This window comes from Malania oleifera, chromosome 8 (genome assembly GCF_029873635.1).
Source record: "Malania oleifera isolate guangnan ecotype guangnan chromosome 8, ASM2987363v1, whole genome shotgun sequence".
NCBI lineage: Eukaryota > Viridiplantae > Streptophyta > Magnoliopsida > Santalales > Ximeniaceae > Malania > Malania oleifera.
In genome coordinates this window covers 109017088-109089176 of record NC_080424.1, presented here as the reverse complement: position 1 = coordinate 109089176, position 72089 = coordinate 109017088, and the positions used below count along the sequence as shown (strand labels likewise).

The 72089-nt window shown below is 36.5% G+C and overlaps 2 protein-coding genes across 3 annotated transcripts in view; both read right to left on the bottom strand.

Annotated features, from left to right (window-relative positions):
- The window catches only part of LOC131162978 (uncharacterized), a 12465-nt gene extending 12420 nt beyond the window's left edge, over positions 1-45 (bottom strand). The window contains exon 1 of the mRNA XM_058119630.1: positions 1-45. This exon is cut by the window's left edge and continues 269 nt beyond it. The gene's annotated coding sequence lies outside the window, so the exon portion shown is untranslated.
- A 43095-nt stretch (positions 46-43140) lies between these two features.
- On the bottom strand, positions 43141-68948 carry LOC131162977 (chlorophyll a-b binding protein 7, chloroplastic). Of its 2 annotated transcripts, XM_058119629.1 has the most exons (7): positions 68637-68911; positions 68153-68319; positions 59843-59989; positions 59187-59319; positions 45799-45891; positions 43510-43729; positions 43141-43345 (listed from the first exon to the last, which is right to left on the bottom strand). In XM_058119629.1, the coding sequence occupies exons 1-7, from the start codon at positions 68817-68819 to the stop codon at positions 43335-43337; spliced, it is 954 nt and encodes a 317-aa protein (XP_057975612.1). In that variant the 5' UTR covers positions 68820-68911; the 3' UTR covers positions 43141-43334. The 2 variants fall into 2 exon arrangements, with proteins under 2 accessions (XP_057975612.1, XP_057975611.1); XM_058119628.1 differs by having other exon boundaries at positions 43296-43729; positions 68637-68948.
- Positions 68949-72089: the final 3141 nt, after the last annotated feature.

Below are 72089 nucleotides of genomic sequence, written 5' to 3'. Positions count from 1 at the left end.
TCCTACTATGATTTTGAAATTGAAACTCAAATTAAACTCTTCCCCTCCTCTTTATCTTTTTTCTAAATTTTAAAAACAAAAAATCGTTATTATCCTCTTTCATGAATTAATCTTTCTAAACTAACTCTACTCTTTTTCTTTTTTCTTTTTAATTTTAAATTCTACTCTCTACACAATCCACATAAATTTCATATAATTTTTTTTATTCCTTTTTAACTAATTAAATTACCTTTTTTTTTAGAATATTACGGAATTCAAAAATAAATCTTGAAAAACATTATTCGCGTTCACATTAATTACTTAAATTAATTAGCCAAATTTGAAAATATTTTTCTCTTTATTATTATTTTATTCAATATTATGCTTCATTTATTTATTTCTCAAATTATATATATATATATATATATATATATATAAGTTTAAGGGATTTTTAACAAATATCAAGTAGTTGTAACTTAAAAAATATTTTATTATAAGTGCATCAAATCTCAAAGATTCAGATAATATCTTATTTAAAATTTAAAATTTAAAATTTCACATCTCTTTTGAAATATTTATATCTTTTTTGAATATCAAATACATCTTATCTTTTTAAATATTTGTTATTTTTTCTTAATTAAAAAGAGAAGGCGGAGGCATGGAGTTAGGTGGGACCCAGGCGGAGCCCCGCCTCCGTCAGTCGTCACGAGGTTTTACACCGCCCGGGCGTCGGCTCCGTCCTTTGCTGCCTCACGGTTCCGTTGCGCGGATGTCATTGTGGGACCCACGCGTCTTTGGAACTGGGATGCTTTTAAACGGAACAGACGTAATGTTTAGTAAGAGGAGAACAAAAATAAATCATTATTAGCGAAATGTAACAATCCATCAATACACGCATGTGTCTACAAATATAGAGACATTCATTTATAAAACCAACTATAAACTTGGACATTTACTGCTACTAAAAAATAAAAATAAATTAAAATATTTTAAAGGTTTTTTTAGTAGGAATTTTTGTAAGAAATTATATTTCGATTAACCGATTTAACCGAATTATATAATTAATTAATAATTAAATATAAATTATATAATTTATAATTAGGATTTCATAATTATTATATAATTAATAATTTAATATAAATAAAATATTTAAAGCATTCAGTCATATATTTTTTTTCCTCATAATTAATTATAATTTGATTCGGTTAAATTTAGTTAATTAAATTAATCAAAAATTTGGTTCGGTCGGGTAAAGTTCAGGTAAGAAGGGTAATTCGACCGATTCAGTTACGATGAATAGTAAACCAAATTTTTTCGATTAATTCAGTTAATTAGCCAAATTGGCTTAACTGACCGATTGCACACCCCTACACACACATGCATGAAGGGTACTTGTGGATTATGAGAGCTTACTCTGTGAATCAGTAGGGACCATGGATAGTAAAAGTTCGCTCTATGAGCCAACAGGAACCGTGGATGGTGAGAGTTCTTTGTGAGTCAGCGAGGACCGTGGATGGTAATAGAGATGTGTCACAGGGGTCGGGTTGGCTAAACGTCCAACTGATGCACAGAAGTCATGTCCGCATTCGGACTTCACCCTGATCAGCGAGACCTAGGGGTGAAGGATACTGATCCGTATGTTTGGCGCCGCACCAGGGAGTCCGAATGGCTCATTGATGGCTGAAGTTCCTATGTAATCAAAAAAAAAATTGAATGGGAGGTTTCATGTATAATTTTCTATGATTTTGTATGATGTGGATCTAATGACACTAATTGATCCTAACATTAGTGTAAAATCTTATGATTAGAGAGTTTCAAATCTTATATCAATAAACCGATTATTTTAACTTTAGAAATATGGTATTAAATTGAATGAAATTAATCTTTGTAATCTTACATTTAACACATAAGTTTTCATTTAATTTTAGTTTCATTATGTTTCATTCTACCATACCAAGCATTGGATTAGTATTAATTAAAAGTAAAGAGAGTTTATAAAATTATAAGATTATATTATTTACAAATCATGAGTACATAATAATTTAATAAGACCCTTTTATTTTTTAAAAAGTATTTATACTTTTCCACTATTCCTTTTAAAATATTAAATTTAAAAATGTAAGACACAGACATAATGCCCAACTAGTAAGAACCAATAAAATAATCAACCCATGGAAAAGGAGAGAAACTCAACAAACACGAAAGCAAGAAAAAAAAAAAAAAACATAATCTTCACCTTATTTTTTAAAAAATAAAAACTCTTATATTTATGAAAATCAAAGATTAAGTTCATAAGAACAATTTCCGCTACTAAAAAGTAAAACTAAATTAAAAATTTTTAAAGCTCACTTTTTAATAGAAAGTTTTTATGAGAAACACTTACAAGTTCCTATTTTCTACACCTAATACTTAGAATCCATTAATTCAGGGCCGGTCTGACCATAAGGCCATTGAGCAATTTGCCTAAGGCTCCAAAATTTTTTAGGCTTCCAATTTTTCCTTTTTAATATTAACATTATTTATAATGTCATTTCTTCCCATACATTGATTTTCCCACTATCTCAAAAGTTGAGGTCCCTAATTTTTTTTTAATGTTAACATTATTTATGATTTCATCTCTTCCCATATATTGACTTTTTTACTATCTCAAAAGTAAATGAAATTGTATTTTGAAAAGTAAAGTAAATGTAATTTAATTCTTTCTTTTTCAAGTCTCAATGTTATCTTGAAAATAAAACTTTAATTAGTGATTTTGTATCTCAAAAATTTTTTAAAATAATTTTAAATAGAAATAAAAATTAAACAAAATATTAAGGTTTCGCATAGGGTCCTATATTGTAAAGAACCAGCCCTGCATTAATTGCATGGTGCAATGTTACTACTTGGATTTATATAAGTTATAGATATGATTTGGTATGATCTCGATCCAATAACACTTTAATTGATCCTAATATTAATATAAGATCTTATGATTAGAGAGTTCCAAATCTTATGTGTAGTAACTCGGGAAAAAAATAGTATAATTAATTAAAATTATTAATCAATTATAATGTCTTAAATAAATAAATAAAAAGGAATAGTATAAAAGAAAAATAAAATAAAATAAAAAATAATAAAATCAATCAATCAATTATTAATTAAACATAATTAAATTGGTTTATTAGATAAATAATGTAATTGGTATATAGAAATATATATATACATATATATATATATATTGTAACGACCCGAAGAAAAATGAAATTTAAATAATCAAGAGAAAGGGAAATGGAGACCGAAAATAGAAGGAATAGCGGGAGTGAATCATCAAGGCTTTGTCGACGAATACAGAGGATTCGTCGATGAAGCCTTAAGAAAATTCATACGAAGACTGAATTTCGTCGACGAAGAAATGCCGAGAGGGGGGTTTAAGCCGACTGAATTTCGTCGACGAAGGACTGAATTTCATCGATGAAATTATTGAAGGATTCATCGACGAATGACGTGGCTCATCGACAAAATCTCCTGTCTATAAATATCAAAAAATCCGAGTTTATCTTCATAATTAAGCTAATTTTTTCCCTCTCTCTCTCCTCTTCGGTTCTCTCTCTCTCTCTCTCTTCGATTCCGGACCAAATTTATGTCGGATCGACGATTTGAAGTCACCACGACGCTCCTGGGGGAGTTTTCTCCAAATCTGCCGAAGCGGATCGTTGGTGAAAGCAAGTTGGGAATCATTCCAGAGTTGAGGTAAGACTTTTTAAGCCAAATTTGGCCTCAGGGTAGTTATAAGAAATGATGTATGCATGGAAATATTGAAGTTTAATACTAGGAGTTTTCATTTTCAAGGTGTTGAGTTAGGAACCTTGCGGGTACGGGCCAATTTTCTTATGGGCTTTTCAGAAATCGGGTAAGGGGATAAACTAAGTTAGTTCTTTTGAGAGAATGCATGTATATATATATATATATGATTTATATTTGAAAAAATAGCTAAAATGATGGTATATTGAATACGTGAAAAACCTGTTTGTGTGGCATGAGTAGGAATGTTATGAAATACTGTTTTCTAAGAATGTGAATCATACGAATTTTTATAATGGAAAAACCGGCGTACGAGCCGAGGTTTTTATATGTTTTTCCGGCGTACGGGCCGTGTTATGTGACTATGATTTGCCGGCGTACGGGCCGTGCTATGTGGATGTGATTTGCCAGCGTACGGGTTGTGCTATAATATGTTTGCCGACGTACAGGCCGTGCTATGATGTGATTTGCCAGCGTATGGGCTGTGCTATGTGTTGCTGGCGTACGGGCCGAGCTTTGATAAAATGTGTAACACCGGCGTATGGGTCGATGATTTTTATCACACACACACACACACATATATATGCAAAATGATATGATTGATGTGAAAATTAATGATATGAGATATCCATGTATCACCGTTTTAGAATATGTTATATGATATCAGAACCTAGTTGGCTTGATCTAGGCTAGCACTTGCACGGTATCGTTGCTATGTGTCCATGGTCTTCGTGATCATGATATCTGTGTTAACGCCGTTGTACGGATTGGTGTGAGATTGGATAGTCATTGTGGTTATCAAGAAGTGTGTGTGATCGCCCCTGGTGTACGGACCAGGTCAGGCAGACCCATCGAACTTGCAGACTATATGTTTAACTTGGCAGTGGTCGGTCAACCATTGTCAGGTCCTGCCTTCGGGTCACACAACCCAGCCATGTGGAGGTAATACATCACAACAGTCAGTTAACCTACTAGGAATGTTTTATGTTATTATTACTATATGAGATGAGATATGTTTATGAAAATGCAATATGTTCTGCCGTGTTTTGATATATATATGTTTTCCCAGATTTGACAAATAGTTACTGGATATGTTATGTATGGTATATATATAACATGATATACTCATGTTGCCACACACTGGTATTAGTTTATTTTCCTTACTGAGAGGTGTCTCACCCCTAAATCTTATAAACTTTTCAAGAGCTCCTGATAGGAGAGCGGGAAAAGCCCCGCTGATCTAGAGTTGTTTATTTGCCCTATGTGAAGGGTAAGTTTTTGTATGGACGGTTAGATTTTGGGGGAAATGTCCCTAAATATGATTTTTGGGATGTATATACTGAGATACAGTGATTGTAGTAACTTTGGTATATTGTGATATATGGTATTGATATACATATGATTGTATGTTTCCTACTGCTTAGGCTTCCATGTTGTGTTCTGATTTATCCCTAGTACCCACAGGTCCGGGTGGATTGTGGTCTGCTGAGTTAGAATATATGATGTTGATTTTATTATAATATAAAAAAAATGTGGAAAATAAGCGGGTCGTCACATATATAATATTTAAAAGTAAAGTTATAATATATAATATATATGTATAAAGAGACTTCCTGAGGAAGTCTTGGAATGAAATTGAAAATCTTCAATTGAACAGCGACACCCCCCCTAAAACGTCAACCACTCCTCCGTCTCTCTCTCTCTCTTTTCTTAATTTCTCAGTGGATATTCGATTGATCAGAAAACGGAAGGTACTGTTGAATTCTTAACTCTGCCACTGACATTTCTACTATAGCGAATTTGTCGTGGGAGTGGCATAAGCACCATTCCTAGGGTAAGACAATTTTTTCCTACTTTCTCAATTTTTCCTTAAATCTGCCATTAAATTGACGATCGGACACCAACACGGGGTCCTAGTCGTGATCATCATCATTCTGGCGTGAGTAAATTTTCAATTTGGATTTTCTAAAGCCCACTCCAAAGTGAGAGTAAGATTTGGGGAAGTAGGTAAATTAGTTATATTTGAGAGTATAATTATTTATTTGGAATTTATGAGCTTAAGAAATATTAAAATAGTATTTTATTTAGGATTGATTTAATTGAACTAGGATTATTGGATTAAGGTTCAGGTGAGTGCCGCAGGCATCTTTTTAGGGTCTCTGTTGGCATAGTTTAATAAACCAGGTAAGGGAAAAAATATATATTAAATCAGATGTTTTATGAATTTAATGAAAAATAAATTGTGTTATATATACGTGCATATGTTTCGATATGGGTTTAAAAATGTCAATCATTTAAATTACGTTTTCCGAGCTTAGGGCTGTTTATTAGATACGTATATGTGAAAATGAACTAATGAAAGTGAAAGATATTTTCAGGATAATTATGTAAGAAATTAAAGGTATATTTTCAGCATATAAATGTTAAATGTAGGTTGACTTATTTTACAGGAAATATATGTATGAATTTTACTGTAAGAACCTGAACCGCGATAAGTGGGTTTAAATAATAAAAGAGGGGTAAAATTGGTATTTGAACAGCTTTTGTCAACGAAGTATTTGTTCTTCTCGTCGACGAAATTCAGACACTCATCGACGAGGAGAAATTGAGGAGTCTCGGAAAAATCGGAGATCCCAGACTCGTCGACGAGGCCACTGATTCGTCGACGGAAGCAATGAAAGATTCGTCGAAGAGTGTGCCATTTCGTCGATGAAGGCGCCCAAGTCAAAGGGCTATAAATATCAAATTTCATTACTTCTTCATTAAGAAACTTCAAATCTCTCTCTCTCTCTCTCTCTCTCTCTCTCTCTCTCTCTCTCTCTCTCTAACTCTCCTTACTCTCTATCTCTCTAGATTTCTTTGCCGATTGTTGCTGGAATCGGGAATCTGAAGTTACCACGAGGATTGTGGAAGGATTCTCTACCAGTTCTACGAATCGAAATCCTGTTTCGGAGATTTTTGGGTTTCAGCGTAAAATTGAGGTAAGACTCGGATTTCATTTCTGATCCGGTAGTTTTGTAGGAAACTGTCTCGTGAGCATATTCTGTACTGTGATTTGTAGGATTTGAAATTCGGTTCGCTGTTTAGGGATCTTGAGTTCGGGATTTGCTATTCGGGGAAAAGGTAAAGGGAACTATGTTTATATTGGTTATTTTTGAAATCGAACTCGGTGGAACTGCGGTTCACGATCCTATGTGTGTTTTGGCTACTCATTTAGGGGGATCTAACAGGGAAAACTATGGGTTTTTCATTATTATAGTTTTGGGAAAAAGGGGGCGACGGGCTGCATCCTTGGTTTTGTTGAAAATGTTGATTTATACTGGATTATTGGGATGGTCATGCCTTGACTTGTTTGAACTGTATTTGTTTGAAAAACCATGATTTAGATTACCAAATGTGTGTGGTTTGTTTGGTTATATGAGCATGCATGTGGGTGTGATATGTTGAAATGCTAGTAGGAACACGGTTCCAAAATTATTCTAGGTACTGAGAGTGTCCGGCACTATATTCGAGGGCATGTGTTTATCGCCTGCGCGTAGGCAAGAGTGTCCGGCTCTATATCCAAGGGCGTGAGTCTATTCCGACAAATCAGGCCGAAGGGTGTGGATCCACTAGTTTAGCGTCGGTACGATGCCATGGGAGTTGGGGACTAGCCATGTGCCGGTGGCGTCGTGTTTGCTGGTTGGCTACGGGCCAACACCGTATGTCACGGGCCGGCTTCTAGCCGATGGGTGTGATGACACCTGGATTGCTAATCATGTGTATGTGTATGTGTGCGTGTATGCACTGTGTAGATTAGTACTGGATTGCATTTAACTGCGTGTATGTTGCATCAAGATAACACTCAAATGCCACACACCGACATAACTTGTGTTCTTCCTTACTGAGAGGTGTCTCACCCCTGCTGTACGTACATTTTTACAGGTCCTTCGAGTAACTGGAACTAGCGTCTTGGTGTAGGGAGCGTAGTGGCCGGTGTACTGCGTTTAGCACTTGGGTAAGTGCTAGGATTGTATTCTGATGGGTTGCCATTTTGGGATGTGTTGGGCACCCAGTTTGTACGTTTTTGATAGAGCCATGTTTTGCTCTTATATAGACTCTGGTATGGTACTGTATATGTTGATGTAGAATGACCTTTTTTTGCTGCGTATATGATTGTGATTGGATGTGTTTAGGGTGTCTGGGAACCCCACGGGGTCGGACCCTCATCCATTGTAATGTATCTTTGGATGTTTTATCAGATATAGGGACAGGTTAGTTACATTTTCACCCCTGGGTTCCATTTCGGGGTTCTGGGCGTGACAGCTTGGTATCAGAGCTAACCAAGTTACTAGATCTTGTAGACTTGGTTAGGCTTAGTTGTGAGTACATACCAGAGTATAGGAAGTGGATATGGGTAGAGTTGGCTGAGGGTTGTTTGGCTGCTAGACCGGTATTTGTCGACGGTATTCCGTGTTTTTCTTGGGATGACGATTCCAGTAAAAGAATGGCAGATCTTTGATGACTTTCGTGTCGGTGTGATAGGACAGACTTAGACCTGGCATGGAGTAGTTAACACGATTAGTGTAGATTATTGTGTTAACTGTATGTGTTGTGGGGATACTGATAGATTCCTATTGTACTGCATAATGGAGTCCAAGGATAATGACTTGGGAAGTGGCTCCGAGGAGACTGTGAGTGATGAGTCTCCTTCTATGCTTTGAGGTTTGACGAGGCAGGTATTACGGGGGATCGGGCGGAATGTGAATAGATGCGAGCGCTCTCCTACTACTGCGGGGTGCACCATTGAGAGGTTCACACGCATGCATCCTCCGACGTTCTCCGGAGGACTTGACCCAATGATAGCAGAAGACTAGATGGAGAAGACTGAGAGGGTTCTGAAAGTCCTGCACTACACGGATAGGCAACAAGTCCTCTATGCGACGTTCCAGCTGTTTGGGGAGGCGGATTGATGGTGGACTGCGGTGAATCTACTGGAGAAGCAGAGAGGTGGTCCTGAGGAGATGACGTGGAGCCGTTTCAAGGAGGTGTTCTTTGACAGATACTTCCCGTCTTCTGTACGTGATGCAAAGGCAGATAAGTTTTCTGCTTTGCACCATGTTTGATCTCGAGCGAGTACGAGAAGACTCGGAGGTTCGAAAAGGGTTTGAGGAAGGATATCCGTAGACTGGTGGGTATGCTTCAAATCCGTGAGTTCTCGGTGTTGGTGGATAAAGTCACGGTGATTGAGACTAGTATGCAAGAGGACAAGGTGGATCAGGAATCGAGGAAGGGGAAATTACCTCCTAGTTCTCATACAGGATCTCGTCAGGGATCGTGGAAGAAGAGGAGCAAGGGCTCGGGTTATCGTCAGAATACCGAGCGCCAGGATTCTCAAATGAGTCAGACTAGTGGTCATTGTACCAGATGCCACAGGTGGCACGAGGGTGAGTGCCGGTCATTTGGGGGTAATTTTTACAATTGTGGCCAGCCAGGCCATATGTCTTGTGATTGTCGTGCACCGAGGTGAGATGTGCCTGCATTTAGTGGGAACCGAGGGAGCAATCAAATACCTCAGGGAACCGCTTAGACGAATACAGCTCTGGTAAGAGTATACTCTCTTACTCCAGCGGACGCTGAGCAGGTAGGGAACGTGGTGACAGGTACCTTACTACTGCTTTCAAATAAAGCTTTTGTTTTGTTTGATTCGGGTGCAACCCATTCCTTTGTATCTATGAATTTTGTGGGACGGTATGGGGTTAAGACTCAAGTCATGAATGAGGTGTTATCTGTTACTACGCCATCTAGGAGTGTATCTTTCTATAGGAAGATGTTGGTAGACTGTCTAGTGGAAATTCAGGGCAAGCTGCTACGAGTTGATTTTATTGTCTATGACATGTCGGGGTTCGATGTTATTTTGGGGATGAATTGGTTGTTCTCCAGTTATGTTGTGATTGACTATCGTAGGAAGGTAATAGTGTTTTTGTGATGACCCAAAAATATGTATATAATTAAAGTACAATAATAATAAAATAATAAAAATGGTCATTAAGTTAATATCAATACAGAAGTGTTTTTCTGTAGGATCCTTGATTCCATGTTTGATGCCTAAGAAAGACCTTGTCTTAGCGAGTGCTCAGAAACCATTGCGGCTCAGTCGCTCCCTGGAGGTCGGCCTGGTCAAAATGGAATTTCATAGGATAAATAGAATAGACACTATTTGTACACGTAAATAAGTATATATACATAAAATAGTGTTTTGACAGATATAATTTGTAAAAATACATAATAAGATGATAATAATATAGGTATCATATGTGGGGCCCACAAGACTATGTGGGGTCCACATGAGTCCCGGAGCCATAAGACACTGTTTATATACGTAAATAAGTACATAAAATAATGTTTTGACTGATATAATTTGTAGAAATATATGATAAAATAATAATAATATAGATATCCTATGTGGGGCCCACAAGACTGTGTGGGGCCCATATGAGTCCCAAAGCCGTATGGAGGTTTATACGAGTCTCAAAGCCATGTAGGATGCATAAAATCGTATAAGAGTTATTCGAGTTACGTAGGATCCATTTGAGTCTCAAAGTTGTGTGGGGCCCACATGAGTTTTTAAAATTCAAATTTAATTTTTGTTCAAAAATAAATAATAAAATAAATAAATACTAAAAATAGTTTAAAAGTAAAAATAATGATAATAATGATTAAGAAAAATAATAAAATAATAAAATAATTAATTAACTAATTGACTAATTAATTAGGTAAGTGATTAATTAAAAATTTATTTAATGGGAATGGTGGCAAGCACTCTCACATGGCCTCCATCCCTATCCCATACTCAACCCATACCTTACCCATCCCTTGCCCATTCTTTAATTTTAAAAAAATTATAATTTCACACATCTCCCCACACTTTTATAAATTTCATTTCTTCCTCAAAATTTTTCTATAAATAGGGAGCTCTCAACCTTCATTTTTCACAATAATTTTCAAGGAAAAGAAGGATTAGTGAGTGAAAGAATTTGTGGTGGAGAGAGAATTTTTGAATAAATTCTCAATCACCAACTCTTTCCGATCTCATTTCTTAGAGATAGTTACAGTGTTCGTAAGGAAGAAGGTAAGTAAATTTTGATTATGTTAGTTTTTTTTTTTTTTTTTTTTTAAATTCATACCCGAGTTTATTTTATAAGTAAATTTCAATTATGTTAATTAGTTCTACAAAATTTTCATGAGTTTATTTTTATGCATATTTAATTATATCAGTTCTATCTTTATTATACATGCAACTATTTTTTGGGTTAAGAGATGTTCTAATCCCCTCGGGTAAACTTTCAGCATTTCTTTCTATTCAAAATAAAATTATATATATTTTTAACACAAAAATTGTGTGGCATGAGTTCATTTCTACGTTGCATTTTTTATGAAAATATGAGTAAAGATGAGATTTTTACGATATTATTTTAAATTGCATAAATTATAATAAGATGATTTTAAAACCCCTTATGGCAACGAAAGTTCAAAGTTACAGATGCTCGGTACCGCAGCTTAAAGTTTATACGGATCAAAGTGCACCCACACTGTTTACAGAGTGGTTATTTATGTTAGTGGATTTCTCCTGAGTACACACCTGGTTCCGGACCAGGAGTTAATAAGGAAAATCTCACTTAAAGTTTACGTACGTTGACTTAGTTTGGTCGACCAGCCAACTAAGTCTAGTCTTCGGACCGCACAACCCAGTCATGGGTGTAAACATGACTTACGGCAAACAGACCTAAGGGTGGTTTTTATAATATATGTTTATAAATATTTAATTACGTGTACAAAGTTACTGATGATTTGAAGGAAAAGTGTAAGTTTACGTGAAAAGGATCATTTTGGTGCTTAAATGACGATCTAAGGAAAAGTATATGTATGTTTATCATTAAATATTTTTACAGTTTTAAAGTTAAAAGTTTAATTTAACAGTTATAGTATATAATTATAAAATTTTACTGTTGTAATTGATGACAAAAGTTTTATACAAAAATTTTTTAAAATTTATATTTATTCTAAAGAAATTTTGAAGTTATAGTATTAAATATTGTTTTACGAAATTTTTTTAAAAGCTCATTTTGGCCACACACTAATAATAATCTTATTTACTTACTAAGCGTCGTCTCACTCCAATCATATTTTTATTTCAGATAACTCTGAAGAGCATGTTGGAAATCAGGCTTAGCAAGCATACGGGTGGGGATAGAAAAATAAAGATTTGTTTAGAAATATTAGTATGATGTCAGATATTTATGCTTGTGTAATTTTTCTTCTTTTGAAATAAATGATTGTAATATGGATAATTAGTGCTCTGGTTTAATAATAATTGAGTTTATTTTGCTTCCGCTGCAAATCAATGGTAAAAAGTTAATATCCCGGGCCCCTCGGGGTTGGGGTGTTACAGTTTGGACCACCTGGGGAGCAGGAATACGAAATTCGTGGGATCGTGTGTGCGCCCAGCGCCACAGATTTTGTTAGTACTACAGGCGAGGAAGCTACTCTTGGACGGATGTCAGGGGTACCTAACTTATATGAAGGAACTGCTGCGAGATGAGTTGAGACTCGAGCACATTCGGGTAGTCAGCGAATTCCCGAATGTGTTTCCAGATGATTTACCCGGTTTACCTCCAGATCGTGAGGTGGAGTTTGCGATAGAGTTGCTGCCTAGTAAGGCACCGATCTCTAAAGTTCCGTACCGAATGGCTCTAGCGGAACTTCAAGAGTTGAAAGAGCAGTTATAAGAATTACTAGATAGGGGTTCATTCGACCTAGTGTTTCGTCATAGGGAGCACCAGTATTGTTTGTGAAAAAGAAGGACGGGTCGATGCGGATGTGCATTGATTATCGTGAGATTAACAAGGTAACAGTGAAGAATCGCTATCCTTTACCTCGTATAGATGATCTTTTTGACCAGTTACAGGGAATGCGGGTTTTTTCAAAGATCGACTTACGGTCAAGATATCATCAGAGGGTTAAAGCGGAGGATGTAGCGAAGATTGCTTTCTGAACAAGATATGGCCACTACGAGTTCTTAGTCATGCCTTTTGGATTGACGAATGCTCCGACGGTGTTCATGGATTTGATAAACAGGGTTTTCCATGAGTACCTGGATCAATTCATGGTGGTGTTCATTAATGACATTCTGGTATACTCAAGGAGTTTGGAAGAGCATGAGGAACATTTGAGGTTAGTGTTATGGATTCTGCGGGAGAAGAAGTTGTATGCTAAACTGAAGAAATGTGAATTTTGGTTGAGTCAGATTGAATTCTTAGGCCATGTGGTTACTGGAGATGGTATATCAGTTGATCCTAGCAAGATTCAAGCTATGATCCTAGCAAGATTGAAGCTATGGTCGACTGGGTAAGGCCGAAAAATGTGTAGAAGGTTTAGAGTTTTCTAGGACTGGCGAGTTACTATCGTCGGTTCGTAAAGGGTTTTTCTAAACTGTCTGGACCTCTGACTCGATTGACCAAGAAGGGAGTCTAGTTCGAGTGGACCAGTGATTGCGAGCAGTGCTTTTAAGAGTTGAAGCATTGGCTGGTTACTACTCCAGTGTTGACCATTCCTTTGGGAGATGGTAGGTTTGTGATTTATAGCGACGCGTCTCTGAAGGGTTTGGGATGTGTGCTTATGCAGCAGGATAAGGTAGTAGCGTATGCCTCTCGGCAATTGAAAGAGTACGAGAAGAATTACCCTACGCATGATTTGGAGTTAACTACTATTGTATATGCACTAAAGATCTAGCGACACTATTTGTATGGTATGCAGTGTGAGATCTTCACTGACCATAAGAGCCTCAGGTATTTCTTCACACAGAAGGAGTTGAACATGAGGCAGAAGCGGTGGCTTGAATTGATTAAAGATTACGATTACACAATCGGTTATTTCCCGGGGAAGGCTAATGTGGTAGCTGATGAGTTGAGTCGGAAGTGGCCTATGGCTGTATCTGCGGTTGTAACTTAGTGTCACATCAGACGGGATTTGGAGAGCTCAGGTATAGAGTTGGTAGTTGGTGATCATCAAGTTTATCTTACTGGTTTGGTGGTTCAGCCGACTTTATTTGAGCGTATAAAAGTCACGCAGGCTAGTTGTAATAATCTAGAAAAAAAATTAAAATTAATTATTAATTAATTAATTAATTAAACATGATTAAATTAATTAATTAAGTAAACAAATAAAAAAGGAATAGTGTGAAAGAAAAAAAAATAATAATAATAAATAAATAATAATTATTAATCAAATAATTAATTAAGCATTATTAAATTAAAATAATTAAATAAATGGTATGATAGATTTATATAAGTATATAAATATATATGATAAGTAATATTTATATATATATATATATATATATATATATGGTTATTAAAGGAAGTAGAATCCAATTTGAATTTGGATTCTGCTTTCAGCAATTCATTCTGCGCCTCTCCTTTCTCTCAGTCTCCTGCTCTCGTCCATCTACTCCTCTGTCTCTGTCTCTCTCATTCTCTCAATTTCTCGACAAGTTTGCAGCGGATCGGGAAACGGAAGGTACCATTGGATTCCTGGTTTCGCTACCGACATTTCTACTGGAGCAAATTTGTCGTAGAAATGGCTTAGGCACTGCTCCTGGGGAAAGGTAACTTTTCTCCATTTTCTCAATTTTGCTTTAAATATGCTATTGAATCGACGATCAGGCACCACCACGGGGTCATAATCATCGTCGTCGTCATTTTGATGTAAATAATTTTTTAATTGGGGTTTTCTAGGCCCCACTCCAAAGCGAGAGTGGGATTTGAGAAATTTGGTATTTTGACTATTTTTAAGGATATATTTATTTATTTAGAATTTATGGCCTTAGGAAATATTAAAATAATATTTTATTCAGGGATAATTTAATGGAATTAGGATTTTTGATTCAGGGTCCGGGTGAGTGCCGCAAGTATTTTTCGGGATCCCTGTTGGCATAGTTCAAGAAATCAAGTAAGGAGAAATTATATATTAAATCAAATTTTATGAAATTAAAGACAATAATTTATGTTATATTATATGTATGTTTTGGTGTGAATTATTAAAATGTCAGCCATGAAATTTATATTTTCTGAGTTTATAATTTTTGATATAGTTATGTATATGTGAAAATGAACGAATGAAAGTGAAAAGAATTTTCTGATGAATTAAATAAGAAATGAAATGTATTTTGAGCATATAAATGTTAAATGTGGGTGGCTTATTTTATGATAAATATGTATGAATTTTACTGCTAAATTGTGTGGTATGAGAATCTGTGCAAATTATATGTTAAATGTATGAGATGCAGGTTAAGTAAGTAAAACAGTGAGAATAAAATATGATATGGACAATGTTGCCTGTGTATGTTAAATGCAAGCATGTAAAGGTACGACAGTTGAAAGCCAGGTTAGCAGATTCTAGAGCATTTCTATGTGGACTAATTGTAGCAGATTCTAGCAAATTTCTATGTGGACTAACTAATGACAGCTAAAGAGCGGCTGTAGTACAAAGGAATGAAATGAAAATGTTATGAAATGAAATTACAAGGAATGACAATGCAATGAAATGAAATGTGAAATGTGAATGATACAAATGGGAAAGAGTCACTTAAAGTGAAATGCAAGGAAATGTTAAGTTATGAACATGAAAGAATGTGAATGATTGAATAACGATAGAAATAATGATGTATTATGATATTAGAAGTATCTATGTACGTAGAACATGTTACGATTGGGCGAGGCATACTCTTCGCATGAGGGCTTGCTGAGTAAGGCGAGTGCACTAGTAGCTTCAGATGTGATAGTAGCTGCATAACGCGCTAGGGCAAAGGGAACCTACTTGTATGGGCGGGTAGAATTCCCTATCCTTAGGGCCTTTGCCTGTAAATTATTGTTGAATGTGTGAGTACGAGATTAATTTATCACTTGAGGGCTTACTGAGTAAGGTGAGTGCCTTGGTATGCTTTAGTTATGACCTTTGGGTTGCCTGAATATCAAAGCAGAGGGGTGCTACTTGTATGGGCGGGTAATCACCCCTATCCTCGAGTAATTTCGTTGATTAAATATTTGTATGTGATTGTTTAAGTTCATAAAATCATTTTAATGTTATGATAATGATTTGCAAATGTATTTAAAAAAATGATATCTATTTACCTCATGTTGGCCACACACTGTTTTAATATATTATTTCTTCCCTTACTGAGATGTGTCTCATCCGAATATGAATTTATTTTTTTCAGGATTTCCTCGAGATCGAGCTTAGAGAGCTCAAGATTTTATAGCATTTTTGGTAAATAGAAAGAGAAAATAGTATATTTTTATGTTAATTTTGATATGTATATTTTATGTTTTATGATTTATGTTTTAAGTTTTATAAGATATGGATGGTTGTGAAACATACTGGTATTTGTGGATAATGTTTTGGAGACACGTATTTCCTCGAGATCGAGCTTAGAGAGCTCGAGATTTTATAGCATTTTTGGTAAATAGAAAGAGAAAATAGTATATTTTTATGTTAATTTTGATATGTATATTTTATGTTTTATGATTTATGTTTTAAGTTTTATAAGATATGGATAGTTGTGAAACATACTGGTATTTGTGGATAATGTTTTGGAGACACATATATATTTGAATACAGGTGAATGATTAATTTATTAAGGTTGGTAGTTAGAATTAGTAAACTCTGGTATTATGTTATATGGAGATTATGGTTATGTTTTCCGCTGCGTATATTATGGATTATCAGGATTTTATCAGATATAACGTGCCGGACCTAGGTTTAAGGGTTCAGGGCATTACACTAGTGATGTAGAGTTGGCAGAGGTTAGGTAAAAGGTACAGCAGGGACTGACTACAGAATTTAACATCTCTGAGGGAGGTGTGTTGAGGTTTGGGATCAGACTATGTGTTTCGAATGATGATGAGATCAAAAAGACGATTCTAGAGAAGGCACATCATTCTCTGTATACGGTATATCCTGGTAGTACGAAGATGTATCGGGACTTGCGTGAGACCTTCTGGTGGTCTGGTATGAAGAGGCAGATTGCTCAGTTCGTGGAGTAGTGTCTGACGTGTCAGCAAGTGAAAGCTGAACATTAGAGGCCAGCAGGGCCGTTGCATCCTTTGCCTATTTCAGTGTGGAAATGGGAGTATATTTCCATGGATTTTGTGACTAGATTGCCGCCAGTACTTCATGGGCAGAATGCTATTTGGGTGATCGTGGATAGATTGACAAAATCTTCTTATTTCATACCGATGAAAGTTGGCTATCCTTTGAGTAAGCTAGCAGATTTGTATATGCATGAGATTGTGAGAATGCATAGAGTACCGGTGTCCATAGTATCGGATCAGGATCCAAGGTTTACTTCTCGATTCCGAATCAGCTTGCAGGAGGCATTGGGGACGAAGCTTACTTTCAATACAACATTCCCCCCCAGACTGATGGATAGTCGGAGAGGACGATACAGATATTGGAAGTTATGTTGCGAGCGTGTGTGTTAGACTTTGGTGGTAGCTGGATACAGTTTATGCCACTTGTAGAGTTCACTTATAATAACAGCTTCAAGTCTAGTATCGGGATGACACCGATCGAGGCTTTGTATGGTCGGAGGTGTTAATCTCCATTATATTGGGATGAGGTTAGTGAACATCAAGTGTTAGGACCTGAATTCGTGCAGCAGGCATCTGAAAAGGTAGGTTTGATCCGGGAGAGGATTAGATCAGCTCAGAGTCAGAAGAAGAGTTACGCAGATATTCGCCGCCGTGAGTTAGAGTTCAAAGTGGGAGGTAAGGTATTTCTGCGTATTGCTCCGATAAAAGGGGTGATGAGATTTGGGAGGAAAGGCAAGCTGAGCCCGAGGTATATCGGACCATTCGAGGTACTTGAGCGAGTGGGTCTGATAGCCTACAGGATTGCATTACCTCCGGCACTTTCGAGGGTCCACGATGTGTTTCACGTATTCATGTTGAGGAGGTACGTGTTGGATCCTACACATGTTATCAGCTATGATGAGTTGGAAATTGGGGATACTTTAGCATATAAGGAGATACCTGTTCAAGTTCTAGACCGTAAAGTTCAGAAGTTTCGTACCAAATAGATACCGTCAGTGAAGGTATTGTGGCAAAACCACGAGATTGAGGAAGCTTCTTGGGAACTGAAAACAGAAATACGCCAAAAGTATCCACGATTGTTTTGAGCACTTGTACATGATCCTACTATGGGTTGGGATAGGTGGTTAGTCGTCAGGAGTGTGTGTATTGTGAACTTCTGAGACAGTTGTATATGTAATCACGATATTCCTCCACCATAAGTGAGGGTATGTATGTGTATGTGTATGATGGGGCTACACTATAGGAGTCGCCAGGTTTTCTCTAGAGTGGCATATATGTGTTCGATTATATGTATGAGTCTGTGAATGAGAGATGGAAAATTTCGAGGACGAAATTTTTGTAAGGAGGGGTGATTGTAAGAACCCGAACCGTGATAAGTGGGTTTAAATAATAAGAGAGGGATAAAATTGGTATTTGAACAGGTTTTGTTGACGAAGCCAGAGTTTGTCAACAAAGTCTTTGTTCTTCTCGTCAACGAAATTCAGAGACTCGTCAAAGAGGAGAAGCCGAGGAGTCTCGGAAAAATCGGAGATCCCAAACTCGTCGACAAGACCACCGATTCGTCGACGAAGGCAATGGAAGATTCGTCAACAAGTGCACCATTTCGTCGACGAAGGCGCCCCGAGTCAAAGGGCTGTAAATATCAAATTTCATTTCTTCTTCATTAAGAAACTTCAAATCTCTCTCTCTCTCTCTTTAGAACTCTCCCTACTCTCTATCTTTCTAGATTTCTTCGCCGATCGTTGCTGGAATCGAGAATCTGAAGTTACCACAAGGATCATGGAAGGATTCTCTACCAGTTCTATGGATTGGAATCCCGTTTCGGAGATTTTTGGGTTTCAGCGTAAAATCGTGGTAAGGCTCGAATTTCATTTCTGATCCGGTAGTTTTGTAGGAAACTATCTTGTGAGCATATTCTGTACTGTGATTTGTAGGTTTTGGAACTCGGTTCGCTGTTTAGGGACCTTGGAGTTCGTTATTTGCTATTCGGGGAAAAGGTAAGGGAAACTATGTTTATATTGGTTATTTTTGAAATCAGAATTGGTGGAATTGCGGTTCACGGTCCTATGTGTGTTTTGACTACTCATTTGGGAGGATCTAACGGGAAAAACTATAGGTTTTTCATTATTACAATTTTGGAAAAAAGGGAGCGACGGGTTGCATCCCTGGTTTTGTTGAAAATCGCACGTATATGTTGATTTATATTGGATTATTGGGATGGCCATACCTTGACTTGTTTAAATTGTATTTGTTTGGAAAATCGTGATTTAGATTACCAAATGGGTGTGGTTTGTTTGGGTATATGAGCATGCATATGTGTGTGATATGTTGAAGTGCTAGTAGGAACGCGGTTTCGAAATTATTCCAAGTACTGAGTGTAGCGACCTTCTTATTAAATTGATTTTTTTTTTATGGCAAATAACATACTTTGATACCATGATATTAACCTAAGCAGCAGGAAGCATAATCATACAAACATAACCATTATATACAATACAAAACCAATACCAGAGTACTACTGTGTTTCCCAAAATATACATAATCACAAGCCACACCATACTAAAATACGTAATTTTCATAAATAAATAAACTGTATAATATTTAGAATTTTCCTAACATAGCATATTTCCCTTACCTTAATTTTGAAAAGCCCCTAGGGAATGCAAGCCTAACACCCGCAGGGCCTTTTACAAAACACCCTAAAACCAACATATGCCAGAACATAACATCAGTATTTTTCCGCCTATATCATTTCCTATAACTACCAGGAAGTCAAAATCTGGATAAAAGTCCTTACCTTGAATTTGGGATGAATTCCAACTCTGTTTTCCTGACGATCTGCTCTGGTAGATGTGTAGAGAACTTCGCTAGGAGCGTCGTGGTAGCTTCGGATAGTCGATCCAGCAACTGGTGGGGCCGAAAATGAAGAGAGAAGGGAGAGAGAGAGCGGCGAGAGAAATGTGATAAAATCCCGAGTTTCCACTATTTATAGGGTTAGCTTCGTCGACGAGACCCTGTGTTCGTCGACGAGCCCTTCAAAAAATTCGTTGACGAGGACCTGTGTTCATCGACAAAATTCAGAGCAGCCCGAACCGTCTCTCGGCTTCATCGACAAAATTCTGAAGACCTTCATCGACGAAACCCTGTGTTCGTTGATGAAGCTTGGCAATTTTCTAAAATTTTGATTATTTAATATTATCTCCAAAATGCAATGTCATCGACGAATGCTAAGTCTACGGCCTTCTTCTGTTTCTGGTTCTATTTTCTCTCCCTCTTTAATATTTAAAATGCTGTTATTCTTTGGGTCACTACATTCTCCCCTCCTTATAAAATTTCGCCCTCGAAATTTACTATCTAAATCTCTATCTATACTTCCATCATTCTGTAAAGAAAGGGTCTACTTATTTTATTACCTGCCCTCACTTATGGCGGAGGAATACCGTGGTTACATGGGTGGTTCTGGGAGAATACAACCATAAAAGAAAATTTCTCTCAAAACAAAATACTATCTACTAACCATAATCAATACATGTACCTGCAAAAGAAACTCATCTAACTACTATACTTTATCTGAGTACCTCTATACCTCTCGGAATAACTGTGGGTATCTCTGTCTAATCTGCTCTTCGAGCTCCCAAGAGGCTTCCTTTATGTCGTGATTTCTCCACAAAACTTTAACTAATGGTATCTCTTTAGTACATAAAATCTGAACATTTGTCTAAAATCTGTATTGGAGTTTCCTCGTATGCCAATGAATCCTTGAGCTTTATCTCTGCATAGCTAATGACGTGGGTTGGGTCTGGGACATATTTCCGTAACATGGCAACATGAAACACGTCATGAATACGAGCCAAAGCTGGAGGCAAAGCTAGCCTATAGGCAACTGACCCAATTCTCTCAAGTATCTCAAAAAGGCCAATATACCTAGGGCTCAACTTGTCATTCTTTCCAAATCTCATAACTCCTTTCAGAGGAGCTATCTTCAGAAAAAACATGATCACCTACTCCAAATTCCAGTTCCCGGCGGCGAGTATTTGCATAACTTGTCTACCGACTCTGCACTGCACTGATCCTGTCACAAATAAGTCGGACCTTATCACATGCCTTCTGAATTATCTTTGGACCAAAACTCGCCTTTCGCCCACTTCATCCCAGAAAAGAGGAGATCTACATCTCCTACCATATAATGCCTCATAGGGTGCCATGCCGATGCTAGCCTAATAACTGTTATTATAAGCAAATTCCACTAACGGCAAAAACTAAATCCAGCTACCTCCAAAGTCTAGCACATAAGCACGAAGCATATCTTCCAATACCTGGATGGTTCTCTCAGTTTGACCATCGGTCTGAGGGTGGAAAGCTGTGCTGAATGCTAACTGAGTCCCTAGTGCCTCATGCAAACTCCTTCAGAATCGTGATGTAAAACGTGGATCACGGTCTGAGACTATGGATACCGGCACTCCATGGGATCGTACAATCTCCTGTATATATATCTCTGCTAACCGGTTCATAGGGTAGCTGACTTTAATGGGCAGAAAATGCGTTGTCTTCGTCAATCTAACAACTATCACCCAGATGGCATTCTGACCATGCAACGCTGGCGGCAGCCCAGTAACAAAATTCATAGATATATGGTCCCACTTCCACTCGGGAATGTAAAGTGGCTGCAACCGACCAGCCGGCCTCTGGTGCTCAGCTTTAACATACTGGCACGTCAAACACTGCCGCACGAACTCTGCTATCTCCCTCTTCATGCCACTCCACCAGAAAGAATCTCGCAAATTCCTATACATTTTCGTACTGCCAGGATGAATTGTGTATAGGGTCCTGCGTGCCTCCTCTAGAATCGTCCTCCTGATGCTATCATCTGCAGGCACACACAATCTGGTGCGAAATCTTAGAGTCCCATCATAAAAAATACTGAACTCCTCCTCCTGACCGTCCTGAACTCTGGCTATTACCTCCACTAACTCTGGATCATCTCTCTGAGCAGCTTTAATCTTCTCATATAACATGGGTTGTACAACCAAACTGGCCATAAATTCCTGAGGATCATCCTCCGCTAACTCTACACCAAGCCTCTCTAAGTTCATCCGAATCGGATGCTAAATTACTGCTGCTAACTGTGCTGTATCTCCTGACTTATGACTCAGTGCATCGGCTACCACATTTGCTTTACCTGGGTGGTAACTAATGGTGCAGTCATAATCCTTGATGAGCTCCAACCACCTCCTCTGCCGCATATTCAATTCTTTCTGTGTCAAAATGTATTTCAGGCTTTTATAATCAGAAAATATCTCGCACCTCTCACCATAAAGGTAATGCCTCTAGATCTTCAATGCATGTACCACCGTAGCCAATTCTAGATCATGAGTAGGGTAGTTCTTCTCATATTCTTTCAATTGTCGGGACGCATATGCTACCACCCTACCATGCTGCATCAGCACACAACCGAACCCTTTCAAGGATGCGTCATTGTAGATAACATAACCATCGCCACCTCATGGAATCATAAGGACTGGTGCAGTGACGAGCCACTACTTTAATTCCTGGAAGCTCTAATCGCGCTTTCATCCCACACAAATCTGACATTTTTCTTAATCAATCGCGTAAGAGGACCTGATAAGGCTGAAAAACCCTCAACAAAACGATGGTAACAACCTGCCAATCCTAAGAGGCTCCTGACTTCCTGCACGTTTCTCGGCCTAGTCCAATCTACCACTTTATCAATCTTGCTGGGATCCATTGCTATACCGTCTCCTTAAATCACATGGCCCAAAAATGCCACCTTCTCTAGCCAGAATTCACACTTGATAAACTTTGCATAAAGTTTCTCCTCCCTGAGAGTCTGCAACACCTGCCTCAAATGCACCTCATGATCCTCAAAACTCCTCGAGTACACCAGTATATCATCAATGAAGTCTACTACAAACTGATCTAGATACTGGTGAAAAACTCTGTTCATCAAGTCCATGAACACGGCTGGGGCATTCGTCAACCCAAACGGCATAACGAGGAACTCGTAGTGTCCATACCTGGTCCTGAAGGCCGTCTTCGCGACGTCCTCCGCTTTTACTCTCACTTGATGATACCCGGATCTGAGGTCAATCTTGGTATATACCCGCATACCCTGGAGCTGATCAAATAAATCGTCTATACGGGGTAGAGGATATTTATTCTTGATAGTAACTTTATTGATTTCTCTGTAATCTATGCACATCCTCATGGACCCGTCTTTCTTCTTTACGAACAACACTGGAGCTCCCCATGGCGATACACTGGGTCGTATAAACCCCTTGTTCAACAACTCCTATAACTACTCCTTCAATTCTCCCAATTCGGCTGGAGCCATACGATACGGAACCTTAGAGATCAGCGTCGTACCTGGAGGTAAATCTATAGGAAAATCTACCTCGTGTATAGGAGGCAATCCTGGTAGCTCCTCTGGGAAAACATCTGGAAATTCTTGTACTACTAGAGTGTTTTCAATCTTCAATTCATTTTCATATGCTTCTTTCACAAATGCTATAAACCCCTGACCTCCATCCCGGAGTAATCTGCTCGCCTGCACGGCTAACACTAGTTGTGTTGGAGCACGTACCCGTGAACCAACGAATCTGAATTCCTGCTCTCTAGGAGGTCTAAAAATTACTTCTTTCTAGAAGCAATCAATGCTAGCGTGATTGGCAGCCAACCAGTCCATACCCAGTATTATATCGAGCCCATACATATTAAACACAATAAGATCTGCTGGTAATACTTTTCCTTGAATCTCTATCGAATAGCCTCTAAGTACCCTCTGACATCTGATCACTGACCCTGATGGTGTAGCTACCGACAGTGCTATATCTAATAACTGGGTCTCACTCTCAGATAATTTAACATAAGATGCAGAAATGAAGGAATGAGTAGCACCCGAGTCAAAAAGAACAATAACTGGGTATGATAAAAAGGGTAAAGTACATGTCACCACATCCGTAGCAGTCTCTGCATCACCTGGTATCAGGGCATAAACTCGCGCTAGAGCTACGTTCCTCTGTTGGCCACCCCGAGGTGCCTGGTATCCTCCCCGAGCTGCCTGATGTCCTCCCTGATAAGACTTGGGTGCTGGGACCTGGTCCTACTGACTTGGGCAATCACGCATCATGTGACCTGGTCTCCCACAACGATAATATACACCCTTGCCTTCTTGGCACTCACCCAAATGATGTCTCCCACATATCTGACACACCGGGTAAGTCTGTGCACCCTGGTTCCCACGAGGTCCTGCCATCTGCCTCTGGTCTCCCCTATCACGACCACCTCTCCATGGACCCCTACTGGAGCCACCCTGGAAACCCTGAGGTGCAGGCCTCTTCCTCTGACTCTGAGCTGCTACACCCCTCTGAATGCCATTCTTAATAATCGCAGCTCTGTCTACGACCTCTTTAAATGTCTAAGCCCTGAAACCAATTACCTGCTCAAACAGATTCTGTTTTAGTCCCTCTTCAAACTTCCTTGCCTTCTTCTTTTCATCAGGCGCCAGATAAGGAGCAAAACGCGACAATTTGACAAACTGAGCCGCGTACTAAGATACAGTCATCTGCCCCTGTACCAAATGCAGAAACTCAGCTGCCTTCGCACTTCGAACAATAGTAGGGAAATATCGCTCGAAGAACATATCCTTAAATCGGTCCCACGTCACTGGAACTGGAACCAGCCTCTGCTCCTCTATCAGACGCGCTGCTCTCCACCAGTGCTTCACCTCCCCTGTCAGTTTAAATGTGGCAAATGCTACCTTCTGCTCATCCGTACATGGAAGCACTACCAACATCTCCTCGATATCCTAGACCCAATTCTCAACTACAGTCGGGTCATCTCCTCCAGCAAAGGATGGGGGTTTCATACGTGTAAACTGCTCAATCGAACAGCCACACTCCCCATAACTCTTGGCCATCTCAGTCATCACCTGCTGAGCGACACTGCGCAGCACAGCATCAGTATCTCCCCCACTAATGCTGGAAGGTCCTGATCTGTCCTCCCCAGCATTCGTGCCGCTGCTTCCTGGATCCATCCTGAAAACAAGAAACACACTTAAATACTTTATTCCCTATACGGACTTATCTTGTACCGTCTCAACATCAACTACCTTCCCTACCCTTATCCAATATCCAGTTCTTTCATCTAGACACACAACCCGACAATAGTTTACTATGGTTTTCCTGAAATCATCATCCTAGGAAAAGCACAGAAACCACTACGGTAATCCTGTACCCAGACACAGAACAACCTCAAATCCTTTTCCTATACTCTGGTATTGCTTCTGCTGCATTCTAAAGTCTACAGAACCTAGCAAACCTAGGCTCTGATACCAAACTGTAACGACCTGCTTATTAAATTAATTTTTTTTTATGGCAAATAACATACTCTGATACCATGATATTAACCTAAGCAGCAAGAAGCAGAATCATACAAACATAACCATTATATACAATACAAAACCAATACTAGAGTACTACTGTGTTTCCCAAAATATACATAATCACAAGCCACACCATACTAAAATACGTAATTTTCGTAAATAAATAAACTGTATAATATTTAAAATTTTCCTAACATAGCATATTTCCCTTACCTTAACTTTGAAAAGCCACTAAGGAATGCAAGCCTAACACCCGCAGGGCTTTTTACAAAACACCCTGAAACCAACATATGCCAGAACATAACATCAGTATTTTTTCGCCTATATCATTTCCTATAACTGCTAGGAAGTCAAAAACTAGGTAAAAGTCCTTACCCTGAATTTGGGATGAATTCCAACTCTGTTTTCCCAACGATCTGCTCCGGTAGATGTGTAGAGAACTCCACCAGGAGCATCGTGGTAGCTTCGGATTGTCAATTCGACGACTGGTGGGGCGGAAAAAGAAGAGAGAAGGGAGAGAGTCATAGAAGAGAGAGAGCGGTGAGAGAAATGTGATAAAATCCCGGGTTTCCACTATTTATAGGGTCAGCTTCGTCGACGAGACCCTGTGTTCGTAGACGAGCCCTTCACAAAATTCGTTGACAAGGACCTGTGTTCGTTGACGAAATTTAGAGCAGCCCGAACCGTCTCTTGGTATTTTCTCATCGACGAAGCCCTGTGTTCGTCGATGAAATTTTGAAGACCTTCATTGACGAAGCTTAGCAATTTTCTAAAATTTTGATTATTTAATATTATCTCCAAAATGCAATGTCGTTGACGAATGTGGAGCTTCGTCGACAAAGTCTACGGCCTCCTTCTGTTTCTGGTTCTATTTTCTCTCCCTCTTTAATAAATAAAATGCTGTTATTCTTCGGGTCACTACACTGAGAGTGTCCGGCTCTATATCCGAGGGCGTGAGCCTATTCCGGAAGATTAGGCCAAAGGATGTGGATCCACCAATTTAGTGCCGGTACGATGCCATGGGAGTCAGGGACTAGCCATGTGCCGATGGTGCCGTGTTCGCGGTTGGCTATGGGCCAACACCGTATGTCGCGGGCCGACTTCTGGCCGATGGGTGTGACGACACCGGGATTGCTGATCATTTGTATGTATATGTGTGCATGTATGCACTGTGTAGACTAGTACTGGATTGCATTTAATTACGTGTATGTTGCATCATGATAACACTCAAATGCCACACACCGATATAACTTGTGTTCTTCCTTACTGAGAGGTGTCTCACCCCTGCTGTACGTACATTTTTACAGGTCCTTCAAGTAACCAGAACTAGCGTCTTGGTGTAGGGAGCATAGTGGCCGGTGTATTGCGTTTAGCGCTTGGGTAAGTGCTAGGATTGTATTCTGATGGGTTGCCATTTTGGGATGTGTTGGGCACCCAGTTTGTACGTTTTTGATAGAGCCATGTTTTGCTCTTGTATAGACTCTGGTATGGTATTGTATATGTTGATGTAGAATGACCTTTTTCCGCTACGTATATGATTGTGATTGGATGTGTTTAGGGTGTCTGGGAATCCCATGGGGTTGGACCCTTATCCATTGTACTGTATCTTTTGATGTTTTATCAGATACAGGGACAGGTTAGTTACATTTTCACCCTTGGGTTCCATTTTGGGGTTCGGGGCGTGACATTTACTGTTAAATTGTGTGGCATGAGTAAAATAGAATTTTGTATGGAATTATGTTATATATATATGAGATGCAAGATATACAGAAAATGAACTGAGTATGAAAATGATATATGAAATATGTTACATATGAGTGTTAATGCAATCATGGAAATAACCACAGCTAAAAAACTACGGCTGAAAAGATGCCGAGACTAACCAACAACGGCCGAAAAGGTGTCGGGAATGTTATGAAATGAAATGAAAATGAAAATAAAATGGAAAAGAACGAAATGGAAATGAAATGTGATGTGTGAACAATGCATAATGGGAAAGAGTCATATAAAGTGAAATGCCATGAACTGTCAAATTTGAGAACATGAACAGATGTGAATTACAGAATAATGACATACAAAATAATGTATTATGGTATTATTAGTATTTATACTAATAGACCATGTTATTTTTGGGCGGGGCAAACTCTTCACTTGAGGGCTTGCTAAGAAAGGCGAGTGCCCTAGTAAGTATCAGATATGGCACTAGGCTGCATAATGTGTTAGGGTGGAGGGAAATTATTTGTATGGACGGGTAGATTTCCTTATTCTCAGGGTCTTCGCTGGTAAACCTTTGTATGAATTGTGTGAGTACGAGATTACATCACTACCCAGGTGCTTACTGAATAAGGTGAGTGCTCCGGTATGCTTCAACTGTGACCTTTGGATTACCTAAGGTATCAGAGCAGAGAGGTACTACTTGTATGGGCGGGTAATCACCCATATCATTAGATAATCTCGTGGGTAAAATGTCTTACATGTGTTTGATTAAGAATAGGAAATGATTTCAAAAATTATGCTAATGATTTGCAAATGATGAAAATGCATACTTATGTCATTTACAAACCTCATGTTAGTCACACGTTGTTTTAATATATTATTTCTTCTCTTACTGAGATGTGTCTCACTCGAATATGAACTTATCTTTTTCAAGATCTCCACGAGATCGAGCCTAGAGAGCTCGAGATGTTTGTAGAATTTTTGGGTTATAGAAAATGAGAGGGTATATACTTAGCTGATAATTTGGGTTGTATATAAGTTATGTTTTATGTTTTATATTTTAAGTCTTATGAGATATGGATGGTTGTGAAATATGTTCGTGTTTGTGAATACTGAATGTTTTTGGAGATATGTGTATATATGAGAATACAGGTGATGAATAATTATTTTGGATTATGGATAGAAATAGTAAACTCTGGTATTATATTTGTGGAGATTATATTTATGTTTTCGGCTGTGTATATGATATTAGAATGTGGATTATCAGGTAAAAGAATGGATTCATAGCACTCCGGACCCACGTAGAGAGGGTCGGGATGTTACATTATGTTAATAAACAGTTTATTTTAACTTTCAAACAACAAATCATTTAAGTTTTTTACTTGTACTATATATTAGGAATGGTATTGAATTGAATAAAATTTTTATTTCATTTTATTTTCGTTATGTTTCATTTCACCATGCATGTAGTGTTAGGACTGAAGGAGCCCATGGGTGGGCTTGATACACATGGGTGAACACTAACTTGACCCAAAAACTTAAGCCTATTGGGTTTTGGGCCCAACCATGTATATAAGCACCCATCATCCACTCAATTTTTCCAATGTGGGACAAACTCACAAGTGAAATTCTCAACAATATCCCCCTCACTTGTGAGTTCCAATTGCTCCCCCTTGAACGGAAATCGTCTTCCTTGTGGGAGTAAGCTCAATTCTCCAATAATTTCTCAAGTGGGTCTTACCACTGGCGCCTTACGTGCCTCGGATTGCATTCCACATGCCCTAATCCTACCTCCCACATCTTGACCCTATTCGGATTGCATTATCCTTACCCTGGCCTTGGAGTGGTACCTAGGAAACTCAAATTAAAAATCTGCTCCAATTAAAATGACGAGAATCGGAGCTAGGATCCTGTGGTGACGTCTGATCGTCAATTTGGCTAAAGATTTGAAGAAAAATTGAGGAGAGAGTGAGAATTTACTTTACCCCATAAGTGGTGCCTACGACGCCCTAATCACAAATCCACTTCAGTTAAAGTTTTGGTGACCAAGATAGGAATTCAGTGATATTTTTTATTTTCGATCGGCTGAATATTCATCAAGAAAATGAGGAGAGAGAAAAGAGTGTTTGAGGAGAGAGAAGCAGAGAGAGAAAGAGACAGAGGAAGCTTGAGAATTATGCTGGGGGGTTAATGGAATTCAATTTCCAATCTTCCTTCAGGAAGATTGTATCTTTGTGTATATATATCATTCTACACATTTAATTAATTCAATTCAATTAAGAATTAACTAATTAATTAATTAATTAATTAATAATATTTTTTTAAGGATCATTTGACTAATTTTGTATAACTATTTTTTAGGTCGTTACATTTATCTCACCACCAACTTTCTTTGTCATTCAAGAATCTTCCCCTTAATTCACCTAAAATCTTTTTTGCTATCTTTTTAATAGAGCTAACTAATCGACCTTTGTTGGGAGATTTTAAACTTGGAAAATGTTTTACATTGGAATTTTAAATTAGATCAACATTGAGGTTCAATTTTGATTCTTGACGCGAAATTGAGGTTTCATCGAATGAAATTAGGTCAAAATTGGGATGAAATGTAAATGTGATGTTGCAATTAATTAAGGGTTGATTGGGTTTGATTTGGAAGTTTGGAATGAAATCGAGGTTCTATTAGGTTAGAATTAAGATTTTGTTGGGAGCATGTTGAAAAAAAAAAAAAAACAAACAAAGAGTTGTGGATAGAATTTAGATTTTAATTGTGCATATTATAACGATTAGGGTTTCAAATGGATTGTTTTTGGGTTCACTACAAAAAAACTGGTTTTTATTGACGAAACTATTAGTAACTATTGCAGTCAAAAATTGGACGACCTTCACGATCCTTGATCACGATCACCTGAAAAGAGATAAATAAGCAACCGTAACTAATACTGTAACGACCACCTTAATTAAATGGGTTTTTATATATATATATATATATAAACTATGATAATTTACATGCTCTGATACCCTATTGAGATAAGCCCATCCATAAACCTAAGCAGTAAGAAGCATAACTGAATAAACACATCCATATACGTTTATGTGCAATACTAGAGTGCTAGTATGTAATCTCAAAATATACATATATCACTGTTCCCAAAATAACCTCAACAAGTGAGGGCTATACAAAAATGCTCCCAAAAATGATACTCACTTTACTGACAAGGCACTACAGACGCCCCTCTATTTGCGAGTCTGATCTGCTCGCCTACCTGGATCACTTGAAAAATGTTTCAACACTGGGATGAGCCAACGCTTAGTAAGAAGAAATATGCTATTAGTAGTGTGTGACAAATGAGTTAACAATATTATGCTAAATCTGATTTCTTATAAACATGTATGACTGGATATGTTAAGTACAGTGTAAGTAAGAAAATGCATCCCCTTTGCATGTTTCTTAACATAACAGTATTGTAAGTTATAATTCAAGATACTTCTAGTGTACATAAGTAGGGTCCCTGAATCTATAAATCCATATGTATGTAATAGTGACTGAAACTGTTCCCTGTGGCTATTTGTGTCATGACATGCCCCTCATGACGAGGTTGTGCGGCTCGTAGGCTGGATTTACCCTGACTGGCCAATCAGGAATAAATCACTGAATTCCGTCAGTCGACCTGCCCACCTCAACCCATATCTGGATGGGGAGCCTAACCTCTTCAAAGGCCTAGGTGGTTGACTTTACCACGTATATCTGAATAGGTGGTTGCACTCGTAAAGTAACATAGTATCTGTAGCAATGGTACCGTGCTCTGTAGCTGCAAGTTCAACAGGGTCTGATATCATATAATATATTTCTATACATAACTAACTGATTTACCATGATTCTAAAATACTGAAATAACCATGATGCTGCATAACGTACTGAAATCTGAATAACCATAACACGAAACTGCATATTCGTAATACTGGAATTTGTATAATCATGGTGCTGAGATTCATAAAATCATGGTACTGAAATATCGTAAAATCATGATACTGAAATTCATAAAATCATGATATTGAAGTTTGTATAACTATAATACTGAAATTCATAAAATCAGGAAACTAAATTTGTAAAACATATCCCCGTACCATATGCATAATCACAAGCCACACCACACTAAAATACATAATTTTTGTAAATAAATAAACTGTATAATATTTAGAAATTTCCTAACATAGCATATTTCCCTTACCGTAACTTTGAAAAGTCCCTAAAGAATACAAGCCTAACACCCGCAGGGCCTTCTACAAAACACCCTGAAACTAATATATGTCATCCCTCTTATTATTACTAAAATGCTATAATTCTTCGGGTCACTACAAATATAACACTATTAGCGATGAATTTTAAACTGTTACTAATAGTTTCGTTATTAAAAATCAGAAAATATCGTGGGAAAATATTTTTCACATACAAATTATCTTGGGAAATTAATTGCAATGATTTCTAGGGTATTAGTGACGAATTATATCCGTCACTAAAAGTAATAATTTATTAGTGATGATCAAAACCGTTACTACTATTATTTAAAAAAAAAAAAATTGATTTGGCAATGTTAATGACGAATTTTCACATTCATCACTATTATCCAATTTAGAATTTATAGTCACGGTATTGAAGTTTTAGTAACGATTATAATCCGTCACTAATACGATATTATTAGTGACGGTTTTGATCTTTCAATAATAACCTTATTTTTTATAGTGGTTACCTTCTCGATTTGGCTCAATACGATGGTCTTGGGTCTCGATAAGATTCAACTTGGTTTAATTTGGTTGTTAGGGTTTTTGGTGGGATCAATGTGGCAATTTAGGGTTTTAATTTGCTTAAATATCAATACAGGGTATTTAGTTGGAATTAGCTAGATTTGATTACATAGACTATTTTTATGGCTATCTACCTACTTGTTCACAGTTTTGGACCAAATAGTTTTGATATTAATTGCTCAAAGCTACAAATAGAAATTATTACAAACAACCTACATACATCAAGGATTGACTTGCTTCCCTTACAATGTGATGATGTGATTGTAGTAAAAATCATAAAGTCAAAGTATTTGAGGCTCGGAATGACTAAATAAGTGAAACGATTAGACATTAAAATATTTGATTGCAACTCAAAATTTTTTTAAAATTTCCTTAGAGACATGTGTAATTCAGATTCATAAATATATTTTCTAATTATATCCTTTATAAAAAAATGAAAGTGACAAAAAAATCGATACCAAAATGATTAAAATTAATAATAATAAATTTTATTTTATATAATAATAAACTAAATTATTATTTTTTTTATAATTATTAATTAAATACATGACAAGAAAATATTATTTAGGTTAAATTAAAACTTTAACTTATGTAATTACTCATTAATTCTATCAAATATTTATACTCTTAAAAATGTTTTGAAGGTTAAAATTAAAAAACAACAAATATTCCGATATTAAATACTAAACAATTAAAATAATTTAGATTTTAAATTCAATAACCGGCTCAAATTCAGTTCAAAACTGATAAAATCAAATTTAAATTCAATGTTCAATACTCAATACTTTACTTTACTAAATATTTCAATAATTTTTAACATAAAAATCTCAAATTTTAATCATATCCCTTAACTTTGAAGGAATTGAGTTGGATGACGACTTTAAAAAGTAAAAAAGGAGGGATAGTAAATATTTTTCCCAAATATTAATTATTCCCATATTAGCTAATCGATATAAAAAGAAATAAATTTATTGATAATTATTGTTGGTATGCAGCCAGCCACACTCTGACACGTGGCCTAGCCTTTGTCACTGCACAATAATCGAACCTAAACAAATACTTGCTCACCTGAAAAACAGTAATTAAAAAATTTAATCCCCAAGAAACCCCTAAGCTCTATGCACTGTATTTAGGCATGTTTCAGTTAAAGAAAGGGAGAAAATGGAAAATAAGGAAAAAAAAATTATTGTATTTTTTATTCATATTAAATATTATAAAAACTAAATTTTATTTTAGTAAAATTAATTTTTTAAAATTAAAAATTAGAGATATGCAAAATTAAAATTTGATTTGTTACACGTCTTAATTACTTTTTCTTTTTTACTTTTTTTATAAGAAATATTCGATCATTTTATATTTTTTTTCTAATAATTTTTGAGTTCGAGATAGGAACTTAAAAATCCTATAAATAAAAAAAAGTCTCCTTTTTAACTTTAATCAATCTTTTGAAGCTGAACATGAATTATAAGAATTTGACTAGAACCTTAATTTTTAAAAAAGAATGGAACTCTTATTAATAATTTTAATTATCATATAAGTTATTTGAATGGATGAAAACTATGTGTTGAAAAAAGATTTAGAACCCTAATTCTTAATTTTTTAAAATTCTATATTTTGAAACTAATATTATATATTCTCATTGGTTAATTGATTGAATATTTTGAAAATTGTCAGGTTATACACAAATTTATGGACAAATTTTTTAATTAAAATTAATTAATTGTAATTTATTAATATTATGACAAAAAACACGCATAAATTAATATTTTAAAAATAGGATAGTGTGCTAAAAAAATTTATCCAAGCAATTATTCTTATTTTAAGATTAAAATTACTTTATTCTTAGTAGTTAAACAATTGATTATCTTAAATTCTAAACATTAGTTAATTCTTAATTGCTCCAACATGGAGATTTAAATAGCCCATCATTTTCAACTTTCATTAAAATAATGTTAATATTTATATAAATTTTTTCTCTCTAAGAAAAAAAATTGACACCAAAACATAGTAACCCATCAAAATTATGGGTCATAAATAATTCATAATTCTATTTTAGACAAAAGACACCTAATTTTCCTAAAATTTGACAAAAGATAAAGATCTCTCTTAAATTTTTAAAATTGTTATAGAATGACTTGAGATTTCAAAAATGTCCAGACATTTCCTGAGATTTGTCAAAAAGATACAAACCTCTAAAAATGTCATACAACAATTCTCACAAATTTAAACCTAAACTTTTCAAACATAGGGTAAAAAGAGAATCTATAGCCCCCACGACATGGCACGGTGGAAAAGCATCAGTAAGTTAGAAGGAGTATCGAGGGTTCAATTTCAGGTAGATACACTCACGGAACCAGCGGTACCTGTGGATGGTGAGAGTTTACTCTGTGAGCTAGTAGGAACTATGGATGGTGAGAGTTCGCTCTATGAGTTAGTGGGGACCGTGAATTGTGAGAGTTCTATGTGAGCCAGTGAGAACCGTGAATAGTAATGGAAATGTGTCCCGAGAGTCAGGTTGACCGAACGTCCAACTGATATACAGAAGTCGTGTCCGCATTCAGACTTTACCTTGATCAGCGAGACTTGGAGACGGAGGACGCTAATTCATAGGTTTGGTGCCACACCAGAGGATCCGAAAGATTCGTTGGTCGCTGGAGTTACTGTGTAATAAAAAAAAAAAAATCTATACACGTGAAATAGCATTTGGGGGGGCATAAACACTGGAGTACAGACCATAGATGGTCCTCATCTGTTGTGGGAGAGAGAGAAAGAGAGGGACGCGCATGATGGATGTACAAAAATGGATTAAAAGTCAGATGTACGAAAGTTGCCCCATGTCCATAACTTTATTAGGCACATTATGACATATTATGATTCCATTGGGACCAAATCCCAATTCCCATTTCCCATTTCCCATTCCCCATTTCCTTCTCACCACATTTGTACCCACTTATTGGGACCATCTCTCTCTCTCTCTCTCTCTCTCTCCGCAATGTGTAGCATTGGGCATATGCTCCTTAGGATGCTTTGAGAAATAACCATTTGGTCTTTCTATTTTGTACATTTGTGTCTCACTTTTCAAAAAAGTAAAATAAATTTAGATTGTCTTTCTCTACGTCTTATTCACAAAATACCCTATAAATGTGCTAAGAAAATTTACATTCACTACGTTTTTTTTTTTTTCCCTTTTGTTTCTATAATTTGTCTCGAAAATTACTCTTAGTCCTTTGATTTTCTTTCTTAAAATGTCCCTTAAAGCACATGCAAAAGCGCATGATGGGAGACAAATAGACATTACGAAAAAACACTCCACCCATATGGTATATTTTTTATTTATTTTTACTTAATTAATTATTTGTTTATATTTATATTTTTGCATCTTTTTACAAAATTAATTAATTTTCTTATATCTCTAACATTTAGGATCCAATCGAGGATTTTGATGGGAAAAATGAAAGAAAAAGAAATTTGTTAGAAAATTCAATTTTCATTATATTTTCTCTCTACACCAAATAATACTAAAAACAAAAATTTGTTCTAATATAATTAAAAAAAATTAGAAAATATTAATGATGCCTAAAATTAAATTTAATTCATTGATTTGGAATTTTTTCTATTTTGTTTCTTACTTTCCTTAATAATCAAACATAAAAAAAAAGTGAATTCCTCCATATTTTTCTTTTCTTCCATTCACATTTTTCAAGATCCAAACAAGGTCTTACTCACTTTGGCGCTATAAATTATTGCAAATTGTATAATTTGCATTTGAATACTTTAGGGTGTCGATAAACACATTAAAAGAAATTTATAGTTACGGATTAACTATCAATATAAAAATTTTATGTAATATTTAATATTTTTTTATGCTACATTAATTTTTTTGTTCAAAAAAATATTTATATTTGTGGTATTTTAGAAGTGCACACCGAATTTAGAAAATTTCCACAAATGGATAGATTCAAATGACGATTTCATATTAGATCCGGTGTATACAACCAAATATTTTGAAATATATAAGGCATGGATAGATCCACATTATGATGACTGCAAATAAGGCAAAGTATTGAATTAATATTTGTACTCTGGTATTTTTTAAAAAACAAACGAAAAGTAAACAATATCTGCTCGGGTTGATACACAATATAATGTGTGCGGAATATAACCTCCGCCCAATAATTAATCAAAAATCCATTTATATATATATAAAGGTGTTTTCATCCCTAACCGCGGGCTAAGCATTAGTTTTACCATTCAATTAATATTTATACCACGGCATCTTAGAAAACAAAAGGCAAACACGGAGTTAGGAAATTTCCATATATGGGTGTAGACCTAGTAAGTGTCGGCTATGAACCCCACTCAAATAATTAATCAAAAATTTACCTTTACACATATAAAGGTGTTTTTTCATAAATGCGTCCACTCAAAGGCCTCTCTATTTGTCGAGATTAAGATACATTTTTTTATCATTAATAAGAAGAAGAGAGGTCGCCTCTAATATACTCATAATATTCTAAAATATTTTTTTTTTACATTTTCTCAAATTCCTATTTATTATGAAACTTTTTTTCTAAATGAACAAGCTAATAAATATATATATATCTTACCCGTAACTCTTGGTGAGGAATACACACGCCATCGAAAAAACCCTTTCTATTTATTTATTTACTAAAAATGGTACATCAATTATAGGGCAACATGCGAAGAAATATCAATACTGAAGATAAATACAAGTATTTTCAATGGCCATTAATTTGCACAAAACAAAAAAGGGTACCTTATTTTATTTTCGTACGCATTGACATCATGATATTTTGGCTAATGGACAAAAGAGGATGGCTAAGGATTAAGGAAACGCGTGGAGTAGAAAAGAGGTGGGGGCATATTGGCGGTGACCAAAACTCCACGCTCTGTGCTTATAAGCTTTTCTGCTGGACTGCTAATGTGAAACTGTAAATAAGAATCGCGTTCATTTACGCAACTGCTAAGAAAGATTATATTAGTCTTTTGCTGTTGTTAAGGAACAAGCAAAGAAGCAAGAGAGTGATTGGAGCTTAATAGGGTCGCTCCCCATGTGAAGCCACATGAGAAGATGAGACATCCCATTAAATAAAACCTCATCTCCTCTCCATCAACATTAAATTTCGTGCATCTTCTTAGGTTTTGGCCCAATCCCTTTCGCCTTTTCTTTTCTTTTCTTTTTTTGTTTTTATCTCTTCCTTTTCTTTGTTTGGGAAAGCAAATCCAATGGAATCATTTAGGACCGTGGGAAGCTGCAGCCTAAAGGTTGGGCCGAACCACGTCAATCGTCGAGCCTTCCTAGGCCTAAGCAACTAATTTTGACCCGATGCCATGACGAAAGTTTCAATTTTTAGGGACTGGGATTAATTTAGAGTGCCGTCATGGAGAGGGATTCTCGGGATCACGAGCTGACAAAATATGATTTTTAAAAATTTTAAATTTGAAGTCGTCACTCATTTATTTTCCTTAGTCCAATTAAAACACCTAATTACTAATATTATTCGACTAAACTTTGATCAAAATACCAGTAGTCTTTGTCTGTTTTTACTAGAATTGGAGTCAGGAGTTCAGTTATGTGAAAGGAAAACATTCGCACCCGTTCAATGAACGATAATAACTAATTAATTATGAATTATTTCCAAATTAAATTTAATAATCTTAACTTAACTCTTTTTTAAAATAGACAAATAAATAAATACAAATAAGTAAATAAATAAATGAACGAAATTAACAAGAGCTTAAAAATTGAGGAAAAATGTCAAATTATAAACAAAAAAATCTTAAAATTTATAACCTTCAAAATATTCCTCCTGACTTTTTCAAAAATTTTCCTAATTTTTTTCCTATTATTTAATAATTTTTTAATATTTTTCTCAATTTAAAATTTAATAAATAAATAAATAAATACTAATTAAACAGATTGGTTCGACTTGTCTAAACCGGTTCAGGAAGTAGGGGCCACGTGTCAAACTTGAATGGTGACACGTGGAAGTAATTTTTTATTTTTTATTTTTATTCCGTTTTTTTTCCAAAATTTCTTTCAAAGGGTGAGGTCAGTTGCCATTGGTCCGAACAAAAGGACAAGGATTGCTGACGTAACACAATCTGGGTCGTTCAGAGAAAATACAAATTTGACAACTAGTATTTGTAACACTTGTCACTGTACGAATGGTGACACGTGTCCCATGTTACTTTTATTATATATTTTTTATTTTAATTTTCTGCTAGAGGGTGATGTCATGCCAACGTCACCCCTGCCACATGTCAATCAATGGTTGGCTCAGTCGAAAGGGACAAGGATTGATGATGTGACACGATCTGGACCGTCCAAAGAAACATTAGTCGGATGATCCAGAAGTAGCCACATCGCCCATTTAATGCTTGGACCAAATTTCGCCATGTTTCACCACGCAGTGTTGACACATGGCCACTAACCCCTTAATATAAAAATGAAAATTTCTCTCTTCCCTTATTTCTTCGAATTCGTTTCTCTCTCCTCCCTCTTTCTTCTCCAGCTCTCTCTCTCTCCCTCTCCTTCCCCCTTCTCTGCTTCCCTCTCTCTCTCTCTCTCTCTCTTTCCTTGATCTGCTCTCTAATCTACGAATCTCTCATCCTATCTCTTCTCTACGAATTTCTCTCACCCTCTCTCTTCTCTCTTCTCTCCTTGTCTGGGCTGGTGAAAGTCATCCCGAAGAAGCAGTTGGGAGAGAAAGTGTAGAGACCCAAAAAAATATAATAATAATAATAATAATAATAACAATTGGAAAAAGTAGAATTTGGTTTGGTGAAGACCAAACCGTCGATGGTTTGGTGAGGGGCGCAGAAAACCGTCGACGATTTTCTTTCTACAACGGGCTAGCAACAGGTAAAACAGTAAAAAGAGGCGGGTTAAAGTCCAAACCATTGACGGTTTTGTGAGAGGTATATAAAATCGTCGACGATTTTCTCTACAGTGATAATTATAAAGGGAACCCACGAGCTTCATTCTTTTATTAAACCAAAAATCTCTCTCTATCCCAAACCCTACAGCTCTCTCTCCCTTCTCTATACGATTTCACTCCAACTGTAGCTCGGTTTGACGATCTGGAACCACCATGAGGTTCGTGGGAGAATTCTCTACAACTTAAGTGAAGCAAATTTTCAAATTAGGGTTCCGAGGCACCATCCCAAAACCAAGGTAAGTAGGATATTTTAGAGTTTTAATGTTAATTTGGAGTATTCGAAACCTAGGAAGTGTTAAATGAAAATTGTTCTGGGAGTTTAGTTGAATGATTTGGGGTTAATGCAATTTCAGGCTTTTGAGCTGAGGATGCCGAAGAGCATAAGAATTTGGGTATTTTAGCGAGATCTCAGTAAGCCAAGTAAGGGGAATAAACTATAACTGTTTTTTTTTTAAAATTACTGGTTGGGAAATATAAGGAATTGGAATATGATATTTTACTTGAAATTATTATGATATGAATATTAGATGAAAATTATGTGGCATATAATTGATACTGAAATGTATTTGAAATTGGGTTAAATGATTTATATTGAGAATAAGGAGGTTATGAAATGTATACTAAAATATGAGATTTGAAATGTGGAAAATGATGAAAAGTTACAAGTCAGTGAATACTTTCTAAGAAATGATGAAAAATTAAGCATAGATCTTTATGTTGAAAAATGGAAGAAATATGAAATAATGATAATATTTTACTGAGAAATGTTGAATAACGTGAAATGAGATATGAATACTGAAAAGGTGAATATGGGAACATGAATGTGGTAATGTGTATTGAAATGATGAAAATATCATTGATAAGATGAGATATGAATACTGAAAATGTGAATATGGGAACATGAATGTGGAAATGTGAAAACTGGAATGGAAATGTGAAAATGTGAATATTGCAATATGTATGCTGCAATATGAATACTGAATTGTGAAATCTGAAATGAGAATACTGAAATGTGAACATTGCAATGTGAATAATGCAATGTGAATGATGAATTGTGAATGTGAATAATGCAGTATGAATAATGAATTGTGAATACTAATATGTGAAAGTGGAAGGGCGGAAATGAAAACCCTGATGGATGGATTGCGATAATGAACACTGTACCATTGCTAGTGGTGATTACGTGCAACCACACGGACTCTTGGAGCGTATGGCGTGATAGTCGAATAAGGCAGTGTGAAGGGTAGTTTTGCCCCCTAGAGTTCGGAATAGGGTTAGGCAGGCCATTCGTACTATAGACGAGTATATGGTATGTTTATTTTCATCTAACTAGGTAGGCCAGTCGCGGTTAGATTCAGCCTTCGGGCCACACAACTTCAACCATGGGGGGAAGCATGGGATGGAGAATATCTTCAGAGTAGCAAAACCTCACCATCGAGTGAAACATGGCGTGGAAAATATCCTCAAGACAGCTATGAGTTACACAAACACGCATGTATTGGTTACCAAGGACACTCATGGGTTAGATTGTGTAATATGAAAATGAGAAAGAAAATTTGATGAAAGCTATTGAAATATGAAAATGAGAAAGAAAAGCTTTACAAATCTATTGAAATATGAATATGAGAAATTAAAAGAGTGAGTTTAATAATATAAATAAATAGGGCAAAGTAAAACTCTTCGCCTAAGTGCTTACTGAGTAATATGAGTGCCCTGATAAGTATTAGTTATAGTTGTACCCAAGTTAATTGGGCAGGGTCGATATCAGAGTAGAGGGGAGTTACATGTATGAGCGTATAATCTCCCTTATCTTTAGGAACTTTCGTTAATAATTTGGGTTACATGTGAATGAGATGAAAAATGAAAATAAAGCTTATAAAAGTTTGTGTTTTATATTTATATGATTATGAGAATTATTGATGTATTTTCCCAGATAGTATTATTACTGAAATGAATATATGTTATGATATAATAAAATTCATACTGCCACACACTATAAATAATTTATTCCGTCTTACTAAGATGTGTCTCACCCAAATATCTAAATATTTCAGGGAACTGTGATAGGCCAGGAGATAGAGCTTCGAGATAGAGGGGAGTTGATACCCTGATTAGACAAAGTGAGTATTTTGAGTTAGGGATAGATGATTCTTCTAGAGTTTTTGATTGATTTTTGGGAATGTGTTAAATATGTATATATGTATGGATGTCTAGTACTCTGGTTATTTGTATTCTGGATGGTATGTATATATGGACTTCCGCTGTTAGGTTTGTAATTATATAATGGACCGATTACCTGGTATACCACTTTGGGTCGAATTATGTTTAAATGGTATCAGGGTTTTGACATGGCCGATGTTGATGAATATTTATTATTTATTAAAAAAATGGTAAGAAAATCAAGGCGTCACGGAAAGATTCTCCTTGCCTGAGTCGTACAATTCATTCCTACCTGAGCTATTCTTTTAGCAGTGCTTTATTGAAGGAAAACGCATCTCACTTCTGACCCGCTTTGTGGGGAATTTCTTCCAATTGCCTTGAAAAAAAAAACATGTGCCCTTAGTCCTTGGTTTTTAAAAGAGGGGCTTGTACATTTGAAAATAATCCGAGCTTTTTTTAAAAAAAAAAAAATTGGGCCTAGGGTTTATTTCTTGAAAATGGGCCCAATCCTATTGTTAAATAATGGATTGGGTTGATGGACCCAGGTCCAAGTGGGCCTAGGTCTTGGCTCAGGTCAACGGGTCTAGGTCAACGAGCATGGGTCAACCTACAGGTCGAGGTCAACAAGCCAAGTCAAATGGGATGGATTTGGACCCACAAGTCGAATCCAACTAATTTCAAAGTGTATTATGTTTCCATTCTTTGAATGAATATTGAATAAAATAACAAAGAATGGTGTTGTTGCTGATAAATTTCTTTGCTCCGAATTACTCCGTCTAGGTATTACTTTGTATTGCTTCTTCGCTATGAAATTCCTCTGACTATTGCTCCACGATTGTTTTGTGACTGCTCTCTTATTTGCTTACTGATTCTTTATGACTATTTTGCTCTTTAATATTATCTCTGAGTGTATACCTGCTGATTTTTTTTTTTATCTCCTCTCCTTTTTTTTTTTCTTGTTATTGCCTTTCCTGAACCTCAATTTATAGGCTTAGGAATGCATTTAATTTTAAAACTACTACACATTATTAATGGCTAAATTCCTACCCGTCTATTTATTTTCTTTTTGTTCCTTGTGCAAGCATGCGGACTAGCAGAGTTCCAAGACATCTGCATTGATTTTAATTTTTGTTGTATTTTCAGCAATTGTATTCCTGTAACTCAAAATTCCTTTGCATTTTTGTGCTTTGTATTTTTATTTTTTATTTTTTTACTGTAATTATTGCAATACCAGTATTAAGAATGAAATTTGTCTTTTGTCAAATTGCCCCCAAACAAAATGGAATGTCTACATACATGATAATTTTTTAACTTGTTCCCATTAATTTCTCTTCTGGCAATTTTGATTCTCCTACTTAAATATAATTTTTAAGAAAAATATTTCTTCAATTCTTTTCTTAAATATGCACCTTTTCACGTTCTATTATAATAAAAAAAAAAAGTAAAAACATATATTTATATAAAATCAATGAACAAAACTTTTATTTTACTCATTATTAATATTTATTTTTCTTATTTTTAAACATATTACAACATGTTTTTATTTTCACTAATATTTATATAATATATATATAATAAAAAAATTTCCTTATTTTTCTTTCATTTCTCTTCTAAAAAGAAAAAAAAAAAAAAAATTTCCGGATTCAAGGGAATCTTTAGCGTTTAGAATTGAAGAAAAGCCTTTTGACATTTGAAATTCTTTCACGCTTCAATTACTTTGGGGATGCGCTATTGTCATTTCAAATCCGATGACACTTCACATTTGTTTTATTATATATTATATAACTTTTTAAGCATTAGTTTAATGCTATGCAACTTACATGTACTCTACTCATAATTAATTTTTCTTTTTTAAATCTAAAGTGCACTCCAAAAATAATTGTTCGTGGATTGCATTTAGGCAAGAATGACACTTCTCCGAACTCAATTTTATTTATATGCAAGCACTCACCAAATGAGATGAAATGTAAATACTTATAACATAACAGTTAAGAAGGGGAAAACAAGATCATTATTTTGATTGAGCAACATATCAATGTAGAGCATAGAATTCACGAATAAATAATTAGTCTTTACCCAATTAATCAAAGCCATCAATGACAAACACCTGCTCCGCGTTTGAGAATCTAAACTTCTAGCTTTAAATTTCAATTTATGGATTCTGATAAATGAAAAAAAAAAATGTAATGCATATGTCCAAACCCACATATTCAAATTCAAAACCTGAAATTTATACTTCCAAAAATGAACCTTGTTTCAGTCAATTTATGGATGGGGTGCACTTGTACAACCAAAGGCTTCTTGACAGGAGCTCTATACCTCACCAACACTGACACAGGCTTCTCAGACGAGCACTTTCAAAGATTTATTCTAAAACAATCCTCGTGCTGTGAAGCGTAAGCCTCACCCCAAAACTAATACATTGATATAATCTGATTAGTAAGGTGTTTTCTACAAGCGTGTATATGTACAATGGAATTATGGAAAGAATTTATTTACATGAGATTGAGAAAGGAAAGAATGTTATTATGGAAGGGATCTGAGAGGTGCTCAATAAGGTTCTGTAAAGGGCCTTTACCTGTCAAAGCCGCTTGGGCGTAAAAGCCTAACCAGGCAACCATGGCTAAGCGCCCATTTTTTATCTCCTTCACCTTCAAATCCTCGAAAGCTATGGGGTCTTTAGAGAGGTTCAGGGGATCAAAGAGTGCTCCTCCCGGATAATTAATATCGCCCGGCAAGTAGATTCCTAGAGGCTCCAATGCCTCAATCCCACAGTATCTTGCATACTCTGGCCCAACCTATTTTATACAAAAATGGAAAGAAAGGCTTTTAGAATGTAAATTTTGCAGCACAGAAACTGAATCAATCGTTCCATGTATGTAATTTCCTAGAGGCTTTAATGCCTCAAATCCCACGGTATCTTGCATACTCTGGCCCAACCTACTTTATACAAAATGGAAAAAAAAGGTTTCAGAACATAAATTTTGTAGCACAGGAACAGAATCAATCGTTCCATGTATGTAATTTGTGATTTTTCATCCTTTCAATATGAAGAATAACAACCTGTCTGCTTATGCATTTTTCAGCTTACTTTTAACATTTCTCATCAGAGGGGCAGATATTATCATGTAATAAACTTGATCTCATTCCCATGCACCATAAACACACTAACATAGTAGAAATACTGCATTATGGCTAGCTGATATTACTTCTGAATTCTTTGGACCTTGTGCACCAATGATTTTTCCACTACATTAACGAAGTAGGCATGGAGTGTTGAATGTGGCAAATCAATACAAAGGCAACCTGGACTCACTCAAAACTTCGGTTTTGCTCTCAAGGCTAATTAATGTTGTTGTGGCTTGCAACTGCCACATCCTCGTGAAGAAATAAGTTTGAAAGCAGACCAAGAGAACTAATGTGCTAGAACACACTTATACTTCAATAAAAAGTATGAACCAAGCCGAAAAAAGATGGACTACTTGAGCTTGGCTCAATCCATGTTCCAGGAGGTAGACCTAACACATCTCAATAACAGGTTCAGTGCGACTTAATTGGGTAACATAAAAAACCAAGTATGGACAGCACACCAAACTACTAGACTAGCACAACCTAGGGAGCTTCAACATCTCAATATGATAATTAGCTTGGCTCATTTGCAATGCACTGAAATGCCACTTCCTTTCTTTTATTGGTTTCAAGGGAAATAAATGAATAAAACAAAACACAAGGACTAGACCCATCCCTGGTACCTATTTCAAGGCACCAATGTCATCCAGACTGCGGAATCTTCTGGCTTGTGGACAAAAAATGGGAACTGATTGTAGCACAACACAAGCTCTAAAATGTGGTCCACTGGGATATGCTTATATAGATATAATAGTAAAGAATAAGTAATGATAGTTAGATATTTAAGAAAGGATTTTGAGGTACTCCTAAAACTAAAATAGATATTATTTGTTCAAGTAGATGAATAATTGTTGACCCCAAAGATTAATTTGGGTGCTAACAAAATTTAATTTTATTGTTTACTAAAATTGTTGCGTGTGCATATGGATGTGTTTTCAGCAATATCGCCATGCATTTTGTCTCTCTTTTGATGCAAGTTGCTCTCTCTCTCTCTCTCTCAATATTGGGTTATAATATCTTAAGCTATATGTTTAGTTGGCATTAATGTACGTGATCTTAGCTTATTAAAATTCTATTTTGTAAAGACACAGTTCACACATACACAATGAAGGAGCTCTTTCTGAAGAGTGAAGGCTAAGACTGCAAATATCAGTGCCTGCCAATTTATCCTTGACTAAATAATTGACAGTTCAGTTCAGTTTAAAAACAAATTTTGAGAAAATTGAAGCTGAATCGACCCTAGCGAAAGCACTCTTGCTTAACTAGTCAGTCTAAAATTACCACAGTTTAACACAAGAACACATATATAGCAATTGAATAAAAAGTAAGCGGAGAGCAAGAGTGCTTTAGCTAGTGCCGCATGGCCATTCACAACATTACGTTCTAACTCAGGGAAAAAATATTTACATTTTACAGCAGTGAGCAGTCATGTTATATTGTTTTACCTCCCTTGATGTACTCCAAACTGGCTTATGGTGAAAACTCAAATTCCCATTCATGGTGCGCATATGCAATATGTGCAACAAAAATTGAGGGTCCAGGCAAAAAATGGTTTGCATAAATGATTGATATACACTACAAATTTGGTTGAAATCTCAAATTATGAATTTGAGAAGTCATTTTAAATGGCAAAGAAGAATGATTGATATGCAAGGGAGTTCATCTTATTTGCAGGGAATTAAGGAATATCTTCAGAGACAGCAGCCACAAGAACAATATTTCCAGATAGAGTTGTTACCATCAGTAAAGCTTGGCATATAGCTATGACAACCACTCCTTGGCTTCCAGCTAAGTGGAGTCCTGGGATACCGAGGTAGTCCAGTGTATCTCCCTGGCAAAAATTAAAAAGTGGAAAAGATTGTTTGCTTAGATATAATAAACCTCATAATATTGTCCTTTTAAATTAATACACAACGTGCTGCAGAAATGAAAAGGAATGGTGAGTTTGGTACACAGATTATACAAAAAGGTAAAACGAGACCATTAACCTGTGGCATTCAATTGCAATTCACTGGTGTACCTAATTAAGAAAGTAGACTAAAATGCAATCGTAGGACCTGTCAATTAGAATTCATTTTGAGACAAAAATTGTAACCTACAACACAATTCTTAGCATTCTGTATTCTTATGGCAAGACAATAGATAATCAGGAAGAATCTCTACTTAACAAAATAGACTACAGTTTAATGGCTTGGACCATCAACCAGAAATCATCTCAGAGACACACAGTGCAACCTAAAAGCAACATCTACAGAAACAAACTGTAACATGTAAGTACACAATTCTTGGCCTAAGTTATTCTTATTTCAAGATAATGGGATAAGCAGGATGAAGCCTCCCATTTTTACATTACAAAAATAACGACGCTCGCATGCAATAACATGCCATTAAGCAGCCTACCTAAAGTTGCATTAAGGGAATACTTAACCTGGTTGAAAAATAATAAAATGCCCCATGCATCAAAACTTTTATTTTCACTGAAAAAATGGATAACAACTCATTGTAAGACTCAAAGGTGAGTTCTCTGCGTACGCGTCCACACACTATAAATACAGATATATGCTTGGATTTGCCAGTTTCTTTCATCTACAAGCAGAACTTTCTTTTATTTCTTATCTACGGTGTTAAGAGGTTATTTATGTCTTTTAATATTATTATTGTTAAGTGTGTTAGTATTAGTGAGAGTTAGTAAGGGTATTATTGTCATTAGAATGTATCTAATTTGCATTACAAATAGAGGGAGAGACCTATCTTCAAGTTTGGTCATTCTTTTTAATCAAAATCTTAACATGGTATCAGAGTGTGATCCAACTAAACCCTATTCCTCTCAGCTGTCGCTGGAAAAGCCATTCCCGCGGTGGCAGTGTTCATGTGTCCATTTGTGAGGCTATGCCAGTGCTATATCTGTTGGTGATCTGTTCACCTCGTCCGTGGTTGTGTCGATGCTTCACATAGTTTTTGATTGTCCCAATTAGTTTTGATTGTTCTTCTTGTTTGACATTGATGTGGTTGCTGATTTGTGAGTGTTGGGATGGAATCCATGAATCCCAAAAATTTGTTTCCTACATCGCTGCCACGGATAACAACAATGGTCTAAAGTTGTTCTGGTTTATTTAGCCGAATTAGGAAAATCTGACCACTTGCGCCAATCTGATCCATTTGATGAGAAGAAAAAAGAAGTGTGGTTTCAAGACAGAGTAGTTAAAGGCACGCCTCTAGGCGCAAGGCGCAGAGAGGCGAGAGGTGCAGCACCTCATCACAGGCGAGATGCAGAGACCTGTAAGAGTCACAGGGAGGCGCACTGATGTGCCAGGCGACATGAGTCGCGCCTGGAACTTTTCGAACCTGTTACATAAAGAAATAGCCAGAGCAAAACGAGCCCTAGCCCTTATTCTTCGACCCTTTGAAGCCCCACAACCCTTCGTGAGTTCGTCTTTGACCCTTCGCACCAGCAGGAGCCCTTCGCGAGTTCGTCAGGAGCTTCGTGAGTTCGTCGTCGACCCTTCGAACCAGCAGGAGCTTCGGCCACACTTCAAACCAGCAGGAGCCCTTCGCGAGTTTGTCAGGAGCTTCGTGAGTTTGTTGCCGACATTTCGAACCAGCAGGAGCTCTTTGCCAGCTCGTCTTTGAGCTTTCGTGAGTTCATCTGCTTCATCTTCTTCAAAGTTCGAACTTGTAAGTCTTCTTCTTCTTCATCTTCTTCTTCTGCAGCTCTGCTACTTCTTCTTCCTCTTCTTCTTCTGCAGCTCTGCTTCTTCTTCTTCTTCTTCTGCAGCTCAGCTTCTTCTTCTTCAGCTTCTTTTTCAGTTCATCAGTTCTTCTGAATTTAGCTACAGTTTTTGTAATTTGTTGGAAATGCAGCAAGTCTTCTTCTTCTCCTCCTTTTTTCTTCTTCTTCTTCAGTTCTTCTGCAGCTCTGCTTCTTCTTTTTCAGTTCTTCTTCTTCTTCAGTTTTTATTCTGCTTCATCGTTCTTTATCAGTTCTGCTGCCTGCTGCTTCTTCTAATATTACACGTAATTAATTATGTAGTTTAATGCAAGTTTATAACAGATATATAACATTTTTTTCACAATTTAGCTAGGGTTTTTTTAATTAGTTGGAAATGCAGCATACTAATGAAACTATACATTTTTCTTAAATATATTATACATTGCTTTTGCATTTAGGATATCAGGTCTTAAATCTTAAATGGATTCTAGAAGTGGAAACTCTGCCTCTGCAAAGAAAGATCCAGCATGGAAGTATGCACATTTGGATGATCAAAAAAATATAAATAATTTGACTTGCAATTTTTGTGGCAAAGTCACAAGGGGAGAAATTTTTCAGGCAAAACAACATATTGTTGGAGGATTTCAAAATGTAAAAGAATGCTGTAAGTGTCCTGCTTATGTACGTGAAGAGATTAGGGAGTATATGTTGAAGAAAGATACAGAGGAGGAGGAAAATGAGTTATTGCCTGACTTTGAAGACAGATAGTTATGGTGAAGATGAAGAGCATGAAGTTCAGGAAATTGACACTCGTGGCAAGAGAGTGCTTAGTGGTGGGAGTCAAAGTTCATACCAATCCACCTTGAAGAAACCAAAGCAGAAGGGGCTGATAAACTTGTTTTTTACTCCTGATCCAAAGAAAGCGATTCAAGCTAGAAAAAAGGGAAGATGAAGCAAACATCAATAAACGAGGCGTGCAAGAAAGAATTAAGAAAAAAGGCAATGACAGATTTTGCTAGGTGGATGTATGATGCTAGAATACCATTTAATGTTGTACGTTTAGACAGATTTGCAATGGCACTTGTATTGATTGGGCAATATGGTCCAAGAATAAAGCCGCATAGCTATCATGAAGTGAGAGTTCATTTCCTAAAGCAGGAAGTTAGTCAAAATAAAGAGTTGATGAAGGTCCATAAGGAGGAATGGGCAAAATATGGATGATCGATTATGTTTGATGGTTGGAGAGATTCGGTTGCTAATAAGGACATAATTAACTTCTTAGTGAACTCTCCAAGGGGATCAGTGTTCATTAAGTCTATTGATGCTTCAAATACTGTCAAGAATGCTGATAGAATGTAAAGATTATTTTGATGAGATGGTGGAGGAAATTGGAGAAACAAATGTGCTTCAAGTAGTAACTAATAATGCTTCAAACTATGTTGCAGCAGATGAGACTTATTTCTAGAACTACATTCTATAGTGTTTACTGTCTATATTTTTTAGTTTAATATTTTAAGGGTTTGACTCCTTGATTTTTGAACAAGGAGATTGTTGGAAGCAAAGAGGCCACACTTATATTGGACACCATGTGGTGCCCATTGCCTCGATTTAATATTGGAGGATATTGGGAAGATGCTTTCAATTCATACGACTTTGAAAAGGGCAAAATTTTTGAATGGTTATATTTATAACCACGTTGGTGTGGTGAACTTGATGAGACGGTTCACTGGAGGAAAGGAGTTACTAAGGCCCGCAGTTACAAGGTTTACAACTGCCTTCATCACTCTTCGTTCAATCTACCTTCAAAAGAACAACTTGAAGGAGATGTTTACTTTTGAAGATTGGACTACTACTAAATGGACAAAGGAGATAGCTGGCAAAAGAGCAGCTAGTATTGTTTTGATGCCTACCTTTTGGAGTACCATCGTCTATGCTCTTAAGTTGTCAGACCCAGTTGTCCATGAGACAAAGGAAGATTAAAGCACCAGATAAAGTGGCATTTTTACTACCTCTTTCTTTTTAAAATTATTTTTGCTATTTAGCTAGTAGGTATTCGTTTAAAATTTTTTTATAACAGCGCAATGGTGGATGTTATTTGGATCATCGGCTCCAAACTTGCAAAAGTTTGCTGTGAAAGAAATTGGAGCATATTCCAACATGTAAGTCATTAGTATATCGTGGGTTAAAGAATCATTATTTACTATATTACTTTAAACTTTTTGCAGCTTCATAGCAAAAGGAGAAATCGGCTATCCTAGCAACGCTTGAATGATTTGGTATTTGTGAAATATAATCGAACTCTAAGACGTCGATACAACAAGCGTGACACCATTGATCCCATCCTTCTAAAGGACATTGATGATAGTAATGAGTGGTAGATTGGTAGGATGCATGGCAATTCCAATGAGGATTATGAACTTGTGTTTGAAGATAATCTTTTGATTGGGGTTCTGCTGCTAGAGCTACTGGAGTAAATAACCCCCCACATCACACTAGATCAAGAACTAGTGCAAATGTGTCATCGTCGTCTAGAGGAAGAGCTTCGTCTAGCAGTGCTAGGGGCCAGACCACAATTTTGGAACTTGTAGATGAGGATGAGATCCAAGTGGATAGTGCAAAGGAGACAAAAGAGGAAAAAGATGTTGGAGAAAAAAATTCTAATGATGAAGCGAAAGATGAAGATATCTTGGCAGACTTAGTTGTGATGAGTGATGACTAATGATTGAGGAGGATTTTTAGATTTTATACTTCGAAATCTTTTATTGTACTCTTTTCTTTTGATGTTGAACTATGTTGAATTGTTGATGCTTTTGGCCTTCATCCTGGCAATTTCATTAAATTTCCAATTTTGTTATTGAATGTTTTGGCATTTTAAATTCTAATATTACTAGATATTCACATGTTCATATATCAATTACCCCAAATATGCATTTTACACCATTTTAATAATTGTGCACCTCGCCCCTCGGCTCACTTTGCGCCTCTGACTACTATGGTTCAAGAAGATGTCTTGATTGTTTCCCTCTTATGGAATTCGAAGGAGCCACAGATTGCAAGAATGTGTATGCGTCTAGATACGTGCAAGGAGATTTGGGATTATGTCAAACTTCTATACTTTAGTAACATTACACGTATACATGATTTATCCTAGAAGTATTTTTAGTTACAACAAGGATAACAAGGTATTGCAGATTATTTAGGAGAGATGAAGTGTATTCATGAGGAGCTTAACGTCATGCAACCAATAACTGTCGACGTTCATGAGATGCAAAAGCAAAGGGGAAGATAACAGTCCTTCATGTTCTAGCAGGCTTGAGACCTGAGTTTGAGGCAATCCGGTCCCAGATACTTACTAGTGCCGAGCTGCCATCGTTTGCTGCTATTTATTCTCGTGTCCTTCGTGTTTCCTTTAGCACGCATTTTCCCGCAGTTGCATATGACTCTAAGAGGGCAGTCTTTGCTACATAGGGTGATTCTAGTTCTCTACCACACAACCGCAAATGTTAACGAGGTGGTTTTAGTGGTCATGGTGGTAGAGACAAACGAGGTAAAGGTAATCCTCGCGGGTGCACTCATTGTGGACCGAGCAATCACACTATTGAGCAGTGTTGGGATCTCCACAATAGACCTTCACATGATGCCAATGTAGCCACCACGGACTTCACACCTTTGGGGGCAGCCAATACAGCCACCACCGACTAACGTACTGTATCCATGTCATAGGAAGATTATTCCAAGTTTCAATAGTATCAAGCGTTACAACAAGCTTCTCTTCCCATTGCATCCCTTGTCCAAACAAGTAATCCCATAGTATGTCTATTACCCAGTGCTTCTCGTCCTAGTCCTTGGGTTATAGACTCCATTGCCACTGATCATATCACAACCTAGCTTCTTCTCTACTCTTCAATATCTTGCAAATTTACCTTGTGTTACCCTTACTGATGGACACACCAAGTCGAGGGAATTGGAACTGTAAGTCCCACTTCTTCTCTTTCTCTTCCTTCAGTTTTGTATATTCCCAAATTTCCTTTCAATCTTATGTTTGTTAGAAAGATTACTAATTCCATGAATTGTTCAGTGACATTCTTCCTTGATTCTATTATTATTCAGGATTTGAAGACGACGAAGACAATTGGCAGAGGGAGTGAAGCTGGTGGACTCTATCACTTTGAGTCGCTATCTCCTTCTACCACCTGCACTGTTGCTGCCACACGTTTCCAAATTCATTATCGCCTTGGTCATCCTTCATTGGAAAAGTTAAAATGTCTTGTTCCTGGTTTGAGTTTTGTGTCTAGTCTTGATTGTAAGTCTTGTCAATTGGGAAAGCACCATCATGTCCCTTTCATTTCCCAAGCCAATAAATGGGCTGCAAGCCCTTTGTGTTAGTTCGTTCTAATGTTTGAGGTCCTAGCAGGGTTGTGTCCAATTTGGGTTTCTAGTACTTTGTAACCTTTGTGGATGATTATTTAGGAATGAATTGGTTATATTTAACAAAATATCATTCTCGGTCATTTCACATATTTTGTGCCTTTTGATATGAAATAAAGACTCAATTTGGTTTGTCAGTTTGAGTACTTCGAAGTGATAATGCTAAAGAGTATTTCAATGCACAAATCACTACTTATATGACTTAGTTTGGTCTCGTCAATCATCTTGTGCCCACACTCCTCAACCAAATAGGGTTGTAGAGAGGAAAAATAGACATATTCTTGAAATTGCTCACACCTTACTTTATCAAATGCATGTACCTAAAATGTTTTGGAGTGATGCTGCACTTACTGCTTGTTATCTAATCAACAAAATGCCATCATTTGTTCTAAGAGGTAAAATTCCCTACTCCATTCTTTTTCTTCACCTCTATTCTCTCTCCCTCCTTGTATATTTAAGCGTGTGTCCTTTGTTCATCAACTAACTCTTAGGGAGGATAAGTCGGATCCTCGTGTTATAAAATTTGTCTTTTTAAGCTACTCATATATATCGTTGTTATAGTCCTGTGTTGCATCACTTCTTTGTTTCTTTCGATGTTACCTTCTTTGAGTCTACACCTTCCTACACCCAATCCCCGAGTGCTTCTGAGCTTAATGAGTCTCTTCCTTTGCCTAATCTTCTAGATTTTACTTTGCAGTCCTTACCCAACCAACCATCTGAATCTCCATGTAGTTCAAGTCCTTCTAATCGTCTTAATCATCCTAATTTGTAAGTGTATTCACAATGGCCGCTCCAAGGAAGAGAGTCCCCTCTAGCTTCTACTACCGCATCTTTGGTTTTCTCATTTGATGATCATACTTCCTATGATGTTGATCCTCCTATAGCTGTTTGGAAAGGTGTTGACCTTATAGGTCATACCTGGTTTTGATAATGACAAATACTCTTGGTATTTGATGACTTTCAAATTTGTGTGCAGGATCATACTAAGCTCGATTATGTTGATGGCATGCGGTAACTTGAAGAAGAATGAAGACCCTGGCGTGTTTATCTGTTGTAATTTATATTTATATTCTTTTGGGTCTGTAATATCTATTTAAGTCAAGGTCTGTAATAATTGATGCATATCATGCATATAGGAACCATAAGCTCAAATGACCCTAGACAAGACTTCGGTCGACCGCCCGGTTTTTGGGATTAACTCAAAGACCTTAGAAAGACCCTAGGTCCCTACACTTTAATAGCACATGAAATCAGGACCTTAGCCCAAAAACCATGAGTTTTCGGGCGACCAAACTTGGCAAAGCTTATTTGCCTCAGTCGACCGAACCGTGGAAAGTTAGCATCATTGACCTAACTTCGAGGCGACCGAACTAGAATAAGCATATCTTCCTCAGTCGGCTGAACTCGTTTCTGACTTTTCCCCAACTGTTCGGGCGCCCTAACCTTCACGTGTAAAATACCCTCGGGCAACCGAAGGTTGTTGTTCGGGCTACCGAAATTATGTACAAGCGACCGAACCTCGAACGATTGGAAAATTGCCTAATTCAGCCAACCAAACCTTGACCCGAGCACCCGAACTTCGAAAATCACATTTTTCTATTGAGTCTGTTCGGGCGACCAAACCGTGGCTCAAGCCACCCAAAACTCTCGAGTTGGCAAATTTTTAACTGAGGTAATTTGGGGTTAAATGGGGTTAATTTTCTTGAACATAATTAAAACAAATTTTAAAATTACCCTTGAGTCCCCAACGGTTATAATTTACCCCTTCTTTATATATATACCCTCATTTGCAATAATTAGTATGTGATTAGGGATTTTAATTAGCAAAATTTCCTTTGAATTTTTTAGTGCCCTATTCCTTCATACAAACCCCATACACTCATATACGATCCTTCTTTTGAGAAATCAAAGCCTTGTAAGTGTTTATTTCATCATTCTATTGTGCTAAAAACCCTCGTTTGTGTATTGCATATTTATTTTTATTTGAGGGTTAAGCAAAGGAGTTTTCCCCTTGATTTTATTTGATAAATCTCTGGTTGGGAAAATTCTTAGAGCTAAGTGGGTCTTTGCATTATCATTGCAAGACTCATTAGGGCTTGTATTTTGTGTGTGCAAAAATATTTTTACAAATTCATATTTGAATCTCTCTTTGTGCTTTGATATTAAGAAAAACTATTTTTTGAGATATTCTAAATTTCCATTGACTTGAATCTTTGAAACCCTAAACCTTGATTGAGATTTATCTTTACTTAGTTTCAAAGATTAGCTTGTTAATACACTCTTGTGCTTGATTGAACATTGATATTAGATTGAGTATTATTGCACACGTATTGCACTAAGCTTTATAGTTCCTATATTATTGATGTGCATTAATTGATTGTAGTGGTACATATCTGCTTAGTGTAAGAAGCATTTGTTTGTACGCAAATTTTTATATCCTTTGTATTCTAGGCGTGAGCCTAAAGAGAGAGACTAGCCCTGTTGAATAGTCTCAGATTAGCTTAAACCCGGTTAGGAAAGTTGGGGTGCACCATCCTGGTAAGGTGCAGTTGTAGGTTGAGATCAACCCCGCTAATTGACCTGGTCATAAACGGTGTCGCTCCACCCATTAAGTGAGCATTAATGGAATCCTTGTGCAGGTGAGCCAAGGCGAGGACGTAGGCACAGTTGGCTGAACCCCAATAACATATCATGTGTGTACTTTATATTTTCGCAATTTATTTGCTGCACGTTTATGTTTTATTGTGAATGATTGGGTTTATAATTGCATAGACAGACCCTAGGTTGCACAATACTGCTGATCTGGTTTAACCTAGGAGGAAATATTTTTAAATACCCAATTCACCCCCCCCTGTTGTGAATACACCAAGGTCAACAAAAGGTAAACACACATGTGCTCAACATCCCATTTCCAACTATGTTTGTTACGACTCCTTATCACCCTCTTATTATTGTTTTGTTACTACTCTTATCATCTACTACTCTTCCCAAAGTTGTTTCGAAAACCTTAGCTTATTATGGGTGGAGGAATGCTATGGTTGAATAGATGAATGTTTTACATGACAATGGCAGTCGGGTTGGGACTTGGTACCTCTTCCTTCCAACAAGTTTGTGGCTGGTTGTCGTTGCGTTTACACTGTGAAAGTCAACCCTAATGGTTTTGCGGCTCGTCTTGTTGCTAAGGGATGTACTCAAGTGTATGGTCTATGTTGGCTTTTTGAGTCCGATCTCTATTTTAATGCTGACAAACCACCAGTATCTTATGTGTGCATTTAGTGTTTGAACAGGTTATCATTTCAGCACGAACATAAGATATCGCAAAATGGAAGCCAGCAAGGACATAAAGCTCACACAATCCTGGTGAATTCCATTGAAAATGAAGAGCAAGAGAAGAAGACATTTTGATTTTAATTTGTATTGTATTTATTTTTATTATTTGGTCTGTAATAATGCATACATCTTGCATGATATGTTTTGAATGCTTAGATGACCGTAGATTGACCTTAGGGACCCTTTGGTCGACCGACGCCAGGTTTTTGGCCTTAGATAGACCTTAGGTTCCCACACTTAAGTGTATAAAACCCTAACATAGTTCTCATATTATTAGGAAAATTTTAGTACAAAGAAAATGACCTTGGTAAAAATCAGTTGGCTTTCGGGCGACCGAACTTGGCAGTTCAAAATGCCTCGGGCAACCGAATTGCTGTCCGGTCAAAAGTTTGACTTGGTTCTAACGACCGAACCAAATTGAACTAAGCTTCCCCGGGCGACCAAACTCATATCAGGTACCTTTTCACCAACCCGGGCACCCGAACCCCACGAACAAATATGCCTCGAGCGACCGAACTTGCTGGTTCGGTTAACCGAACTTAGCTTCGGGCACCCGAACCGCAGACAGAAAATTTCTATCTTTTGTTTAGCCAACCGACCCTGTCTTCGGGCACCCAAACCTTTAAAAATTGAATTTCTGACTAAGTCTATTCGGGCACCCGAACCTCAGACCGAGCACCCGAATCTCGCAGGTTAAAATTATTTTTACCAAAGTAAATTGGGGTTAAAACCGAGTTAATTTCTTAAACTCATTTAAAATATTTTTAATAATTCCCAGCGTGTCCCCAACGGTCAAAATTTCCCTAAGTTTATATATACCCCTTCATAAGCCAAGATTAGTAACTTTGATTAGCCCATTTTCTCTCTAACTTTTATCCTAATCAAAGTTCCCCCAAAACTTGTTGTTATTGCAAAATCTTTTATGGAGTTATATTTTATGCTCTCCATTCTCTTCCACTCATTATTTTGAAAAACTTTTTAAAGAGAACATTTTAATTTGGGCATTCATTTTGATTTGCACATATAATTTTTAAATGCTTGTATTTTGTTTTGTTGTGCAAAGTCATTTGAAACTAAAACCCTAGGTTCTCCGGTTCGTCCTTGAAAAATATTATTTGGAGAAAATCTTTTGTAGGGTTTAAATCTTTGAAGCTCTTTATTGCATACATTCTTTTCAAAGATTGCAAAATATTATTTAGATAAGTACCCTTACTCTATTGAGCATTATTGCATATCATATTAGAGTGCATTTATTTAAGCTTAAACGTATACATCTTAACTTATATTTTCAGAAGCATTTTCATGTATAAAAATATTTTCCATGTACTGGTTGGGTTTAGCCTGTCAATTGAACTGGAGAGTCTCAGCCCCGTAAGTGAAACTAGTTCAGCTCAACCTAATAATTGAGCTTGGTTTTCCTCGCCCCGTAAGGAGAGGATGTAAAAGACTTTTGCTCCGTCCGGTTAAGTGAGCAGATTAAGTGGAATCCTTGAGGGGTATGCTCAAGGCGGGGACGTAGGCTGATTTTGGCTGAACCTCAATAACAAATCTTGTGTCTCTCTCTACCTATCTCATTTCAATTACTGCACTTTAAATTCAATATGTGTATGCCGATTTATTTACTATCATATTTAGTTGCATGCACACATTTACATTGAATGAGATACATGTGCATGCATGAACTAATAGCTTAATCATTTTACATACATGCGTTTTATATTAAATGGGATATGATATGTGGTAAATCGACATAATTGTTTAAATTAGCGAAAAATGATTTAAAGCCCAATTCACCCCCCCTCTTGGGATTACACCAATTTCAATAGTCTAGATTGTTCCGATACTTTTTCTCTGGTTGCCAAACTTACATCAGTACGTCTGTTCATCTCCTTGGCCACTACTTGTCACTGGCCTCTACATCAGTTAGATGTGAAGAATGCCTTCTTGCACAATGACCTCGAGAAGGAGATTTATATGGAGCAACCACCTGGGTTTGTTGCTCAGGAGGAGTCAGGCTTAGTGTGTCGGATCAAGTAGGCTCTATATGGTTTAAAACAATCTCCCAGAGCATGGTTTGATCGTTTCAGTACTATAGTACTTGATTTGGCCTTTATGGTGTGTAGTGTATCATTCCGTATTTTATCATCATACTTAATCGAAGGGATCCTTCTTGTTGTTAATGTGGATGATATTGTTATTACAGGTGATAATGATAAAGGTATTCAGAGTCTAAAACTTTTTGTACAGACTAAATTTCAAACCAAATATTTGGGACTATTGAAATACTTCTTGGGTTTAAAAGTATCTAGATCTCGTATGGGAATTGTTTTGTCACAAAGGAAGTATGTTCTTGATCTGTTGGATGAAATTGGATCGTTGGGATCTAAATCGGTTGATACACCCATGGATCCTAACAGCAAGTTAGTGTCGAATATGGATGATTTGCTACCTAATCTTGGACAATATCGGAGACTTGTTGGAAAGTTGAATTATCTCACAGTCACTCGACTGAATATATCTTTTGCAACAAGTGTTATGAGTCAATTTCTAGATCCTCCGAGGACAAGTCATTGGGGCGCAGTAATTCGCATCTTGAGATACCTCAAAGATGCCCTCGGGAGAGGTCTTTTATATCGTGATTAGGGTCATACTTATATCCCTAGATATACAGAAGCAGATTGGGCTGGGTTGCCTTCCAAATGGAGATCCACAACCGGTTACTATATCTTGGTTGGTGGTAATTTGGTTTCTTAGAAGAGTAAGAAACAAATTGTGGTGACCAGGTCAAGTGCTGAATCAAAATATAGAGTTATGGCTCACACTACTTGTGAACTTGTCTAATTGAAGAACATGTTGGAAGAATTGCATATTTCTCATTCTTAGCCTATTAAGTTGATGTGTGACCCTCCAACTTAGTCTTTCATGAGTGGACGAAGCACATTGAAGTTAATTGCCACTTTGTTTGAGAAGAACTTGTGCAGAAGCTCATTGCTGCTGCTTATGTGAGCATGATATGCAGCTTGCTGATTTGTTTACCAGAGCATTGTGGAGTGCTCGTGTTAAATTTATTTGTAACAAGATAGGAGCATATGACATTTATGCTCCAGCTTAAGGGGGAGGTTATTTATGTCTCTCGGTATTATTATTATTAAGTGTGTTAGTATATAATTAATGTGAGTTAATACAAGTATTATTGTCATTAGAATGTATTTAATTTGTATTATAAATAGAGAGAGAGAGAGACCAATCTTCAAGTTAGGTCATTCATTTTGATCAAAATCTTAACAGTATTCCAAAAATAGTAAAGTTCATTACAGAAACACTTGCGCCTTTTCCCATTTAATAGAAGCCATGAATGGGCTTGCATACTTTTTTTTTCTTTTTTGTGCGGTTTTTTTTGGGGGGGGGGGGTGTTAAGAATAAGTTGATCCACTTGCTTCTAAAAAAGAACCGGTAATTCCAAGCAGGTGCTGCAAAGATTCCTATTCCATTCAGGTTTCTTGAAAGTAATATATTTGTATATAAAACCCACATTAGAGAACAGAGACTAGTGACACAAATATTGCACCAAATTTCCAGCGTAGAGAATAAATTTTTTTTATATGTTAGAAAGATGCTAACCTGAATAAAGTAGATATGGTGTGTCGAGAAAGACAAACCTTGAGCTTGGAATAGCCAACTCGCCACCAGACAGGTTCAGCAAAGTGAAAAGCTCCCAATAGGTCTAATAATTCTGGAATCAAAGCACCAAGGGCCGCAAGCATAGCCCAGCGAGCATGCAGTATTTCAAAGCTGTGAACTCAACTAAAAGATAATAAATCGGCCATCAAGAGGCATTAAACTAGAAATAACTTGTAATCATTTCTTTTTTAGTTGGCCATAATATACACATAATACAACAGATCACTGAAGTCAAAATACACACAATGAAACATTATGCAACGTTGAGTCATCACTATATCCACAGAGTGATGATGGAAAAAGGTCCCTTGCGCCCAGAACAATTGCACAATTGCTAATTATTGACCCAAAGTGCTGGAATCTAGAAATGCCATAGTTGGAAAGAGATAGCGTGTGACTTAAGTCAACCATAAGAAACTAGCACCAGAAATCCTATTATGCAGCCCATGAATTCTACATCTGCATTTTTAGCTCACAATCAAGTGTCTTTACTAATATATTCATATTTCACAATATAAAAATGCTGCTCTTACATATCTGTTTATGAAACATCAACCACTGTTTCACCTGCAAAGATTATAATATAGGGGTATAACTTTTCCAAGGATTGATAGAATAAGGAAAAGTAACGTACTTGAAATATTTCTGGAAAGCCACAGGATCCCTACTGAAACCCACAATATCAAATCCATAATCTCCAGGTAAATCGCCAGTGAGATATGCAGGATAATCATATGGTATTGAACCAAGCCAACGAGGACGCTTTTCTCCATACCACAAACTGTATGTCCAGAAAATATGCAAAAAACCAAGTAAATAATTGAATTACATACTAAACAGAAGAGTCTAAACTGCTACCAATGCCTACCCTTTAACTGACTCAGTTGTGCTCGTGCGCGTGTGTGTGTATTTGCTTGCGCATGCTTGTGTTTTCTCACGGGCATTCCTAATCCAACATTCCTCAAAACGTTCCTAATCTTTCACTTCCTGAATGGAATGATTTTATTTGCCATTAACTCCAAGGCGCAGGATGAAGTCTACACACCGTGCCAATACCTGTGAGAAGAAGGCCCACAGGCCAGAACCCTCAAGCATGGGACTGCAATTTTATATTTCCATTAATTTTTGGGGGGGAATGAGGGTTTAGAAAACAATGAAGCATTATTTTTAAAAACAATAATAATAATTTTGGATGTTTGAGATGGATTTTTTTAAAAGAATGACTTTTTTGCAAATAAAACCAAACTTAAGTCACCATCTCAATGTTTTTTTGGAACGAGAAAACCTAAACAAATAATTAATCCTAACACCCTAAGGTGCATGACCCCATGATCTAAAAAGTTTAGGTGCCAGGACTACCTACCTTGCCTGTCCTAGAGCAGTCTCTATATTCAAAATGTAGCTCATGGATCTTTTGCACAAGAAATCAAATCAAAAGTAGTTGTTTCTAAGATGATCAAACCAATCGATATCGAGCTCACTTCCTGAACAGCACGATTTTATTTGCCATGACACCTTGCCATTGGATCAAATTTATAGGCTGCCCCAATACTTGTGAGAACAGGGCTCAAGGGCCTGACGTCAAGCATGGGACTACCATTTTCTATTTTATTGCTTTTTGGGGGCTCTGAAAAACAATGGAAATCAATTAAAAAACTAATCTTGGAACTATGGCATGGGTTTTTTTAAATAGATTTTACCAAATGATCATTGAAATATTCATGGATCAACAAATCAAACCACTCAAGATAAGGAAATATGCATGAACATGGATTAATTTACTTATGCTCATATAAATATAGATGGATCAAACAACTTGTGAGAACAAACTATTCAAAAAAAAAAGCATGAACACAAACACGAAGTAAGCACATGAATATTATTTTTATCAGTATAAGGACTTTATTAAAAGGCCATCAAGGGGATGCATCCCCAGATTCCACACAGTCATCCTTCCTGTAGGATGTCACAAAAATCTAAAATTACATTATGGTCATTCACTACAATCCTACTAAGCCAACTTGAAGGAAAGTAAGTAGCAATCATGGACCTTCAAGTTGGTGTTATTCATCCAAGCAATTTTGTATGGTTCGGGATGAGGCTCAACTTCAAAACTTAACTTCTTCACAGCTTCATCAAAAACCAACCAAAATACAAAGAGGTCTTTGGCATATCACTTGAGTTTGAACGATGTTGGTCCGCCTCCAATCCTTTGTCTCTTTCACCTCGTGGGAAGAGAGCATATGTCGAAGCACTAAACAAGTTTTCAAATTGCCATCATCATCTAAGTCATTTAGAATTTCTTTTTCAGCTTCGATTACTTGAGTATCATCATCTTCTTCTTCTTCTTCTTTTTCTGCAACAACCATGAATTAGTTAGAACATTGTGCAGCTCGATGTCCAAAACCTTGACATTTAAAGCATTTGAGTGATGGTTGGCACTTAGAAGTTGTTACGAAATGCTCAAGAGTCTTCCAAGAGGTATTAGTATGAGCACCTTTACCCAATTGCTCAACTGTCTTCTCTCATACAACTCCACTAGTACTCTTCTCAAACCGAAGGGCTAATGTCGCTCTAAGAACATTGCGTTGCATGTCCTCCTCAATCTGAGTGGCAACCTGTATTGCATCCCCAACTATAATGAGACAATATGCAGCAAGTTTGGAGGTAACAGCTGGCTTCGACCATTTTTTTGTACAAAGCAATCATAATGTCCTCTTTCCATTCTATATTGGCATGAGTAGCCAAATGATAGAATTTACTAGTGTACTCCATCACTGTCTTCTCTTCTTGCTTCAAATCAAAAAGCTAGAGATGAATACGCTGCTAATAATTGGTAGGCACAAAATGCTCCTGTATGGCTCACTTCATCTCATCCCATGTTGTAATCTCACCAAATATTCTTCTTCTAAAGATTTCCCTTCGTTTGATCCACCAAATTCAAGCACTTCCCTTCCATTTTGATCCAGCGAAGTACAACTTTCTAGCATCATTCATGTCATACCATCAAAATAGTACTCTAAAGAATACACCCAGTCATCAAATTTATCAAGAGAACCATCATCAATAAAATATGAGACTTCTAGTCTAATTCCTTGAATCAAATGATAATTTCGGCATTCACACAACTCAAAAGCATGAGGCACAGCAGCTATTCCACCATCTTGTTTGGCAGGAAATTCAATGGGCCTTTTACCAAAGCTGCAACTTCGGTTGTTAGCTTATTCAAAGCACTAGTAATAGTCTCCAAAGCATTTTCCATGTTTGTACCCTACCAAATAACAACTCCACCTTTGCAGACGATTCAACATTGGTCACCACGATGCAATTATATGATAAAAATCAAAACTTCACTTTCAATTATTTAAGAAAAATCTTCAAGTCACCTTTAATCTTGAGTATCACGCAAAAATAAATTCACTAGTAGAAGTCACAAATGCAGCAATTAAACCTAATTTTTTATGCTGGCAGCGACAATTTTTGCTTCTCATAGCAAATTATCACACGTACTTGCACAATTTCAAGTTGGGAACCAAAATATCATGCTGCAAATCAAAATATCAGGAGAAAACACCAATTTTTCATAGCTGGAACCAATTTGTCGCAGTTCTGGCAAAAGGAGAGGAGTCTGGCAGAATCCCACTTGCAGTTGCCAGTAGAGAGGCTCCGGCAATGAAAATTTGGTTGAGGCGAGATCAGGGGATGAGGAGTTTAGTGGTGGTGGCAGTGTGTTAAGAAAAGTTAGGGATCAAGGAGGGGTGACAGCTGGAATTCTTTTGGCTGGCACATGAGGATGTTCCAGTGACCGGAACGCGATGAAATTGTAGGGGAAGGAGCGTCAGGGTGTTCTATGTTTGATGGTGTGGGTGGTGTTGCAGGATGGTTGCTGGAGAGTGGTGTTCAAACTTCAAACAAATGGGGACACAGCTGGAATTACTGAAGAAGTTCAGAAACTGCAGAACTGCTTTTTGGTTTTTTTATTTGCTACTGAAATTCAGAGAGAGATAGAGAGGATTAAGAAACTGAAGGAGAGAAAAGAAGAAGATGGGAGATTGGAGGAGTTGCTGGACAGAAACTGCCAAGAGACAGCAACAGAATTCATAAATCAGAGAGTTAAGAGAATTATGGGAGAGAATTAAGAGAAGAAGAAATAGAGAAGGAGAAGAGAAACAGAGAAGAAGAAGAGGGCAGAATGCTGCTGGGCAGCAGGGGATTATGGACAGAACAGGAGATCAGAACAGAGAAAAGAAAGAAGAATATATAAGAGAAGGAAGAAGAAAAGAAGATGCGAAGTTGAGGAAGAATGGGCGGACTTGAATGGAAGAATGGAGATCGTGGTTGGGCTTCGATACCAAATGATGGAGGGGCAGCATCAGGGTTCTGCAGCCATGGAGAAATTAGAAGAGAAGGAGGGGGAAGGGAGGAGAGAGAAGATACCAGGGGGGAACTCACATTCACTTCAAGTCAAATTCATCAACAACTGCCTACATCATGGCTTTCACACACTATTTATAAGAAAGCCCCTAAAAACATGAAGTTACACACATACCCCTAAAAACTACATTGCATCATAAACATACCCCTAGAATACACAACTAATACAAACAAGCCACCAACATACATAATCCTAATACAAGCAAACTACACACACATACTTAAACAACTAACTAAATAAGCACATTTGGGTTTCAAACCCAATAAACCATTCACCTTATTCTTTGACAAAGGTCTCCTAATTGGGTCAAAATGATCCATCCAAATACCCGTTTCTCGTCCTACATCACTGTGTTATAGCCTACAGGTTTTAGGATATACATGAAATGCAATTTCAGCCATATAAGGAGGATATTGAAGAAAAGACTAAACTAGATAATTAAGAAATCAACAACACTAGTAGATTCATTACCTTGGATATATCATGCAAGCGGAGTAAGAAATTGAAGAGGATGTAGTACAAAGTAGGTTGGGTAAAATAGAGTGCTTTGGGCGTAAGTTCTATAAGACAACTATACGACCAACCATACTATATGAATGAAAATACTAGACAACTAAGAAACGACGTATTCAAAAAGTAAAAGTGGCCGAAATGTGCATGCTATGGTGGATGAGTGGTATAACATTAAAGGATAAATTAAGGAATGAACATATTCGCAACAAGTAAAGCATAGCACTGGTAGAAGATAAGATAAGGAAGGGCTGGTGTAGATGGTTTGAGCATTTGGAACACAGGTCAAGTAATGCACCAGTGAGAACAAGCAAGCTAATTATTGTTAATGGTACTAGAAGAGAGAGGGGCAAACCTAAAATAACTTGGAGTGAGGTAGTGAGAAAGGATTTAACAACTCTTAAGTTAGACAAAGGAAATACTCTTGATTTAGTGAATTGGCATAAAGGTATCATATAGCCGACCCAACTTAGTGGGACTTAAGGCTTGTTATAGTTGTTGTTGTTGTCATTGTTGTTGTTTGTATATATCACTAACAAACTTTAACACAATTTGCCAACAATTATCAATCTATTCATGCAAAATCACAAAACTTGACTCCCAATTTCTCAAGAACTATCTTCACTAACTCAAACAATCAACTTTCTATCAATACTCTTCGAAAAATTTGCAGGTTATTTTTGAAAAAATTCAAAATGTTGCAGCTGGAAGCAATTCTCATGCGATTTAGGAAGTTGCATAAGTGGGAAAAAATTTCCCACGCACACATCGCCAGCAAGTGGGACGTATGAGTTGCTAGCAATGACTTTCCCAAGATAGTAGAGAAGGTATATCAGAAGGTGGCGATAGCAGTGGTGGTGGTGGTGGTGGTGTGATGAGAAAAATAAAAGAAATAAGGGATTTAAGAGGGGCAACAGCCGAAGATTATTTCTCCGGGCGAAAGAAGCCACATACGTAGTTGAATGGCAATGAAATTTGGTGAAAGGGCTGATAAAAAATGTCTGTTTTGGAATGGTAGTGATGATCTAGCAAAATGATACTTGAAAAGTAGGATACGTAATTGAGAGCAACAGCCTTTTCGGGTTAGTTTCTAGCAACGAATAATGCGAATGTAGATTACAAGAAAGAAAGAAAAGTTGAACGAGGGAAAAAGGGAGAAGATAAAATGGAGAAAAAAAAAAGTTGCTTTAAGGACCCTACAAAAGTTTGATTGCTGCAAATGGAAAAAAGGGGGTAGGGGCTTGAATTTAGGAAAAAAAAAAGAGGAAGAAGAATGATTTTAAGGAAATGGGGGGATTGAAAATGAAAGAATAGAGATCGTGGCTTCCCAATGATACCAAATAATGAAGTAGCAGCTCCAGAAATTACAGCCAAGAGAGAATTTGGGAGACAGAGAGTAGAGGTGAGGAGAGGGAAAGAGAAGAAAGAAAGAAAAGAAGGAATGGGATACAACTGGGGGAAGGAGGGGAAGCGCTTTCACTTTCAATTCAAATTCATCAAAAACTAAATCCTATATGGCTTTCAAATCTTATGTATAAGAAAGCCTAAAATACAGGAAATTACAAATATGCCCTCAAAGATACATGAAATTACAAATCCACCCCTATAACACATATATATTACAAATGAACCCCCAAATATACATAAGCCTACAACAGATAAACTAATCCTACCTAGGAATAAGACCCAACAATACCTTGACCTTAGTCTTTGAAATTGGTTTCCCAATTTGGTCAAAATGATCAATTCAAATACCCGCTTCCTGTCCTACATCAGGTATCACAAGCCACGCTTTTTCACAACACTATGCTTGCCTATGACAATTTGTCTAGTGTGCATGGGATGTGTAACCATGTAAATACTAGTGTAAGTTTTATTCTTTGACTAGGATAATGCCTTAATGAAAATGGTGAGTAAGACTCCTCAGTCACTGATGTTTCCTAGTGATAGAGTGAGAATAGTATAGAAAAAGTCTTTGGGGGTGGGTGAATGTTCATCAGTCATTGTAAAACTCACTAGGTAAATGTGCTTAACCTACTTGCCTCCCTTACTAAACTATGGGGTCATGAATAAATAGCATTGCCTTACAATTTACCGCATGACTCTAGTTTACTTTCATGCTTCCTCTTCATTTGCATTCGATGGTTGTGAATTGGTGAAACAGCAGTTTACTTTACTGATTAAGCGAGAATGCTACAACTAGTGTCCCATGGTCCTTCACAATACGTGAAGAGTTAGGCCCTTGATATCAAGGTGTGCGTAAGACATTCATAATGAAACACAAATTTCTAAATGCAAATAGGAAACTACTTTGATTAAAACAATGTTGTCATAAATAGAACATCAAGGTCTAAATAATCCTCTTTGAAACAAAATTGACCAATCACCAGAAACTTTCGAGTGTGGGAATCCCCTTTGACACGAATTTAGACTTCTAAACGACTTGGCCATCTCTAAAGTTACGGGGAAACTAACTTCTATTTATTGAGAAATATTTAAAGGCCCTCGGTACAAGCTCCAAAACACAATTTGCCAACGGAAATATACCAAAAACTATGAAAAACAAGTTTTCAAGTGTTCTATAACGTTTCAATAGTCTACTAATTATATCGGATTTCTGCAAATTTTCTCATACTTCTTAACATATTTGGACAATATTTTCTTACTAAGTCCTCAAGCCATTGTAAAACCATCTATTTCACATATCATAAATTGCTTTAGGATTCTGGTGGTCTATTAAATACATTCTTGTTACAGTATCATACCCTTGCCCTAGAGTAAGTGTAAAAACACATAACCACTCCATCATTTCAATCACATAATTAAAAAGAACATTTTCTCGGATAATTGAACAAAACGATTAATCCAAGAAATCTCCACCTTATATTCCATCAAATCATGACAATGACTCACCTTCCCCTATTTCCAAAATGCCCCACCATGTTGAGCACTCCAAAACTCATGTTTCCTTCAATTCTATGTATGAGCTTTGCAAGATAAACATAAATCAGAACCTTGGTGGCTTCAACTTTAAACTATAATCCTGTATAATAGGCATAACTAGTGCTAATAATAGCTCATTACAATCACTAGAACCCAAAAAAATTAATGGGTTGAAGTGTGCTCACGAAGTGTCATTGATGGCACTTCAACAAGGGGGAAGCATCCATGTCCAACTGAATTGGGTACCAACATTCCTCCAAAACCACCTAAACACTTCTCGTACACTTCTTAGATATGTTGGGCTTATTTATATGTCTAGACACACTTTGAATACCACAAAGCTGAAGCATTCTGATGCTTACAATACACAACGAGTATTAGTACAAGGAAAAATAAAAAAATTAGGGGCCTTGTGTAATATTATCAAATTTTAAGAAATTTTTAATATTATATATATGTATGATTTTTTATCTCACTGTTGGACGAATCATGTCGTACACCCTTGTCCATGTCTGTCCCCCATAGCTACTCATAGTTCAGCTCAATTGTCAGGCCATAGCTGAACATGCTGGTTTTCACTACTTAAAACACCCCACATGCTTGCATGCATCTTTAAAATACACACACTTACACGCAGAAGCGTAGTTTTCTTATTGTTTCTTTGGGTTTCACCAAATGGCTATTCTTCTTTGACGGATGTGCAAATGGACTGGAGCTACTGTCAGTTAATTATCATTAACTTCTTTTCTGGATCTTTGAGTGTGTTTTATAATCTGCTAGTGGAGGATGCCTCATTCACCCTTTTCTCTCATAATATAATTATCAATTAATCTAAAAAACATGCATATGCCCAAATGCAGACAGTTTCTCAGTGCATTGTATTTCTTTCTACCGAAATTGTTTCTGGTCCATATGGCATGCTGCTCATGGAAGCTAGAGGCGTAATATCAGAAAGAATGAAGGACGTCTCCCTATTGCCTCAGCAGTAAGCACAATTAAAAAGCCAAGAGCCCAAATTCAGCTCCTAGGTGATGAGACAGATATAGGATTGATTACCTATCTTTTCTTGCCTTTTCGGCTAAGGCCTTGAACTTAGAAGAATTCTCAACCGCAACCTTCTTTCTCTCCTCCATTCTCCTCTGAAGCGACTCTCCCAGGGGGCTATTAGCTATGGCTTTCACGGCTGTGAAAGGAATCGAAGACAACACTAAAACACCAGCAAGCTTCAACAGAAATGCGCGATATTAATTTTGGATAAAAGTTTTACAAAATCGAACTGATTTTTAACAATTTAATCAATGCAAAGCATTAAATTGCAGACGGAGAAGAAAAAACATGAAACCCAAAGAAGCTTTCCGATGCGGACCTTTTTCCGGAAACCACTCACAACGCTAACGCACCAGCAAGCTTCATCGGGAATGCGTGATAATAATTTTATTGAAAGTTTTTCTAACTTGAAATCTCCTTTATGAAATCAAACGCTTTAAAACACCGGAAACCCAAAAAAAAAACGGATGATAAAACCCTGAATGTTTCAGACCTCTTGCCAGGAAGCTCTGAAGCGTGCATACCGCTTCCGGTGATTGGATTTTACATACGTAATTCGAGATTTAGAACCAAAGAGGTTGGAGCGGAATCTGCCAAGATGGCATGTATAGAAAGGAGATGACGAACAGATTGTCACCGTCGAATGAGGCGAAGCCCGTGGCTGCAGCAGAGCCATGGCCAAGGGCGTTAGAGCCTAAAGGTCCCGAAATGTTAATATGATCTTCAGAGCTGAGTTTTCTTCTTTCTTTCTCTTCGTATTCATTTCTCTTTTTTTTGCTTTTTTCTTTTTTTTTTTGGCTTTTACGAGAAGTAAAATACTGAAAGGTCCGCCTAACAATTTTGTTTTTGGACTTTGTCATGAACAATAGTTTTTAATTTGTTCAACTTTGTCAATATTAAAATTTTTAACACACATATACAAACTTCAAAAATTGTTGTATAAAAACCCGATCATGGCTCCGGTGGCAAGGGCGGGCTTACTATAGGTCACTTGTTGGTTTAAGTTCTAGGTTCAATTCCTGCCCCAGCGAACAAATTCTGTATTTATCCTTATGCAGTGAGAGGTGTCTTGTTGCATGGACATGACAATAGTTTGAGTACCCTATGTCGCCACCAAAGTGTACCCAATCAACGGGAGTATCTACTGGATGTGCCGAAAAAGCCACAACACCTGACATAAAAAAAAAAAATCTAAAATTGTTGTATAAAAATACATACAGATGTTTAAGAATTCTAAAACAAAATATTAATTTTGAAACTCTCTAGAAGATTGAATAAACAAACAAAAATTATATTTGGAATAAATAAAATATTTTATCAACAATATCAGTGATTTTTAAAAAAAGTTCGATAAGTTTGAGAAATATTTTAAAAGTTAGATGTTTATTGTTATTTTAAATTCATATTTATAATAATAAATAGGCATTCGTCTTTAATAATTCATCTATCATACTCTATATTTTAATTGTTACCTCCTTTCAAAATTTAGGGATCAATAAAAACCCATTTATACAAAAGTAGTTTGAAGAAAAAAAGTATTGAATTTAACAAGTGCTGACAATAAGTGTTTAAAAGTTATAACTAGTGTTTGGTCGTTGTTGGAATTTGTGTAATCTCAAGAGGGGGGTGAATTGGGTTTTAAATCACGTTTCGCTAATTTAAGCAATTACGTTGATTTACTACATATCATATCTCATTCAATATAAAACGCGTGTATATAAAATGATTAAGCTATTAGTTCATGCATACATGTGTATCCCATTCAATGTAAATATGTGCATGCAACTAAATATGACAGTAAATAAATAGGCATATACATACTGAATTTAAAGTGCAGTAATTTAAATGAGATGGGGAGAGAGAGACATAAGATTTATTATCAAAGTTCAGCCAAAATCACCCTACGTCCCCGCCTTGGGCATACCAAGGATTCCACTAAACCTGATCACTTAACCGGGCGGAGTAAAAGTCTTTTACATCATCTCCTTACGAGGCGAGGAAAACTCCAATTCAATTATTAGGTTGAGCCAAACTAGTCTCACTTACGGGGTTAAAACTCTCCAATTCAATTTCGGGTTGAATCAAACTGGTATCATTTACAGGGCTGAGACTTCCCAGTTCAATTGACAGGCTGAACTCAACCAATACATGAAAAATATTTTTGTACATGAAAATGCTTCTGAAAATAAAAGTTAAGATGTGCACTTTTAAGCTCAAATAAATGCGCTCAAATATATGCACTCTAATATGATATGCAATAATGCTCAATAGAGTAAAGGTGTTTATCTAAATAATATTTTGCAATCTTTGAAAATAATGTATATAATAAAAAGTTTCAAAAATTTAAACCCTACAAAAGATTTTATCCAAATAATATTTTTCAAGGACAAACTGGAGTACCTAGGATTTTAATTTCAAATGTTTTTGCACAACAAAACAAAGTACATGCATTTAAAAACTATATGTGCAAATCAAAATGAATGCCCAAATTAAAATGTTCTCTTTAAAAAGTTTTCCAAAATAATGAATGGAAGAGAATGGAGAGCATAAAATATAACCTCATAAAAGATTTTGCAATAAAACAAGTTTCTGTGGAACTTTGATTAGGATAAAAATTAGAGAGAAAATTGGCTAATCTTGGCTTATGAAGGGATAAATATAGACTTAGGGAAATTTTTTACCGTTGGGGACACGTTGGGAATTATTAAAAAGATTTTAAATGAGTTTAGGAAATTAACCCGGTTTTAACCTCAATTTACTTTAGTAAAAATAATTTTAATCTGCGAGATTAGGGTGCCCAAATAGACTCGGTCAGAAATTCAATTTTTAAAGGTTCGGGTGCCTGAAGACAGGTTCGGTTGGCTAAACAAAAGACAGAAACTTTTTGTCCGCGGTTCAGGTGCCCAAAACTAAGTTCGGTTAACCGAACCAATAAGTTCAGTCGCCCAAGGCATATTAGTTTGTGGGGTTCGAGCGCCGAGGTTGGTGAAAAGGTACCTGACATGAGTTTGGTCGCCCAGGGAAACTCAATTCAATTTGGCTCAATCGCCCGAACCAAGTCAAGCTTTTGATCGGATAGCAGTTCGGTTGCCCGAGGCAGTTTGAATTGCCAAGTTCGGTCGCCCGAAAGCCAACTGATTTTTACCTAAGGTCATTTTCATTGTACTAAAATTTCCCTAATAATATGATAACTATGTTAGGGTTTTGTGCACTTAAGTGTAGGAACCTAAGGTCTATCTAAAGCCAAAAACCTGGTGTCGGTCGACCTTTGATTCCCTATGGTCAATCTACGGTCATCTGAGCATTCAAAACACATCATGCAAGATGTATGCATTATTACAGACCAATAACAAAAATAAATGCAATACAAATTAAAATCAAAATGTCTTCTTCTCTTACTCTTCATTTTTAATAGAATTCACTAGGAGTGTGCGAGCTTTATGTCTCTACTGGCTTCCATTTTGCGGTATCTTATTTTCGTGCTGAAATGATAACTTGTTCAAACACTAAATGCACACATAAGATACTGGTAGTTTGTCAGCATCAAAACAGAGATCGGACTCAAAAAGTCAATAGTCGTGTTTAAAATAAGTAATATTTAGATACTTTTATTATTTTTAAACATAATTTAAAATACAAATATGAATATTTTTAATTAACAACTTCATTATTAATTATTTTAATTGTTTATAATTAAAATTTAAATAGTTTATATTAAAAATAATATAATATTATTATTATAAATTAATAATAATCTTGTTATTAATGTATATTTATAACATATTATTATCATGTTAAATTATGATTAAATAATATTATTAATTAAATTTAAAAGTTTATTTTATTTAATTTTAATTTTAATTAATCAATAATTCTTATTCAATCCAAAATTGAATTATAATAACTAATATTTATTTTTAAATAAGCATTAAATAAAACTATTTAT

Coding starts and splice junctions, on each gene's coding strand:
- LOC131162977 (XM_058119628.1), bottom strand. CDS start 68,819: ATGGCTCTGCTGCAGCCACGGGCTTCGCCTCATTCGACGGTGACAATC. Junction 68,320..68,636: donor TCAGAGCTTCCTGGCAAGAG/GTCTGAAACATT, acceptor TTTCTGTTGAAG/CTTGCTGGTGTTTTAGTGTT. Junction 43,730..45,798: donor TATGCCAAGCTTTACTGATG/GTAACAACTCTA, acceptor TGTATAAAATAG/GTTGGGCCAGAGTATGCAAG.